The sequence below is a fragment of the Zea mays genome, chromosome 10 (assembly GCF_902167145.1).
Source record: "Zea mays cultivar B73 chromosome 10, Zm-B73-REFERENCE-NAM-5.0, whole genome shotgun sequence".
NCBI lineage: Eukaryota > Viridiplantae > Streptophyta > Magnoliopsida > Poales > Poaceae > Zea > Zea mays.
The window spans coordinates 116,605,735-116,677,823 of NC_050105.1; the positions used below are offsets into that span (position 1 = coordinate 116,605,735).

The 72,089-nt window shown below is 45.1% G+C and overlaps 1 protein-coding gene, 1 long non-coding RNA gene and 1 pseudogene across 3 annotated transcripts; 2 read left to right on the top strand and 1 right to left on the bottom strand.

Moving 5' to 3' along the window:
- The first annotated feature begins 25,263 nt into the window (after positions 1-25,263).
- On the top strand, positions 25,264-26,232 carry LOC100275550 (uncharacterized). The gene is given in 1 exon segment (NM_001149605.1): positions 25,264-26,232. A coding segment is annotated over 1 exon segment (522 nt). The 5' UTR covers positions 25,264-25,434; the 3' UTR covers positions 25,957-26,232.
- Positions 26,233-43,282: 17,050 nt separating this feature from the next.
- LOC103641618 (zinc finger protein 4-like) lies at positions 43,283-43,818 on the bottom strand (annotated as a pseudogene).
- Positions 43,819-46,594: 2,776 nt separating this feature from the next.
- On the top strand, positions 46,595-48,167 carry LOC109943086 (uncharacterized). 2 transcript variants are annotated; one of them, XR_002265708.2, is made up of 4 exons: positions 46,595-46,683; positions 46,776-46,953; positions 47,504-47,535; positions 48,041-48,167. It is a non-coding gene; the product is annotated as an uncharacterized lncRNA (long non-coding RNA). The 2 variants fall into 2 exon arrangements; XR_002265707.1 differs by lacking the exon at positions 48,041-48,167 and having other exon boundaries at positions 47,504-47,708.
- Positions 48,168-72,089: the final 23,922 nt, after the last annotated feature.

Here is a 72,089-nt window from a genome sequence, read left to right on the forward strand (position 1 = left end):
GCATCAAGCACCAAAACGGGATCAATCTTGGCCCTTTAACCCCATCGCCTCACCAAAATCTTCAACTAAGAGTAAAAAGGCAATAAGAGTACAAAGATGAACTTGGAATCTGTTACTCTTTCATCGGAGTGCAGTGGAAGTCTTGCATGGTCCAAGTCCACCTTTTCCTTTGAAACTAAATTAAGCAAACTCAAGCACACAGTTAGTCTCAAAGGGTCAAGTTGTAGCACATCTCCCCCTAAATATGTGCATCACTTGCAAATGGACTTGTGAGGTCCGGGGAGTGCGTGTACAACTTGAGCATCATAAATAAAACAACAAAATGTATTAAGGAACATGATCAAGGCATAAAACACATGTATGCCATAAATCAATCCAAGTTCCGCGAATCTAAGACATTTAGCTCACTATGCAACCTGCAAAAGGTCGACTCATCTAGAGGCTTGGTAAAGATATCGGCTAGCTGGTTCTCGGCGCTAACATAAAACACTTCGATATCTCCCTTTTGCTGGTGGTCTCTCAAAAAGTGATGCCGGATGTCAATGTGCTTTGTGTGGCTGTGCTCAACAGGATTATCTGCCATGCGGATAGCACTCTCATTATCACATAGGAGTGGGACTTTGCTCAGATTGTAGCCAAAGTCCCGGAGGGTTTGCCTCATCCAAATTAGTTGCGCGCAACACTGTCCTGCGGCAACATACTCAGCCTCAGCGGTGGATAGGGCAACGGAAGTTTGTTTCTTAGAGCTCCACGACACCAGGGACCTTCCTAAGAATTGGCACGTCCCCGATGTACTCTTCCTATCGACCTTACATCCAGCATAGTCAGAGTCTGAATATCCAATCAAGTCAAAGGTAGACCCCTTTGGATACCAGATCCCGAAGCAAGGCGTAGCGACTAAATATCTAAGAATTCGCTTCACGGGCACTAAGTGACACTCCCATGGATCAGATTGAAATATAGCACACATGCATACGCTAAGCATAATATCCGGTCTACTAGCACATAAATAAAGTAAGGACTCTATCATAGACCGGTATGCCTTTTGATCCACGGACTTACCTCCTTTGTTGAGGTCGGTGTGTCCGTCGGTTCCCATTGGAGTCTTTGCGCGCTTGGCGTCCTTCATCCCAAACTGCTTGATCAAGTCTTGCGTGTACTTCGTTTGGGAGATGAAGGTGCCATCCTTGAGTTGCTTTACTTGGAACCCAAGGAAATAGCTTAACTCACCCATCATTGACATCTCAAACTTTTGAGTCATCACCCTGCTAAACTCTTCACAAGACTTTTGGTTAGTAGAACCAAATATTATGTCATCGACATAAATTTGGCACACAAAAAGATCACCATCACAAGTCTTAGTAGAAAGAGTTGGATCGGCTTTCCCAACCTTGAAAGCATTAGCAATTAAAAAGTCTCTAAGGCATTCATACCATGCTCTTGGGGCTTGCTTAAGTTCATAGAGCACCTTAGAGAGCTTACACACGTGGTCGGGGAATCGTTCATCCTCAAAGCCAGGGGGTTGCTCCACGTACACCTCCTCCTTGATTGGCCCGTTGAGGAAAGCGCTCTTCACATCCATTTGGAACAACCTGAAAGAATGGTGAGTAGCATAGGCTAACAATATGCGAATTGACTCTAGCCTAGCCACAGGAGCAAAAGTCTCCTCAAAGTCCAAACCTGCGACTTGGGCATAACCTTTTGCCACAAGTCGTGCCTTGTTCCTTGTCACCACCCCATGCTCGTCTTGTTTGTTGTGGAACACCCACTTGGTTCCCACAACCTTTTGCTTGGTACGAGGCACCAGTGTCCAAACTCCATTTCTCTTGAAGTTGTTGAGCTCCTCTTGCATGGCCAATACCCAGTCTAGATCTAGCAAGGCCTCTTCTACCCTGAAAGGCTCAATAGAAGAGGCAAAAGTGTAATGCTCACAAAAATTAACTAATCTAGAGCGAGTAGTTACTCCCTTGCTTATGTCACCCAATATTTGGTCGACGGGATGATTCCTTTGAATCGCAGCTCGAACTTGGGTTGGAGGTGCCGGTTGTGCTTCTTCCTCCATTAAATGATCATCTTGTGCTCCCCCTTGATCACACGCCTCCTCTTGATGAACCTGTTCATCTTCTTGAGTTGGGGGATGCACCGTTGTTGAGGAAGAAGGTTGATCTTGCTCCTTTTGTTCCAGTGGCCTCACATCTCCAATCGCCATGGTGCGCATTGCGGTCGTTGGAACGTCTTCTTCATCTACATCATCAAGATCAACAACTTGCTCTCTTGGAGAGCCATTAGTCTCATCAAATACAACGTTGCTAGAGACTTCAACCAAACCCGATGATTTGTTGAAGACTCTATACGCCTTTGTATTTGAGTCATAACCTAACAAAAACCCTTCTACAGCTTTGGGAGCAAACTTAGAATTCCTACCTTTCTTCACTAGAATGTAACATTTGCTCCCAAATACACGAAAGTAAGATACATTGGGTTTGTTACCGGTTAGAAGCTCATATGAAGTCTTCTTGAGGAGGCGATGAAGATAGACCCGGTTTATGGTGTGGCAAGCCGTGCTCACGGCTTCCGTCCAAAACCGTTCGGGCGTCTTGAATTCACCAAGCATCGTCCTTGCCATGTCTAGTAGCGTCCTGTTCTTCCTCTCTACCACACCGTTTTGATGTGGTGTGTAGGGAGCGGAGAACTCGTGCTTGATTCCTTCCTCCTCAAGATACTCCTCTACTTGAAGGTTCTTGAACTTGGACCCATTGTCGCTCCTTATCTTCTTCACTTTGAGCTCAAACTTGTTTTGGGCTCTCCTTAGAAAGCGCTTGAGGGTCCCCGAGGTTTCAGATTTATCCTGCAAAAAGAATACCCAAGTGAAGCGGGAAAAATCATCAACTATAACAAGACCATACTTACTTCCTCCTATGCTTAGAAAGGCGACGGGTCCGAAGAGGTCCATATGAAGTAACTCCAGGGGTCTTGATGTTGTCATCACATTTTTGGCATGATGAGAGCTTCCCACCTGTTTACCTGCTTGACAAGCTGCACAAGGTCTATCTTTTTCGAAAGTTACATTAGTTAGACCTATCACGTGTTCTCCCTTTAGAAGCTTGTGAAGGTTCTTCATCCCCACATGTGCTAAACGGCTATGCCACAACCAGCCCATGCTAGTCTTAGCAATTAAGCATGCATCTAGACCGGCCTCCTCTTTTGCAAAATCAACTAAATAAAGTTTGTCGTCTAGTACACCCTTAAAAGCTAATGAACCATCATTTCGTCTAAACACAGACACATCTACATTTGTGCATAAACAGTTATATCCCATATTACAAAGTTGACTCACAGACAACAAGTTATATCCAAGCGACTCAACTAAGAACACATTAGAAATAGAGTGCTCGGATGAAATAGCAATTTTTCCTAACCCTTTCACCTTGCCTTGGTTTCCATCACCGAATATGATTGAATCTTGGGGATCCTTGTTCTTGACGTAGGAAGAGAACATCCTCTTTTCCCCCGTCATGTGGTTTGTGCATCCGCTGTCGATAATCCAGCTTGAGCCCCCGGATGCATAAACCTGCAAGGCAAATTTAGGCTTGGGTCTTAGGTACCCAACTCATGTTGGGTCCTACAAGGTTAGTTACAATAGTCTTAGGAACCCAAATGCAAGTCTTGTCTCCCTTACATTTGGCCCCTAATTTCCTAGCAATTACCTTCTTATCCTTTCTACAAATAGCAAAGGAGGCATTGCAAGCATAATAAATTGTAGAAGGTTCATTCATTACTTTCCTAGGAACATGAACACCATTTCTTCTAGGCATAGCATTTTTCTTAGCCAAATTTCTATCATGCATAATAGAAGAACTAGAAGCAATCATGACATGGGAATCAAAAGCATCATAACTTCTATAAACATTCCTAGAATGTCTCCTATCATGATACATGAAAGCATGGTTCTTTTGAGCACTACTAGCCATAGGGGCCTTCCCTTTCTCCTTGGTGGAGATGGAAGCCATATGGCTTGTTAAGTTCTTGACTTCCCTCTTGAAGCCAAGACCATCCTTAATTGAGGGGTGTCTACCAATCGTGTAGGCATCCCTTGCAAATTTTAGTTTGTCAAATTCACTCTTGCTAGCCTTAAGTTGGGCATTAAGACTAGCCACTTCATCATTCAATTTAGAAATTGAGACTAGGTGTTCACTACAAGCATCAACATTAAAATCTTTACACCTATTGCAAACTATAACATGTTCTACACAAGATGTTGATTTATTAGCTATTTCTAACTTAGCATTCAAATCATCATTTATGCTCTTTAAGCTAGAAATAGAGTCATGACATGTAGACAATTCACAAGAAAGCATTTCATTCCTTTTAATTTCTAAAGCAAGGGATTTTTGTGCCTCTACAAACTTATCATGTTCTTCATACAGAAGATCCTCTTGCTTTTCTAATAACCTATTCTTATCATTCAATGCATCAATTAATTCATTAATCTTATCAACCTTAGTTCTATCTAGGCCCTTGAATAAACATGAATAGTCTATTTCATCATCGCTAGATTCTTCATCACTTGAGGAAGCGTAAGTACTAGTATCACGAGTGCTTACCTTCTTTTCCCTTGCCATGAGACAGGTGTGATGCTCGTTGGGGAAGAGGGCCGACTTGTTGAAGGCGGTGGCGGCGAGTCCTTCGTCGTCGGAGTCGGACGACGAACAATCCGAGTCCCACTCCTTTCTAAGGTGTGCCTCGCCCTTAGCCTTCTTGTAAGCCTTCTTCTTTTCCCTCTTGTTCCCTTGTTCCTGGTCACTATCATTATCGGGACAATTAGCGATAAAATGACCAATCTTACCACATTTGAAGCATGAGTGCTTCCCCTTCATCTTGGTCTTGTTGGGATGCTCCTTGCGACCCCTTAGCGTCGTCTTGAAACGCTTGATGATGAGGGCCATTTCTTCATCATTAAGCCCGACCGCCTCAACTTGTGCCACCTTGCTTGGTAGCGCCTCCTTGCTCCTCGATGCTTTGAGAGCGATGGTTTGAGGCTCTTGGATTGGGCCATTCAACGCATCATCAACGTATCTGACCTCCTTGATCATCATCCGCCCGCTTACGAACTTTCCAAGTATCTCCTCGGGCGTCATCTTGGTGTACCTAGGATTCTCACGAATATTGTTCACAAGATGTGGATCAAGGACAGTAAAAGACCTTAGCATTAGGCGGACGACGTCGTGGTCCGTCCATCGCGTGCTTCCATAGCTCCTTATTTTGTTGACTAGGGTCTTGAGCCGGTTGTACGTTTGGGTTGGCTCCTCGCCCCTGGTCATTGCGAATCTCCCAAGTTCGCCCTCCACCAACTCCATCTTGGTGAGCATGGTGACATCGTTCCCCTCATGTGAGATTTTGAGGGTGTCCCAAATCTGCTTGGCGTTATCCAAGCCGCTCACCTTATGGTATTCATCCCTGCACAATGAAGCTAGAAGAACAGTAGTAGCTTGTGCATTTTTGTGAATTTGCTCATTAATGAACATGGGACTATCCGTACTATCAAAGTGCATTCCATTTTCTACTATCTCCCATATACTTGGATGGAGAGAGAACAAGTGGCTACGCATTTTTAGACTCCAAAATCCGTAGTCCTCTCCATCAAAGTGGGGGGGTTTACCGAGGGAATGGAAAGCAAATGAGCATTGGAACTTTGCGGAATGCGAGAATAATCAAAGGAAAAGTTTGAATTAACCGTCTTCTTTTTCTTGTAGTCGTTGTCGTCGTCCTTTTGGGAAGAGGAAGATTTGTCGCTGTCGTAGTAGACTATCTCCTTGATGCGCCTTGTTTTCTTCTTCCTCCCGTCTTTTCTTTTGTGGCCCGAGCCTGAGTCAGTAGGCTTGTCATCCTTTGGATCGTTGACGAAGAACTCCTTCTCCTTATCGTTGACCACCATCCCCTTGCCCTTAGGATCCATCTCTTCGGGCGATTAGTCCCTTTCTTGAAGAGAACTACTCCGATACCAATTGAGAGCACCTAGAGGGGGGGTGAATAGGTGATCCTATAAAACTTGAAACTTAATGCCACAAAACTTTGTTAGAGGTTAGCATAATAAAGCCAGGTGGCTAGAGAATAGTTCTTGCAAGACACGATAACCACAAGAAGATCAACACAGATAGACACAGTGGTTTATCCCGTGGTTCGGCCAAGTCCAACACTTGCCTACTCCATGTTGTGGCGTCCCAACGGACGAGGGTTGCAATCAACCCCTCTCAAGCGGTCCAAAGACCTACTTGAATACCACGGTGTTTTGCTTTTTACTATATCCCGCTTGCGAGGTATCTCCACAACTTGGAGCCTCTCGCCGTTACACTTTGATGTTCACAAAGAAGCACGGAGTAAGGGAGGGATGAGCAACGCACACAAGACACAAAATCAGAGCGATAATACGCACACAAGTCACAACAAGAGCTCTCAACACAACTCAAAGAGTTCTCTACTCAAATGGAGCTCTAGTTGCTATCACGAAGAATCGAATGCGCGAAATTGAAGTCTTGGTGCTTAGGAATGCTTAGAGAATGCTTGGTGTACTCCTCCATGCGCCTAGGGGTCCCTTTTATAGGCCCAAGGCAGCTAGGAGCCGTTGAGAGCATTCCAGGAAGGCAATTCTTGCCTTCTCTTGCCTGGCGCACCGGACAGTCCGGTGCACTACCGGACACTGTCCGGTGCGGATTTCTTTCCTTCTTTGGCGAAGCCGACCGTTGGAGATTCGGAGCCGTTGGCGTACCGGACACTGTTCGGTGCACACCGGACAGTCCGGTGCCCCCTTTTGACCGTTGGCTCTGCCACGCGTCGTGCGCAGATTACGCGGCCGACCGTTGGCCGGGCTGACTGTGGGCTCACCAGACAGTCCGGTGCACACCGGACAGTCCGGTGAATTTTAGCCGTACACCGCTGACGAAGTCCCGAGAGCAGCCAGTTCGCCCGAGCCAGCCTGGCGCACCGGACACTGTCCGGTGCACCACCGGACAGTCCGGTGCACGCAAACCGAGCAGCCTCTTAGCTGTACACAGCCAACTTCTCCAAAATTGTTTCTCCTGTTTCTAGCCCTTAGACATAATACATTAGTCTTCAAAACAATGTACTAAGTCTATAAACATACCTTTAATCTTGATTTGCACTTCTTGAGTCCTTGGCACAATTTAACACTTAGGCACTTGTGTTGGACACTTAATCACCAAAATACTTAGAAATGGCCCAAGGGCACATTTCCCTTTCAGTGGCGATGTCCATCAACTCGCTCACCTTGGTGGGAGTCTTGCAACCCAGTTTGCTCACCAGGTCGCGGCAAGTGGTGCCGGCGAGGAACGCCCCGATGACATCCGAGTCGGTGATGTTGGGCAGCTCGGTGCGCTGCTTCGAAAACCGCCGGATGTACTATCGCAGGGATTCCCCGGCTGCTAGCGGCAGCTTCGGAGATCCCAAAAGTTCCCAGGGCGCACGTACGTGCCCTGAAAGTTTCCAGCGAAAGCCTTGACCAGGTTGTCCCAATTGAAGATCTGCGCAGGAGGCAGATGCTCCAGCCAGGCCCGGACGGTGTCGGAGAGGAACAGTGGGAGGTTGCGGATGATGAGATTGTCATCGTCCGTTCCACCCAGCTGGCAGGCCAGCCGGTAGTCCGCAAGCCACAGTTCTGGCCTCGTTTCCCCCGAGTACTTGGTGATAGTAGTCGGGGCTCGGAACCAGGTCGGGAACGGCGCCCGTCGTATGGCCCGGCTGAAGGCTTGCGGACCAAGTGGTTCGGGCGAGGGGCTCCGATCCTCCTCATTGTCGTAGCGTCCCCCACGCCTGGGGTGGTAGCCTCGGCGCACCTTCTCATCAAGGCGGGCTCGACGATCGCGGCGGTGGTGCTCATTGCCGAGGCGACCCGGGGCTGCAGACGTTGCGTCTCGCGTGCGCCCGGTGTGGACCGAGGCTTCCCGCATGAATCGGAAAGTCACTGCGCGATGCTCTGGGGGGCACCCTTGCCTTCGGGAGGCAGAGCTTTCGGCTCATCGGACCACGGCGTCCTCCAGGAGATTCTTGAGTTCTCCCTGGATACGCCGCCCCTCGGTGGTGGATGGCTCCGGCATCGCTCGGAGTAGTATTGCCGCTGCAGCCAGATTCTGGCCGACCCCACTAGAGGCCGGGGGCAGCCTTGCCCTGGCATCATCGGTGATATGGCGCTGGACGTCCCGGGCCTGATGACGCGCTTCTCCGGCGGGTGCTCGGCCTGCCCACTCCTGCTCGATGTTTTGCTGGAGCTGCACAAGTTGTCCTGCTTCCTCGTCGAGCTTGGCCTGCATCTCACGGATTTGCTCGAGTTGTGTGTCCTGACCCCTCGCAGGGACTGGGACCACAGCTAGCTCCCGCAGGATGTCAATGCGAGGCGCAGGCCCAGGGTGATCATCATCCTCCGGCATACCAAGGTGGTTGCCTTCGTCGTGACCCCCTAGATCGACGTGGAAACATTCGCGACTTGGGCCACAACCCTCGTTGTCAAGGCTGCGGCCATCATCGGAGCAATCGGAGAGGCAGTAGTCACATGCGGTCATGAAGTCTCGCACGACACTGGGATTACCGAGCCCGGAGAAATGCCAACCAGAGTCGGGCTCGTCTTCTTCCTCGGAACCCGGGGGTCCATAGGTCGAGACGGCCGTCAGTCGGTCCCAGGTTGACCACATATGGTACCCCGGAAGGTTAGGATATGCCTTTATGAAAGCGCTCACCGAAGCGGGGTCGCTTGGTGGATCGAAGCTGAATCTAAAAGGCACAGGGTGGAAAACGGACGGTATCTCTCGATCGATGGACGGTGTCGAAGTCGCGTCGGGGACGGACTGCACCGGTATCTCAGGTACAAAGCTAACGCCCAGCAAGCCCTTCGCGAGTGTGCTGGCATCATCTGTCCGCTTGGGGCTGGCATGTTGCGGGGAAACGACACTCGTCATCGTCTCAGGCACGAGGACAACGTCCGACATGTCACCCGCTGGGGTGCCAGGGTCGTCGACTCGCTCGACAGCCGACGAGGTGCCGCCTCCTGTCTGGCCACGGTTGCCCCGCCTCCTCCTACGGCGAGGAAGGCGACGAGACAAACCCGGATGTTGCTCTTCCACCACGGGGGGAAGACGTCGTCGAGTTCGCCGCCGCCAGGTGAGCTGACGACCGTCGTTGTCGCTGTCGCGCTGCGGGGGAAGGAGTATCATGTCGTAGCTGCCGTCGAGGGACATGAACTCGAGACTCCTGAAACGGAGCAGCGTCCCGGGCTGAAGAGGTTGCTGGAGACTACCCATCTGGAACTTAACGGGAAGTTGTTCGTCAACACGCAGCAGGCCCCTACCTGGCACGCCAACTGTCGGCGTTTCGACCCTGGGGGGTCCCTGGACCGACGAGTAAAATTGTCGCTGCGTGTCCCAGCCCAGATGGGTTGGCGCGAGATGGAACACAAGGGGGGAAAACGCGGCTCGTGTTATCCTGCGCCAGGGGGGATGCGCTTGTAGTAGGGGTTACAAGCGTTCGCGAGGGAGAGAGAGTGAGCCTGTTCGTCAGCCCGTCCTCCCACGCGACCCTCTCGCATGAGGGCCCTGGACCTTCCTTTTATAGATGCAAGGAGAGGGTCCAGGTGTACAATGGGGGTGTAGCTATGCGCTAACGTGTCCGGCAGAGAGGTGCCAGAGCCCTGTGTACATGCCAACGTGGCTGTCGGAGAGGTGCTAGAGCCCTGTGTACGCGGTATCGTGGCCGTCGGAGGAGCGCTTGAGCCCTGTAGAAGCACAACTGTTGGGGCTGCTGGGACCTTGCTGACGTCTCCTTGCTTCCGTAGGGGGCTGAGAACCGCCGTCGTCATGGGCGCACGCGGGGAGCCATCATTACTTGTTACCAGGGCGAGCCTGGATGGGACGCCGGTCTTGTTCCCCCGTAGCCTGAGCTAGCTAGGGGTAGGGTAATGATGTATCCCCTGTGGCGCAGTCGGTCCGAGCCCAAGGTTGGGCGAGGCGGAGACTCCTCCTGAGGTTGAGGTTGAGGCCGAGCCCATGGGTCGGGCGAGGCGGAGACCACCTTCCGAGGCCGAGGTTGAGGCCGAGCCCTGGGGTCGGGTGAGGCGGAGACCACCTTTTGAGGCCAAGGTTGAGGCCGAGCCCTGGGGTCGGGCGAGGCAGAGACCACCTTCCGAGGCCAAGGTTGAGGCCGAGCCCTGGGGTTGGGCGAGGCGGAGACCTCCTCCTGAGGCCGAGGCCTAAGGTCGGGTGAGGCGGAGCTTCCTGTTGCGCCTAAGGCTGAACTTAGCTGTTGTCAGCGTCACTCTGGCGGGTGGCACAGCAGTCAGAGAGGGGCGAGCGGCGCTGTTTTCCTGTCAGGTCGGTTAGTGGAAGGGCGAAGTGACTACGGTCACTTCGACCTTGCCGACTGAGGCACGTGTATCAGGATAAGGTGTCAGGCGATCCTCGCATTGAATGCACCTGCGATACGGCCGGTTGGTGAGGTGATTTGGCCAAGGTTGCTTCACTACGAAGCCTGCCCGAGCTGGGCTTCGGGCGAGTCGATGGTGCGCCCGTTGCTTGAGGAGGCCCTCGGGCGAGGCGTGAATCCGACTGGGACTACTGTTCCCGCCCGAGGCTGGGCTCGGGCGAGGCGAGATCGCGTCCCTTGAGTAGACGAAGCCTTGTCGTGAATCATGCCCATCAGTCTCTGCAGCTTGTGCTGATGGTGGTTACCAGCCGTGTTTAGGAGTGTTGGGGGTACCCCTAATTACGGTATCCGACAACATCGGTCTACCAATATCCAATGGACACTATATCCGTAAACACTGATCATGTAATCCCTAAAGTGGATCAATGTCCATTTCGACCGCGGGATTAAACCTTTGTGCCATCAAAGTGCATATGTATTTTAAAAAATGCAATAGGTCTGATATTGTATTTGCATATACTTGCTAGCTTAAAATATCACATCTCAAATTATGTCATTCGGCTGGAGAAAGATATCCATTAATATCTATATGTTACTAAAGGACCTTGACTTGTCATTGGATAAATTAAGATATGGTCATGGTGGGATATGGAGATACTGGCCAAATAATCCCTATAAAGTATGTCAGATTTTAGACTGGTCTCTTTGTGGTTGAATTATCATGGGAGTCATTACATACTATAATGATTATTCCCACATATCATTTCAAAAACTAACATGTGCATGTATGACTTTGTTGAGAGAGCAATTATGATAATCATAGACCATTATCTATCAAGATGATGGTGCTTGTATTGCTTGGTCGTGAATAGGTTATGTGAGTACAAATCAATATATTGTCCACAAAATGGTTTATCCCAATGACTGTAATACCATTGAGGAGTAATTAGACTGTAAATTAAACATGCAAATACTTTGCAAATTTATTCACGAAGTTTCCACCTACTCTTACACTTCAAAAGTGTTTGTAAATTTGATATGCAACGACTTTGAGATTTGCAAAATTCAGGGGGAGTCTTCTCCTAAATTATAACCTATTTATGCATTATATTTTACTCTTTTCTTTTTATGAGTTTTTATCTCAAGGTTTATTAAATAAAAGTTTTTAATGAGGTAATATACACTACCGGACACGGCTTCTTTGTCGAGTGTCACACTCAGCAAATATCCTTCGGTGAACTTGATGTCGAAAAAGGTCTCTTTGCCGAGTACTTTCTGTCGGGCACTCGACAAAGTCTTTGCCGAGTAACCAAAGGTACTTGACAAAAAGTCGTCGTGACAGCCTTTGCCAAGTGCTCGGCTCATAGGCACTCGGCAAAGACAGGACCAGTGGGCCCCCATGCACAATTTTTGTGCCAAGTGTGTGGGTAGACACTCGGCAAAGATGACCTCTTTGTCAAGTGCTGCTTTCGAGACACTCGACAAAGAGAGCACTCGTAGCCCCCCTTGCACAGCTTCTCTGTCGTGTGTCTGGTCTGGCACTCGGCAAAGGTGTATACTTTATCGAGTGCCTTGGCCATAGCACTCAGCAAATTAGCTTTCTCAGTTACCAAGTGTGCTTTCTTTGATGAGTGCTATGACACTCGGCATAGATAACAGTCGTCAGCTATCGTCGGTGGCTGACGCTGCTTTGCTAAGCACGATGTTGTATCGAGAGCCAGAAACTCGGTAAAGATGTATTTGCCGAGTGTATTTTGTTGCCGAGTGTTTGGCTCTCGGTAAAGATTATATTTGTCGAGTGTTCTTGTTTGCCGAGTGCCCAAGATTTGGCTCTCGGCAATGTTTAGAGTACTCGGCAAAGAAGTCGTCTCCGATAGTGATATTTCACAACTTCTATGTTTCCTATCGGAGTTTTTAAAGGAGATATACACGATATATCATGTCTCCTCCCCTTAAAGTCTTGTTTAGTTGCCTCCCCTTAAAGTCTTGTTTAGTTGCTGGGATCATAGGGCATTGAAGGGGATTAAATCCCTTTCTATTTAATTTTGACTAGTAGTGATTTAATCTACTCCAATCCTCTTCAACCACCCTAACTGAACAAGCCCTAAAGAGGTTTTGAGGAGGATATCAAAGGCATGCATTGCTTTGTAAACTTTTACAGGTTTGCGATTGAGGAGTGACCATACATGTTTTATCATTTTCTCATAGTTTTTTCCACTCAATTTTGGAGGAGTTTTGTTAGCATATTCAACGGTATATTCCTCATATTTTTTCACGGGATTTTTCTTGAAGGAATTAACAACTTTAGTGCTAAAGGATGGTTAAATGAAATTGAAATTGATCAAGGTGTGTTAAAGAATATTGAGTTTTTTAATTTGGTGCCCTTAGTTTTGGTGGTGTGCTCACCTATACCCTTAGTCGTGTTTTTTCTCAGCTGTGTCCTTCCAGTGCTATAGAACAGAAGGGCACAACTGAGCAAAAAACACGAATGAGGGTATATGTGAGCACACCACCAAAACTAAGGACACCAAATTAAAAAGCTAAACCCAAGAATATTACCATGTGATCTAATTCGAAAGGATGTGGACCCTTCATGCATGGTATATATATATATTTATATACGACAGCACTAAAATGCACCTGGGTGCATTCTCTATATTGAATGCACCCAGGCGTAATGTATAAATACACCCCGATCAAGCCTCAGCACGCCCTCGGCCGTCCTGTTCCCACGCCTCCCTGCCCCCCGCCGCCGCCGCGCGCCTCCCTAACCCCGCGCCACCCTCTCCCCCGCAGCCGCCGAGCGCCTCCCTGTCACCGCGCCGCCGCCGTCTCCTCCTTCCTCCGATCCTCTAACCCTAGATCCATGGCCCCACCGTCGCTGCTGCACCTTGAATCGCCTCGATGCTCCTCCCCTAAATCCTTGGCGATTGTTGTGGCTAGAGGGGCTGATCCGATATTACCGTCTCCGATTGCGACAACGGGAGCGGGTGTACGCGGCGGATCAGGTGATCCCTTGCATCACAAGACTTTGCTGACGCCACCGCCTTCAATTCCACCTGGATCGCTGGTCACTCCTGATGCAGCCCAGCTGTTCCATCCGGTAAGAAAAAAACAATCAAAAATTGTTGCTCCACCGTCGTTTGTTCAATATTGGTTGCAATTAATGATTGCAACTGCGTGGTTTGTTGATTGCAACTAGTTGTATCCTCTAATTGCAAACTTCAGTCTCTGTTTTTACTCATTGATTACCATGGTGTGTTTGTGCTCCAGTTGCAACGTTTGTTGTTTGTTGATTGCAACTAGGTGTATCCTCTAATTGCAAACTTCAGTCTCTGTTTTTACTCATTGATTACCCATGGTGTATTTGTGCTCCAGTTGCAACGTTTGTTGCTTGTTGATTGCAACTAGGTGTATCCTCTAATTGAAACTTGAGTCTCTGTTTTTACTCATTGATTACCATTGCATGGTGTGTTTGTGCTCCAGTTGCAACGTTTGCTGCTTGTTGATTGCAACTAGGTGTATCCTCTAATTGAAACTTGAGTCTCTGTTTTTACTCATTGATTACCATTGCATGGTGTGTTTGTGCTCCAGTTGCAACGTTTGTTGCTTGTTGATTGCAACTAGGTGTATCCTCTAATTGAAACTTGAGTCTCTGTTTTTACTCATTGATTACCATTGTATGGTGTGTTTGTGCTCCAGTTCCAACGTTTGATGCTTGTTGATTGCAACTAGGTGTATCCTTTAATTGCAAACTCATGATTGCGTGTTGTTCTGCAGGATGCAAACATACTTGATGTGTTTGTCCCTAGGGTGCAGTAAACATTTGATACAAAGGAAGCCTACCTCTTTTACCTTGACTATGCAAAGTTGGCTGGTTTTAGTGTCAGGACAAAAAGGACTAGTAAAGAAACCAGACATTGGGTTTGCAACCGTGAGGGGTTTCTGAAGCCAGGTCAAGAGAATGAGGAAACTATGACAAATAAGACATCGATGAGAATTGGTTGCCCTTCTTATGTGAAGATGAAGGAGGACAAGAAGCGCAATATTTGGTATTTTCATCATGTTCAGGAAGCACACAATCACAAGCTTGAACCCTCACCAAGGATGGTGAGATATATGCATTCTCATAAGCAGAGGGAGGTAGTGTTGGATGACCTGTTTGCAATCATGTCAATGAGTGGTGTGCCAACACAGGCAACAATGAATGTAATGTCAGAATTATTTGGAGGCCGTCAAAACTGGCCGTTCACAGAGAAAGATGTCCATAACAAGTAGGTCATAAAAAAAACTAACATCATATCTTTGTGCGATATATTGAGAATAGCATATTTACTTGTTTTTTCTTTTATGGTACAGGAAAGCTGAGCAAGCAAGGGAGGAGAGGGATGGGGACATGGATAAATTGTTCCAATTTTTCAGGGAGTGCAAAGAACACAATGAATAATTTTACTGGAATGTGGATTTTGAACCAAAAACAAAGGTGCTTCGGAGCATTTTTTGGTGTCATGCAAGTCAGCGTGCAGAATACAAGGATTTTGGGGATGTAGTCACATTTGACACAACACACAAGACTAACAGCAAGCATATGCCGTTGGCCATGTTTGTGGGTTGCAGCAATAATTTGAAGAATGTGTCCTTTGGCCAAGCACTTCTTTGGGATGAAACAATAGACACATTCAGGTGGCTTTTTGAGACCTTTAAAAGTTGCATGGGTGGTCAGCAGCCTTTTGTGATTCTTACAGGTATGCTTTGGCTGCAAAAAATGCTTGTCACATAATTACTGCTGTGTTGTTGCAACTGTATCTTTGAAGATGATTGCAATATTTTAAACTGCTTGGTTGCAAACCTATTGGGGGTTTTTTTGCTGATTTTTATTTTTGACACACAGATGAAGATGCAGCGATGAAGGAAGCAATAAGGATTGTGTTTAACAAAACACAACACCGAAATTGCCGATGGCACATAACCAGAACATGGGATTACGAGCTCGAGGAGTTGTACAAATTGCACAATGATAATAATCTAAAGGAGAAACTGCAGTCCCCGATAAACTATCCTCTGGAGCCCACACAGTTTGAGGTGGAGTGGAATAAGCTGGTGGATGAATGTGGCATAAGAGAACACCCTGCAATTGTTGCATTGTGGCAGAAAAGGAAGAGATGGATAGCAACATATTTCAAAGGCATGTACTGTGGGCGAATGACTTCCACCCAGAGATCTGAGAGCCAAAACAGGGTTTTGAAAGATGGTTATGTTAACAATGTGACAAGCCTGCATATATTTGCAAAGAGGGTGCTTGACTCGATTCAGCACACAGACCACATGGATGCTGGGGAGTCACACTACTCACAGGTATTTGCCCACACCCCTGAATTTTTTGGTCTGATTGTAAAAAAAACTGTTAAACATAAATGATTCCAACTACTGGTGTGGTGTGATTGCAACCCCACATTAGGTGTGATTGCAAATGTTGTATAATTCTACCCAAATATCTGTTAAAAATGTAAACAAAATGATTGCAACTGCTGGTGTGGTGTGGATGCAAGCACTGAATAACTCTAGGAAATTTTGTTAAACAAACAATGATTACAACTGTTGTCTGGTGTAATTGCAACTGCTGGTCTGGTGTGATTGCAACTTCTATATAACTATGCCAAAAAATCTGTTAAACAAACAATGATTACAACTGTTGTTTGGTGTAATTGTAACTGCTGTCTGGTGTGATTGCAACTGCTGGTCTTGATGCAGACTGAAGTTGTCAGAGCCTGCAAATCAAGATTTGATGAGCAACTCAGCAGGGTGTACACCAGGGCTGTGTACAATGAATACAAGAGGGAATATATTAACAGCACAGCTTTTGTGATAGAGCCTGATCCGGGAGTGGAATGCGGTTACTTGGTGAAACATGAGAAAGGCGATGGGACATTTTGCTGGGCACAACACGCATTCAAGGTGGTGGCTGACAAAGCAGCAGGCGTGTATAAATGCGAATGCATGCAGTGGGAGCATACAGGTGAGATGAATTGCAACCTCGTTACAATAAAAAAATTAAACATTGATGTTCCTGCATATTTACGTCCAAATTGTAACAAAAAAATGCAGGTCTGTTCTACATGCACATAATAAAGGCATTCACCCACCTCCAAGTCCAAAACATACCTGAAAAGTACATTATGAAGCGATATACACGTAATGCAAGATCTGTGGTTCCGTGGGACCGGCACGATGTGAGTGTTGGTGGTCAAAATGAGACAGAGCAGTCAAGGTTGTCGAAGCTGCTGCCAAAGTTAATGCGCCTGGGAAGAGCGGGAAGCAAATCTGATAGAGCATACACTGAAACTATCAGGCACATCGACATGATAACTCCTGGGATTGAGCTTCTACGAACAGCGGAGATTGGTCCGGACGAAGCAACAAATACTGAGTTGCAGCAAGATGCAGAAGGACGGCGGAATATTGGTCCCATTGCACCAACACAACAAAGTTCTGACAACAATATGGAACCTGTTGTGATGCCAACTGGACCTACACCACCACCAGAATCGGGCCTCAATCCAGATTCTGCAAACTGCCTCACTGATCTAAGATTGACTGAACCGCCAGTGTCCCGCATGAAGGGTAGGAAGTCTGCCAGTGGGGCTAAATGTGCTGAAAATAGTGTGGACCCTGCTAATCCATACAGCACATATAGTGGGGGTCAGGGCATAAGAGAGTGCCAAACCTACCATGTTAGGGGGCACTATAGCACAACATGCCCTCAGAACCCAAACAGAAGCAGAGCGGCCAAGAACAAGGACAAAAAGAGAAGTGTGAAAACTGTAGGTTGGACTCCAAGAAAAAGAGGTCGCCCAACAATAAAAAAAGGACTAGATGGGAATCAAGACGAGGCGCAGAGTGAGGGCGATGAGACACAGCAATCTGGGTGCACTATGGCCGTGGAGGAGTCAGCAGCACACGCGGTGATTGCAAGAATTAGGAGGGCGACAACTTGCCATGTTAATTACCAGGACGAAAGTGATTAAGAATGACTATGAATCTGACTGAATCTCCAATGTAAAATTTCAATTTTATATTATTTTATAACTCTGTGTAAGTTAAACTCAATAATGACTGTGTGACTATTCGGAAAACAGTGGACACACATGACCAACCAATTGCAACATCGTAGTTGCGCTGATTGCAATTGTATGTATACACTGGATAATACATGAATCTGTGTTATCTGTTTACGTCTCGACATATAATTAAAATATATCTTGTTTTATTATCATATAACAGTTGCTACTACTCATAAACAGGTTTGCAAAGTTTGCCATCATGCTGGTTACAAAACATAGAAATAAAAAGGAGTGGTCATGGTCAGTTGCAACTACGATTACAATGTCAGTTGCAACTGTAACCTATACGTTGGTTGCAACGGCCTCACATGGAAGGGCTCCACCTCGCCGGTGCGTACAGAACACCAACATATACACTGGTTGCAACTGCAAAACCATACACTGTTTTGCAACTACGATTATAATCCAGTTGGAACTCTAAAACATACACTGGTTGCAACTACAATGACTGGGATTTTTCAAACAATATTGGAAACTGCAGTTTAGAGTACGATAACAACTAGATAAATAGACCAGTTGCAAATGGAACCAGTGCGCTGATTGCAACCTAAACAACATTACTGGATTGTTTCTAGAGAGCATAACACAACTGATTGTTTCTGGCTACTGCATAACACAACTGATTGCTTACTGGAGAGCATAACACAACTGATTGTTTCTGACTACTGCATAACACAACAGATTATTTTTGCATGAATCTAATTGTTCGACTGACTACTATCCCATTCAATTGGCAACGGACGACCACCAATTCTAAACTTATCAAGCGATCCAGAAATTTTAGCTTGGTTCAAAGGGTGGAAGATCTCGTAATGCAACAGCTCACATCTGTATATCGGGCCCTTGAACTGCAATGGCTTAAAAACATCATAATGGTCAGTTACTATATTATGATGCACACATAGAAAACACACAAAAAAAGCACCAAAACAGATAGAAAATTAGTTGACAGCATGGCTAACCGGATTGATTTCCTTGGTCATTTTGTCCCCATCATAATATTCCATGTACTTCCATACAAAAAAAGACAATCGCTTTGACCTGCTTGCTTTGACACATCAATAAAAGGATGCCTCCACTTGCTAACTCTGGGTAACTTGAGGTTGGAAACTTTCTGGAAGGCTGCATCAATGATTGGGATTTTGGCAAAGACAGCCTTGTGCCGTTCTTCCTGATTAGAACAATTCAGGAAGTAGTCGTTCGAGTCCAGCACATCAATACGCTTATGGATAAAATTGAAGCAATATACAAAATAGTGAGCACCATCTTTGATAGGGACAAAAACCTGGTGCAAGGAAGGAGTAGAAAACTAATTACTAAAAATGGAAAACATATATGAAAAAGAAGTTGCAAGAAAAAAGTATAAACAGTTGCAAAGTATGTGTCCTGGTGATTGCAACTGCAAATGATGGAAAGTTAAAAATTGTACGTATGAAAAAAGTGGGTTGGGGAAAAGGTCTGCTAACCAATTTTGCTCTTGACAAATCATAGTTTTCGCACTCAGACATCAGATGATTCCATACATATATGAAGTCTTCCGTCTCAGATTTATCAGCGTTGAGTACTGCTTCACACGTTGATACATTGAACTGTATGTGTTTTCCAGTTTGGATAATAAAGAAAAAAGAGAAATGATAAATGATTAAATTAGTTTAAACACATAAATGCAAGACAGTATACAAAAAATTCATGGTTTTGGAGAAGAAACTTACATAAAAACCAGTGGTCAGAAACACTCTAGATCCACAAGAATCAACCTTGTGCATAATATCATCATGTCGCATGCAGTGCACGAATAAGTCTATGATTCCTGACTCACCAAGGGTGTCATTAAAAAAAGATGTTAAAATTTCCTCGCCAGTGAGTCCAACAAGAAGGCCAAACTCCAACAAAATTCTCCTGCATCAACAAAAAAAGAAAAAAACAGATGGATTAGTGAGAAGAACATGAGGATGTGCAACTGCTGGTGTGTTGTGATTGCAACTGCTGGTCTAGTGTGATTGCAAAGTACTGAATAACTCTGGGAAATTCTGTTACACAAATATGATTGCAAACTACTGGTGTGGTATAATTGCAACTAGTGTGTTGTGATTGCATGTACTATATAACTCTGGGAAATTCTGTTAAATAAAAATGATTGCAACTTCTGTTATGGTGTGATTGCAACCACGCATTAGGTGAGATTGCTACTGCTATATATAAGTAACTAACTGTTCAAGAAAAATGATTGCTACTTGGTTCGAATTGCAAAATAAAAAGTAAATAGCAGTTGCAACTTGGGAAAACAAAAAAACCTTTTCAGCTCAGCATCAGAGGCGATCTTCCGCCTAAGTGCAACAGCCTTGGCCAGAGGTATCTCAGGTCGATTACGAGGGATCTTGAATGGGGATATGTACTCCTTAGGCTTCTTCAGCACTCTATCACCTATGCGCTTGAATATCATCCTTTGAAACTCACTGAAATCAGTCTGGCCTACTGAGACTTCGTCTTGAGGAAGTCGGATTGGTTGGGTCAAATTGTTGATATCATCATCAGACTCCGCCGGGAACTGGATATCATCAAATGATGAGCTGGGTCCTGCCTGGCCATCAATGCTCTTCTCCAAACTGTCAATCTCAGCTTTGGCCTCTTGATGAAGCATGTTCAACCTATCCTCATACTGTTGGCGCTGCTCAGCATATTCTTTTGACATTTGTAACTGGAACATCTTCTTTAACTTGGCAGCAGGCACCGGCTTTTTCAAAGCTTTGATGTTGTCCTTCAGCTGTTTCTGGATTGCAACATGTATCCTTTTCTCCTCCGCTTCAACCTTCTTCTCGGCATCAGCCTTCTTCTTCACAGCTTCTTCAGCTGCAGCCTTTCTCTTAATCTCAGCTTCTTCGGCCTCAGCCTTTCTCTTAATCTCAGCTTCTTCAGCCTCAGCCTTTCTCTTAATCTCAGCTTCTTCGGCCTCAGCCTTTCTCTTAATCTCAGCTTCTTCGGCCTCAGCCTTTCTCTTATCCTCAGTTTCTTCTTCCTTCTTCTTCTCAGCTTCTTCAGCTGCAGCCTTTCTCTTGATCTCAGCTACTTCGGCCTCAGCCTTTCTCTTATTCTCAGCTTCTTCTGCCTTCTTCTTATCAGCTTGTTCGGCTTCAGCCTTTCTCTTCTCATCCTCCTCAGCTTCAGCATTCTTCATCTCAATCTCAGCCTCTGCCTTCTGTGTGTTGGCAACTTGAATGGACCTATCGCTCCTACTTGAGTAAATTATATGATCCTGGTGCAGTTGAGTAGAATAGCCAAATTAACATATTTGTATTATGAAAGTGAATCATTTATATTATAAAAAAAGACACGAATTGCATGAACATACCTGGGCAGTAGGATGCTGCATCCCAGTGTCCCTGCTCAGAGGCTCCTCTTCTGTCTCAGGTGCTCCCTGTTCAGAATATATGATTAATTGCAAGTTGGTATAGTCTATGATTACTACAGTGGGTGGGGGCCGATTGCAACTAGGGTCTGCTTTCACTTGGGTATCAGATGATCTTACCACAGGCCGTTGATCATTGCCAGGGGGTTTGAGGAAACCTTCCTCTTGCGAACAGTAATTCGTGGTGCATGAGTCGGTTGGCTCTTGGGAGGGGACTGGAATTGTAGAAAAAGGGGAAAAAATCATAATATTAATCAGAAAAGGAGTTGACGGTAATAAAAAAACACAATAAACTAACCTCGCCATCAATGCTTGCAGAGTGCTGTGGGGAATCCATCATTTGCAAGATATCATCAACACTTCGGAATGCCCCACGTAAATCAGGAGGTGCTGCCAGGGGGAAGAATAAAAAATATAAATGAAAAAATGGGAATAATCAAGATGAGAGAAAACATTTTTTAAGCATGGAAGACATAGGTAGGCTTACTTCTATTCAAATTTCCCTCTTGCAGATCAATGTCATGACCACACGATGGGGTTCTCATAAAATCTAAGCTGTCATCAAGATCTCCACCACTACAATCCAACTGTATTTCTTCACTATCACCTCCTCCAGATTGGTCTTCCGGTGCATTTGAAGTAGTTCCTGATCCTCCATACAAATTTAAAAAAGTGATTGAAAGCACAGAGTGATGTGTATGGGCAAAATTGCAACTTGTATGGTGGGTGGTTGCAACAATAATATTATACTGTATGCAATAAAAAATACCTGCTCCTGCTCTAGTGTCAATTGCAACGGGACTCCGTATAATTTCTTCACCATCACCTCCTCTAGATTGGTCCTCCGGTGCAATTAGACTAGTTCCTGATCCTGCATACAAATTTAAAAAATGATTGTAAACACAGATTGATGTGTCTAGGCAAATTGCAACTTGTATGGTGGGTGCTTGCAAACAATAATATTATGTTATATGCAACAAAAAATACCTGCTTCTGCTCTAGTGTCATTCTTCACCTTCCTCCTGCGCTCTTTGGCAGCTCGCTTCTCAACGATAGCGTCAACGATAAGCTTCTGAATGCCAGTGTAGCACTCGTGGTGAGCTTTTGCCATAAGGTCGCGGGATATTGTTGAATACTTCGTAGCCTTCTGTGCGTACGACTGGGCTTCACTAGTGCTTTCATCAAAAGCCTTCAAGATGTTCAGCGCATCTGACTTCCTACTCCTTCCAACTAAATCGGTAATGCTCTGACCAAAAGAAGATCTAAAGCTAGGGTACTGGTAAAAGACTGGGGGTTGGATATTGAAGGAAGCATGACAGGCGGGATCATGGGATGTGCCAAGCACATCAGCACATGTGCCAGTAGCAGTGGGTGCTGCTGCTACTGGGGCAGATGTTGCTGCTCCTGGGTTAGGTGCTGCTGTTGGGTTAGGGTCTACTACTGGGGCAGGTGCTGGTACTGGAGCATGTAATATTGCTAGAGCACCAATGGGGACGCCATAGCACGTGTCAGTGATACTTCTCAGCTAAAAGTAAAAAAACAATGATAAAATGATAAATGAATAACAAATTGCAACTATTGTGGAGTATCATTTGCAATACTTAAACACAACATATTTGCAACTTACCCTGAGGTGTCCAAACTCGGTGGTGCCAGGAGGAACATCTCCCCTGAGATCCTTATTTGCTATCGCATCAATCATCTTCGAGTCCAAGAAAGCATATCGAGGGATTGAAAAGGGACTTGTGTCAAATCCATGTTGCAGGTTGTCGACATAAAGCATCTGCATGTTTTTAACATTAGGTAAAAGACACATGGGTATTTTAGGTTGAATTCATATAATGAAAAAAAGTAAACCAAATTGGCACAGGTGCAATAAGCCAGTTGCAATAGAAAATACTAAAATTATTGCTACTTTATGAACAACATAAATTACAAAATACATGTGAATGTGTGAACTATATGACAGTTGTAACAGTAAACATACAAAAATTACTACTTGTGTAATTGGAAGAGTAAGTTGCAAGGGCAAAAATTGAATGTGTGTGTTGAGCTTACAGCTACGAAGATCCCGCATCCATTGATGGGTGCGTTAATGCCTTTCTCCGCAAAATCCTTTCTATAAAGACGAGCAGCTATGCTGAGCCTGTCTACTACCGCTTTGCACCAGTCCTTGTTGCTCATGTTCTGGATGTCCTGAGTGTACTTTACATCATCAATCCTGATGCGAGTGTCAGTGTTGGAGAATAGCAGACACTGAAATGCTGCCATGAAAAAGGCTCCCAGGCCCAGCTCCCCAGTGAGAATCCTCTTCTACAGTCTATCAGTGATAACAGATATATTGATACCAGATATGCGTCTATAAGATTTGCCACAAATTTGCTCCCCCAGCTCGTCCCGCAAGGCACGAGCATCTGCATCAGACATGGGGGGCGGATCACTGCCAACGTTTGGTAACTGCAAAACACACCAAACACTGTGCTCAGTGATTGGAATCTCTTTTCCACCACCAATCTCTAATTTCATCGTTTCTGGGTTAAGCTTCCGCATCAGCCAGCTGAGCAACTTTCTGGACAATAAGTGCGGCTTGAATCTCAGCAGGCCGCCAAACCCCTTGGCAACTACTTCACTTTTCAATTCATCAGATAGAGCATTCAGAAGCTTTATAAACTTCCCAGGTGAGCATCATATAGCTCGTGTCTTAGTTATACCCTTATTTTCATCACCACCAACAATACCAACATTGTCATCGCCAGAACAATCGCCAGCAGGAACAAACTCTGGGTCTTGTTCATCATCACTTTCGGCATCTTGTATAGGAGGGACTTTCAACCTTAACCTCTTCCTCCTTTCCTTCAATTCATTTTTATCTAATGGCTTTCTCTTGTTTTCTACACGAGGAGAGCGACGGACAGTATGAGCGCCTTGCTGGCCTGTGACATTCTGTTCTTGATCCATTATAAAAAACACTGAAAAAATGGGAATGAAAAAAACATGAGGGCACAAACACATGGTACAGATCTCATAACCAAAAATTGCTAATCAACAAACTAAAACACACAATACAAAATAGGAACAAAAAATAGTTGCAATACACACTAATGCTGCACACACACATTAGTACTGGGACATAATTGCCACATGCGCCATAAGCCAGTTGCAACAAGACTGCTAAAATAATTACTACTGGGACAGTTGCAACAGTGAATTTAAACAAATAACTAGTTGTATACGAGCACAGTTATAAAAGACAGGAATGATGTATGTGGGTTGAAAGTAAAAAGTATACAGTTGCAACTTATGTGATGGACCAGTTGCAACAAAAGGTACACTGCAGTTGCAAAAAAAAGTGGAAACATCTGAGTTGATAATCTAGAACACAAACTGCTTATTCAAAATGAAATGTATCCGCATAAAATACAACAATTAATAATTCCAATCAACGAATAATACTAGTTGCAACACTTGGGAAAAAAATGGGGTTTACCAGTCTATTACCGAAAATAACAAAACAAATCCAAAAAATGGGGACAGAGAAACGGGAGAGAGAGCGGATGCGCTTACACGGCGGGCGCGCGCGCAGACTACTCTGGCGCGGGCTACGTCGCCGTTCGTGGTCTACGTCTCCGGCGAGCAAACAATTCTGACGGGAGCCGTTCGCGGAGGATCCGTTCGCGGAGAAGTGTGGAGGGGGCCGGAGCGGGAGCGTGCGGGATGGACGAAGACGGGAGCGGGATCGAGCGCACAACGGCTACAGCGAGGGCTACGTCGTCGGGGAAGAGAAGAAATTGAGCCGTTCGCGGAGGGCCTAGGAAGTGGAAAATGCGCAGTCGGGGCGGAGAAGTGAAAAGGCGCAATAGTGGAGGGGGCAGTCGTCGGTTCGGCTGGGTGGAACGGTTGGCTCGGGCCATATGCACCTGGGCGCGTAGGTTGGGTCTGGGTGCATTCTCTATATTGAATGCACTCAGGTATAATATATAAAAACAGTATATATATATATATGTATGTATATATTATTTGTATATGTATATGCTTTATGGGATCAATATACAACAATCAGTTTCACTCTTCTCTCAAATACATTTTCATACGAGCAAAAATCTCCCGTCGATCGCGCTCCTGTTACGAGTAACCCAGCCTCTGGCCACGTAGCGCGGCACGGGCAACCACATGTAGGCGCGGAGCTAGCAGTAGCAGGCCACGCTCCCCTCGCGGTCACCATAGGCGCCCTCCCCCGCCAGGCGATCGCCATTCTCCCACCGCTTCGGCCTCCTAATTTAACGTGTCCTCCTCGTCCCCCACCTCCTGTTACTCTGATCTTTTTCCACATCCCTCTCGCGCGCGCATTATATCGCCGTGCTTGAAGCCAGCCAAGAACAGGTGTTGGCGTGTTGCTATATACACTACTGCGTACGGATTGGTCGATCGAGCCGCCGCGGACCGCTGTGTCGCATGCATAGCTTGGTGGAGACCGGCTGCGGCATGGCGTCGTTCAGCGACGTCGAAGCGCTGCCGGAGACTGGGGAGGTCGATCACCAGGCCAAAGAATGCGAAGCTGAAACCGCCGTGACGGAAGAGAACTTGGCGACGCTGCAGGAGCAGCATGATGACAAGGCGCCCGTGCCTTATCACCAAGAGGTATTTGCACCCGAGCACGCCGGAGAGGCACCGGCGCCAGAGGAACACGGGGACGAGAAGGACCTGCAGGTGGCGGAGCCCAAGGCAGCGGCAGATGATCAGGAGAGCACGCGAGACAGGCTGAAGCGGCACAGGCGGGAGATGGCGGGGAGGGTGTGGGTCCCGGAGACGTGGGGGCAGGAGAAGCTGCTCAAGGACTGGGTGGACTGCGCCGTCTTCGACCGCCCCATGGTGCCGATGGGGCTGCTGACGGCGCGCCGAGCGCTCATCGCCGAGTGCTGCACACGCCGCCCGGACCGAGCGGCGTCGTCGTCGTCTTCCACCAGCAGCTCCAACCCGCTCCGGGTGCGGAACGGCTGCTCCTGATCGGGTGCTCTCCTCTCCTTCAGACCTCCGCCTCCCATCAGCGAGCTAGGCTGAATCAGCAAGCCTTCTTTTATTTTCTGCTCAAATAATGCATCCTTCTTGTTCGTTGAGTTGTGACAAGTTCTAGTCTCTTGTTTAGCTAGCTTCTGAACAAGCAGGTGAAATTACATATACGAACTTGATTGGCTTAAACGACACCGTCAATAATTCTGAGATAATTAAAGATCTCTGTTCGACGAATCGATGAATGCAAAGTTATGTTCATAAGTTGCACAATTTATCTATTTTTTTGGTTAAAAGAATGCTTCTGCGATGTTGTGTTCTTCACTCTCTTAGCTTGTAATAGCTATATTTCTGCCAGCTCTAAACGGTTAATATCGTATGTACGTACGCATGCAGCGGGCAGCGGCTTCGCTTCGGTTTTGTCAGCACATCATGCATCGACGATTACGCACACTGTGGTGCATTGGGATATCTATAGGATTACAGACATAGATCGCCGTCTTGGATTTAATTATTGTGCTTTGTTGGGAGTTGTTTGTCATGTCAAGTGAGCTCGCACATTTCTTTCGCGTCGTAATGCATGACGTGGTTTCTTGGTGTTCTTTCTCGTTTCCTCTCCCTCCAGATCAAAATATATATTCGATCTTGTTCCTTGGCTCTTTAGCTAGCGATGTAGCTGTTCATTGTGTATCTCTCTTTTTTTCAGGAAAACGTGACCAACAGCTCATGATACTTGTATATACCTTTGCCTCGAGAAGTTTAAAGAAACGCGTTACTGATGTGATATGTTGCTGCCGTTCTAGTACCATCAATAAAAGTTCAACCTAACTAGCAACTAGCTAGCTACAGGAATCTTTGATGACAAATGTGTGGGTGCTGTGTTTCGAGAAGATCATTCGTGCACGGTCGATTCGATATGATCGTGGACTAAGGTGTGCCACCAAGTCGTCTCCGTCACTCCATTTTAAAGAGTGGACAGAAACTATAATGTCCGAGTTGCTCCTGATTAAAGCCGTGTTTGTTTAGAATTATAATATGTCTATATTATATAATGTAACTTATTTTAAACTAAATACCGGTTTAAAATAAGTTAGATTATATAATCTGAATAGATTATAATTTCAAACAAACACCGTCTAAGTGTAGAACTCGTACGCGTTTACTTGAGTTAGTTGTCGATATAGTCTTGACATAGAACTCCAATTCGGACATAATAATGTACACTAAGTACATAGTTTTGTCGAGATAGTGTTAGCCCCTGTTTCGAACTTCTAAATCTAATTGTTAGCCAACTAATAAGTTGTTAGCTGGTTTTTGCTGATGTAGTTAATAACTAATGGCTATTTTAGGTGTATAGGTGTATAGCTAACAATTAGTTGGCTTGTTAGCTGAGCCGTTTTAAACCTCACAGCTATTTTTGCTGCTAACTATTAATTTTAGAGGTTTGAAATAGGACCTTAGTGAATTGATGGACCAATCACTACTACAGGACTGATATATAGTTCATCTTGAAAAGCCTTCTAGCACTACCGGGATTTGGCTCTTTGCCGAGTGCTCGACGCTTTGTCGACTGCAATTTATCGGGCACTTAGCAAAGCATGAGTGCCACTCTTGGCGAACTAAAACACTCCGCACGGACCAAGTTTGCCAAGAGAAAAATAAATGCTCGGCATAGACAAGCTCTCGGCAAAGGAGGCTTTTGCCGAGTGCCACGCTCTCGGCGAAACACGACACTCGGTAAAGGGTAGTCAGCAGGCGTCTATAGTTGACGGCTGTTAACTATGCCAAGTGGCGTTGACACTCGGCAAAATAGCTTTTTGCCAAGTGTCGCCTGGTAGGTACTCGGCAAACCACTAATTTGCCGAGTGTCTTTCTTTAACACTCGACAAAGTATATTTTTTTCTTTTTTTAACTTTTTGTGGTGTATTTTTACAGTATATAGACCTACATGTTCAATTTTTGCACAATTATCAAAGTGTTTGCTATAACTATTAGATTTAGTTCGTTTAATTGAATTTCTTTGGATAATTCAGATTTGAACTGCAAGTCACTCGAAAAATATAAAGCAGTGAATGAAAAATGATATTCATGTTAATTAGCACAAGTTATGATCTATTTCAGGAACAAACCAGAATTTTCGAACACCATGCTCATGAAACATGACCACGACTTGCGATCCAGTTGTTTTAAAATTGTATAAAACATAAACAAAGTCAGAAAATCACAAAACTTGTCGAGACGTTATGAGCTCATATGTAGAGGCTATGATAAAAATTTGACAGAGTTTCGTGAAAGTTGTCACGCACTATGTGTATATATAACCCTAGCCGGCCTCTAAAAAGGTTTTATGATTTCATATGAAGTCCGGCTAGGTTTGTACACTGCCATGATTTCATGTGAAGGCCTCGGAGAGAAGGTGAGCAAGCAGGACACCTGAACCATATCGTTGACTCAGGACCATTACTTGCAGGTAAATATAGAACTTTAATATTGGTATTAAATGTGTTTAATTTTATCTTCTGATATGTCGTGTACTTGCTTTTCTATAGATGATTCCTTATGGGTGTGCCGCGCATCCTAAGTGTTGGGAGCAGATGGTGTAAAGGTGGTGCTCGTCTGAGTGGGACGAGGCGCACAACGCTAGCCGGAAACGGCGTTTGATGATGCAAGGTCCTCCCACCACCAAGGCAGACGCAACCTCGGCAAATACGCAAAAGCATGGGTACACACTATTTTTTATTTAGGTATATAACTTTCTATTAGACATTATTTCTAACCATCTCGTTGGTTTTCTTGTAGTTGGCGTCATATGGTGGCCAGCCTTGCTCCATTTTCTCGGCGTATGTTATGGCCCACAAGGGCAAGGTGACATCCGACGTCACCTACAACCTAGATGACGGGCCCAAGGCGTACAACAACCCCACCGTTCACAGCCACCTCACTGAGTACACCGCCATGGCTAAGGAGATCCATGGGCTAGATTACGATCCGAGGATCGAGGACATCGACGGAGATGTCCTCATGAGGGTCAGAGGAGGCAAGAGGCATGGGCAGTACTGGATTGCCGACGGGGCAATCGACTCATCCTACACTCCCACTTTGTGTCACACCCGGATTTAAGTGGCAAACCCAGGAGTGTCTCATATATGCGCCAATAAAGATCAACACATACAATGATTCATTGTATAGAGACGAATGTCACAATATTTATTATATAACGAAAATGTCTTATAAATTAAATGATAATAAATAAAACGAACTAATATTATTATTATCCCTTCGCGCCATCAAGCTGACTGGGAGAAGACACCTAGACCTCGTCAAACTCGTCGTAATAGTCCTCCTTCGGTGGCACCTGCTCTTCACCGGGGGGAGTTTTATTTCAAGAATGAGCTCACAGATGTTCATCGCTCAGCAAGTATGGGGAATAATATGTATGAGCTCACTTACGGTGGGGGCTTATGTGTAGTGTAAGGCTGATCAACAAATAATGGTTAAGGCAGAGCATTGATTTTAACAAGTTGGTCAAATTTTATTAGCAGTTACTAAGTATAAGTAAATATCATCCCAATAAAATAAGAGATCACAATTATAATAATTCCCACAATGCGATGCATATGACATATTAAGTTTAATTCCATATGTTACTCATGTGAGGGTCCGAGCTGCTCATAACCGTGAGCACGACTGATATACCAGTTTTACACTCTGCAGAAGTTGCACATCTTTACCCACAAGACGTGTTCCCTTTCTCGCCTCGGGTTGATCGGACCCTTAAACACTTTCAAGGTGAGTAGGCGAGGGTACACTGCGAGGCCTTTACAAAGTTCCACTAGAGAAGAGAACCCGCTACGGTTTCCGTGCCAAAAACGGTATAGGAATCCCTCGTCCGAAAAGCTAAAAGGACAGTTCGACCCGAGGACCTCCCTACACCTGCACTCCTCCACCCCGCTTGCCCCTTTCGGGAAAAGGTTAACTCACACTAGCTTTTCTAATTTATCAGCCAAGGGTATCTCATTCCACCCTTGTGGTAGCACTGTTTTTTTGGGTGGTCGCTCCATGTTCCAATTAACATAATGATCTTGTCATGAACAATAATTAATCCATTGACAATAAATAGCATGATCATGAATAATATGTATCTTAACACCCAAAACCACATAGAGCAATAGCAGATACTACCCAAAAGTTCAGTGGTAAGCAAGGTGCAAAATAAACCAAACTAGGGTAACCTATTGGGTCCCATCAAATTAACCTGAGCATGTCATCGTGATTAATAGAAACATTATTGGGTAAATAAGAGTGATCAAGGGCACAACTAGGGCTGGACGAAATACTCGTGGCTCGATAATTAACTCGCTCGACTCGGCTCATTAGTAGCTCGGCTCGACTCGGCTCGTTTTAATTTTGTAGCGAGCCAAGCTAGCATTCTAGCTTGGTTCTCTAATGAGCCAGCTTGGGTTATCTCGTGAGCTAGCTCACGAGCCAAATGAGCTAAGCCATAACACAAGTTTGTCTAGTGGTTGGTGTCGTGTCATCTCTCATAGTCTTGTTTTCTCGTAGTTATGATCTGTGATATTGTAGCATCCCAAAAATTCAAATCCTGAAATTTTCTCAAACTTGCTCTAAATTCAAAATGAATTTCAAATTTCATTTCAAATTTCATTTCAAAATGTTTGTTTGCGAGTTTATATCAACAAATAAAATATAGTGGTCTATATTATCTCCAAAATCCTCCTCAAAATATCCTACAAATATTTCCCTAGTGATCCCTCAAATTCTTTCCAGAAATACTGCCCAAATATTCCACCGATATATCTCCAGGTATTTTCCTCTTGAGAAATACCTTCAGAATCATTTTTCAAGTCCCTATAAATATTTTCTTCATAACTTTCTTCATGCTCATACGTATATGTATGCCTCCAGTGTCATACGGTGAGCTCTACAAGCTAATCTCACTTATACAAGACAAATACATGCTAATCTCCCACTAATCCTCTTATCCTCCCACTAATCCTCTCATCCCTCCCCCTAATCCCCCCACCATGGCTATAAATAGAGGGGCAAGGGCCTCCTCTCATCCCACCCCAAGCCATTTCATGGCAACTCTCTTCCCCCCCCCCACACACACTCACTCCATGTTCCACACAAGCACACACTAGCACAAGGATCGTTCGATCGTTCTTCGATCGTTCGTCCCCCTGTTCTTAGTTTGTTCGTTCGTTCGTCCGATCGTTCATGGTTCGTTCGTCCGTTCGTCCGATCGTTCGATTGTTCGTCCGTTCGTTCGTCCAAATAATCTTTTCCTTGCCGTTATGCTGCCGAAATTCCGATCGTTCGTTTGTTCGATCATTCGATCGTTCATCGTTCGTTCATAGTCCCTATTCATCGTTCATCGTTCGTTCATAGTCCCTATTCATCGTTCTTCCAGATAATCTTTGTCCTATCGTTATGCTGCCAAAATTCCGATCGTTCGTTCGTTCGATCATTCGATCGTTCATCGTTCGTTCATAGTTCCCTATTCATCGTCCATCGTTCGTTCATAGTCCCTATTCATCGTTCATCGTTCGTTCATAGTCCCTATTCATCGTTCTTCCAGATAATCTTTGTCCTGTCGTTATGCTGCCGAAATTCCGATCGTTCGTTCGTCCGATAATTCGATCATTCGTCCGTTCGTTCGTCCAAATAATCTTTTCCTGCTGTTATGCTGCCGAAATTCTGATCGTTCGTTCGTCCGATCATTCGATCGTTCGTCCGTTCGTTCATAGTTCCTATTCATCGTTCATCGTTCGTTCATACGAACTATTCACTATCACTATTCACCATTACTATTCACCGTTACTATTCATCGTTACTATTCACATACACTATTCATCATCGTTGTTATTTATCATTACTATTCATCATCGTTACTATTCATCGATGATATCTATAATTACTTTTCCATCGCCACTATTCATCGTTACTAATCATTGTTACTATTCATCGATCATCCGATCGCCCCAAATTTCAACTACTCATCCATCATGTTGTCCAGTCCACTTAAGACCAGCCAGACCCATATTCCAGTCATATGGACTCCGGTGAATGTGATTTTCCTTCCAGTAGGGAACTTCCCATCTGGTCACCCATCCTAGGTTTCTCCAAGTTGAGCATGCTTAACTTTGAGATTCCTTTGAACCAGGCTTCCAAACTCAGATTCCAATAATTCTTGTTTCTAAATTCTTATCAAATTATTCCCTATCCAACCATGTCATCCCTTAAGCATGGTTCATGTTCCAGAAGACTCCCAAAATACTCTCGTCCCATATTCTGCCTATAACTCTCCTGTTCATACTAAGTCAGACGATTCATTCGTCACTATTCTCACCTACAGTGAACTTCACTGTGCTACACCACATACACCCAGCTATAAATACACCCAGCTACCCTCTCCCTCTCCACACACACTCCACACCCTCAGCCAAGGAAAACTCCCACCCACTCAGTTACTCCGCTCTGCCGGCTACACGCGTAGTGTCGCTTCGCCTTCAGTCCACCCTCCTGGTAAGCACCTCCGCTCCACCACTAGTAGTATCTCAACACCACATGACACAGATTCTACTCAAGACTCTACCCATCCATATATCGCTATTCTGACCACTATACTAAATATTTGTTGGTATACTTGCTGGTTTGTATGTTTTCTTGTTCATGTTGCATAGTTATCGGAGCGTTCGTGTCGTCTCGTGGAGGCCAGATCTGCAAGTCTACGCCAGGCGGTGGAGCCAGAAGCCAGTTCCGCGAGCTCCCCTTCCCCCTTCGCCGAATAAGCACGGCAAGCTCATTGGATCCCTTTGATGCATAAATTACCTATGTTTTACAACCACAACCCTCAGCCTGTTATTTTATGCATGATATGATTTTGAGACAAGTTATTATGGCCACCCAGCCGCTTGCCGCAATCAATCCCTGATATAATTGTTACAAATGATTTGAGGAAAGGTGTGAGTTTTGAAAAGAAAATGCTTTTCAAAATGTGTATGATGAAGGGTTTTCACCCTTATCACCTTTGAGTAGGGATGATCAAGGACTCCCTGGTTTAGGGGAGGGCCTAAAGTGATGGCTCAGCTGGTTTAGGCGTGAGCAGAAGGATTGTCCCCTCTTATAAGGACCGGTTTGTCATCTTTCACTACCTGTACTCATGATAAGTACAACCACTCGAGACTGTGTGGGTAGTCACTCAATCTGAACTCGTACGGTCCAACCTCAGGGTTATGAAGGCTGGGGAGCACCGGGAGGATAAGGAGGGGGAATGTTTTGTCCGGTTTGGACATGGCGGTGGCCTGACTCCTTCCAGTATAACTGTTAAGGTTAGGACGTGCGAGGAAAGAAAGAGATTCAGATTCGGATCTCATCGGCCATGAGATCGCAGAGCCGGACTAGTGGGTAAAGTGTACACCTCTACGTAGAGTTTGAAAACCTATTCGAATAGTCTGTGTCCACAGGAATGGATGAGTCTGGTATGGTATGGCAATTAATGTTTTGTTTTCAAAAAGAGGGGTGCGTTTGAGAAAAATGGTTTTTAAAAGGTTCGGCGGTTCAGCCGTGAGCTATGGTGGACGGGAAGTCCAGTAGCTGTTTTTGAAAAGGAAAACCAGTGGGAAACTGCTGAGATACCTGGATGGTTTAGTCCAGGGGATTTTTGTTCTAATATTGAAAAACTTCCTGCTCCTTTGGGAGAGGATGCGCTTTGCAAAATACAAAATGTTTTACAAAACAACCCTGCATAAAATATTGCTGTTTCTGCAAAATATCTTGAGATCCACATATTCCATGCATTATATCTGATTTCCCCATTCCGCGGGTGAAGGTGGGCTGCTGAGTACGTTTGTACTCACCCTTGCTTATTTATTTTTTTCAGAAAAAGGAGATCGGGTAAGAGTTACGACTGTTCCCAACCTTGCCTGTGGCTATTGGACCGCTGATTTGCTTCGCTGCGTATATTGGGCTGCTTCAGCCCCACTCTGATGATATGTCCCGAGTTGTGGACCAACTCTTAAAGTTGATCGCCACCTTTATAGGTTTGTCTCGTTTAAGCAGATCTGAAATCATCTGTTGTATAAATGTGTTTACTAGCCTCCTGGGACTAGTAATTGTATCACATTTGAGTCCCAGAGGATTGGGACGCTTCAGGTGGTATCAGAGCTGTTAGGTTGGCCGCAGGACGTAACCCTTAGCCTGATCCAAAAGTTTTTGAGTCAAAACTATTTTCTTAAAAAAATTCTTGCTCTCATCCCTTCATTTCAAAAATGTTTCCCCCTTTCCTTCTCTCAGAAGTCAGATGGAGGTCCGCTGCCAAACCAGCTTTTGCCAGAATGAAGATGGTTTCCCCAAGTTGCTAAGAGCATGCACAGTCCGCCTCGGAATCAGTAGCCAGCCAGAGTATGATGGTCGTGAATTCGTCGAGCATGGCACAGAGAAGTGTGTCGTGACTGTATACATTGGATCCAGTCCGCACCATGTGGAATGGAGTGTCACTGCTGCTGGGCACATATTCAAAGACACCTGCCAAGTCGTCGCTCGCAAGGCATTGAGGGCCCTGTGTCAGATCTATGAAGAAGAAGTGGCCGACACACCGCTCAGATTCTTTCCGCCCTTTCAGAGAGACCGTCCAGTTTGGATGGCCAGGATGCGTGCATTGGAAGGGAAGCAGCTGCTTGAGGATGACCCCACAGTCGTGTACCTCACTGCATACCTGCTCACCCTGGATGCACAGTATGATTTCTTGGCTCGGCACCACCGTCAGATGATTGCCCGAGCAGAAGATGCAGAGAAGCTCAACCGTAAGCTCCATGTGGATCTCACCTCAGCTCAAGCTCGTGCACGTGCCTTGGAAAGTCGTGAAGTCGTTGCTGTTGAAGCCCTGAAGCAAGCCAAGGATGAGCATGTCCAGAAGTTGATGGAGGCGTACTTGGTAACCCACAACCAACGTAGAGCCCTACGAATCCAAGAGCCCGCTTCATCCAACCCAGTTCAACCCATCAGAGTTGAAGACCCCCAGATTCTTGAAGGTCACCCGGTCTCTATCAGAGGAGATAAGAAGGCTTGGGAACTACCGGAAGGAGCCATAGTCTTGGAAGGAATTCCAGTCTTCCCTCAGGCTATGGATAAGCAAGAGCACGCCGAGTCCTCCCAAGATCCTCCGCCAGAGTTGTTTGAGCCCCTCACCATGAAGAAGATTCTAGCACCATCCCTTGAAGTCAAGGAAGAAGCTGCAAGCACCCCGCCAGCACAGCTGCCCTCTGAGGAACTACAAGAGCCAGTCCCGCTTGAAGAAGAGTTCGACCCAGTCTTGCCATCTCAGTTGCCGCCAGAAGAAGTCATCAACATCAGCTCCCTCTTGACCCATCCAGGAGATATCTCAGATTGAAGTCGTGTGCCAGCCTTGCTAGAAGAGAAGCTGCCTGGTCTGAGTTAGTATTGCCTAGTCCTCTACATGCATTGGGCAGTGAAGTTTTTCTTCACTTTGGCTAGAGCCCTGCATGTTTGAGAGGTAATCGTGTAGTCCCGTGCTTTGAAAAACTCTAATTGTGTGGCCCCCTAGGGCATTTCAAAATGGATTTTGCTTGATGTTTGCCCCTCTTTTGAGTGCATATGTGATGCTTTAACGTTAGTGCTCATAAGTTGCATTTAGCATAGTTCTCAATTCAGGAGCCAAGCAATAGTAGTTATGCTTAGCCCCTGAATCTGAGTAGTCTGGGCTTTGGAAAAACTCTATTCTTCTCTTATTCAAAACATTCGATTTGTTTGTGCTTATCATTGTTGAACTTGTGTGTTTTCTTCCTTTTTAAGAAAGGTTTTCTCTAGAAACATAGATAACAAATTAGAGCTAATCCTCACCTTATGCTTCCATTCTCATCTTAACCCATCTCAAGAGAAAAGCACCTTACCCAAGAAGATACCAGAAAGCTTACCCTGGAAGCCTGGAACAAGCTAAAGAAGAAACCTATCCAGCCGCTCAGTCAAAAGGACCGACCGTGAGAATCAAAGCACTGCCCCTGAGTCAAAGTAAACATAAAAAGAGGACAAAAGGAGTTATTACCATACAGAGGCAAAGATTCTTGGAACCAGAGACCACAAACATCAGGGTCATTGACCCCACCACCCACCCGTGCCCCTCGCACGCGTGCCCGCCTCCATGCGCACTACCACCGCCCCACGCCCCCTTTGCAGCGCACTACCGCCACCCACCCCCCTTTCCAGCGCGCCCACCGCTGCCATCATCGCCGGCAACACCAGGCCCCCTCCCCTTGTCGCACCTGCTGCCGCGTAGCACCTACTCCATCACCACTACTCCGCAACCGGACACCCCCGCTCGCCTATAAATCCCCCCACCAGCTCCCTCAGTTCCCATCCAAATCAAAGCACACTCCCGATAAAAATCCCCTCTGCCAAATCGCAAGCAACTCCATTTTTCCACTCCCTCGCCCCTAAGATCACAATGCTTGGTGATTCTTGGGTTGAAGACTGTTGCACATGGTTCATAGTCTTTGGTTTCCTCCAGTGTATGATAGTAATACTCTTTGATAGAATCCTCGAGTGGGAAGAGCAAAGAGAAAGAAAGAGGCAGTGAAAAGTGAAAAGTGAGAAGAGAAAAGAAGATAGTGAAGAGAAGATAAGAAGAAGGTTCTCCCAGAATCAACCCTGTGTCAGTCATCTCTCCGTAGTCTGCTCAAGCAGAGACAGCAAAAGAAGGCCCCGTAACACCCTTGTTATGAGGTACTTCAAGGAGATCAAATCCCCAAGATTCAAGAGTTCTACCCTCATTCTTTTTAAGTGGCGTAGTGTTCTAGCAAGGTTCCTACTATGGAGAAAAAGAAGAAGGCCTGTAGCAAGCTTGTGGAGGACCAGATCATCAAAGCATATAAGTTTCTAGATGAGAAGTGGTCACTCAAGTTTTGTTGATGAAGCATCAGAAGGCTAATCAAGGAAGGAATCCATGTGGGAGTTCGCAAGAGAAAGGTTTGCGTGTTGGCATCAATGCTTCCTCAATAAGCTAGCCGCCAAGCGAAACCTAGAAGCCTGAAGATGATCTTTGAGTAGCCAGAATCAGTGTTTGCAATCGGCAACCAGATGCTCCGCAAAGGCCAGATTTTGTTGAAGTTCCATCTCCTCGGAGCTGAAGTAAAGCTATACCCATAACCCTTCTAAGCCGAATCTCGAGGACGAGATTCCTTTTAAGTGGGGTAGATTTGTAGCATCCCAAAAATTCAAATCCTGAAATTTTCTCAAACTTGCTCTAAATTCAAAATGAATTTCAAATTTCATTTCAAAATGTTTGTTTGCGAGTTGATATCAACAAATAAAATATAGTGGTCTATATTATCTCCAAAATCCTCCTCAAAATATCCTACAAATATTTCCCTAGTGATCCCTCAAATTCTTTCCAGAAATACTGCCCAAATATTCCACTGATATATCTCCAGGTATTTTCCTCTTGAGAAATACCTTCAGAATCATTTTTCAAGTCCCTATAAATATTTTCTTCATAACTTTCTTCATGCTCATACGTATACGTATGCCTCCAGTGTCATACGGTGAGCTCTACAAGCTAATCTCACTTATACAAGACAAATACATGCTAATCTCCCACTAATCCTCTCATCCTCCCACTAATCCTCTCATCCCTCCCCCTAATCCCCCCACCATGGCTATAAATAGAGGGGCAAGGGCCTCCTCTCATCCCACCCCAAGCCATTTCATGGCAACTCTCTTCCCCCCCCCCCCCCCACACACACCCACTCCATGTTCCACACAAGCACACACTAGCACAAGGATCGTTCGATCGTTCTTCGATCGTTCGTCCCCCTGTTCTTAGTTTGTTCGTTCGTTCGTCCGATCGTTCATGGTTCGTTCGTCCGTTCGTCCGATCGTTCGATCGTTCGTCCGTTCGTTCGTCCAAATAATCTTTTCCTTGTCGTTATGCTGCCGAAATTCCGATCGTTCGTTTGTTCGATCATTCGATCGTTCATCGTTCGTTCATAGTCCCTATTCATCGTGCATAGTTCGTTCATAGTCCCTATTCATCGTTTTTCCAGATAATCTTTGTCCTGCTGTTATGCTGCCGAAATTCCGATCGTTCGTTCGTTCGATCATTCGATCGTTCATCGTTCGTTCATAGTTCCCTATTCATCGTTCATCGTTCGTTCATAGTCCCTATTCATTGTTCGTTCATAGTCCCTATTCATCGTTCTTCCAGATAATCTTTGTCCTGCCGTTATGCTGCCGAAATTCCGATCGTTCGTTCGTCCGATAATTCGATCGTTCGCCCGTTCGTTCGTCCAAATAATCTTTTCCTGCCGTTATGCTGCCGAAATTCTGATCGTTCGTTCGTCCGATCATTCGATCGTTCGTCCGTTCGTTCATAGTTCCTATTCATCGTTCATCGTTCATTCATACGACTATTCACTATCACTACTCACCATTACTATTCACCGTTACTATTCATCGTTACTATTCACATACACTATTCATCATCGTTACTATTTATCATTACTATTCATCATCGTTACTATTCATCGCCACTATTCATCGTTACTATTCATCGATCATCCGATCGCCCCAAATTTCAATTACTCATCCATCATGCTGTCCAGTCCACTTAAGACCAGCCAGACCCATATTCCAGTCATACGGACTCCGGTGACTGTGATTTTCCTTCCAGTAGGGAACTTCCCATCTGGTCACCCATCCTAGGTTTCTCCAAGTTGAGCATGCTTAACTTTGAGATTCCTTTGAACCAGGCTTCCAAACTCAGATTCCAATAATTCTTGTTTCTAAATTCTTATCAAATTATTCCCTATCCAACCATGTCATCCCTTAAGCATGGTTCATGTTCCAGAAGACTCCCAAAATACTCTCGTCCCATATTCTGCCTATAACTCTCCTGTTCATACTAAGTCAGACGATTCATTCGTCACTATTCTCACCTACAGTGAACTTCACTGTGCTACACCACATACACCCAGCTATAAATACACCCAGCTACCCTCTCCCTCTCCACACACACTCCACACCCTCAGCCAAGGAAAACTCCCACCCACTCAGTTACTCCGCTCTGCCGGCTACACGCGTAGTGTCGCTTCGCCTTCAGTCCACCCTCCTGGTAAGCACCTCCGCTCCACCACTAGTAGTATCTCAACACCACATGACACAGATTCTACTCAAGACTCTACCCATCCATATATCGCTATTCTGACCACTATACTAAATATTTGTTGGTATACTTGCTGGTTTGTATGTTTTCTTGTTCATGTTGCATAGTTATCGGAGCGTTCGTGTCGTCTCGTGGAGGCCAGATCTGCAAGTCTACGCCAGGCGGTGGAGCCAGAAGCCAGTTCCGCGAGCTCCCCTTCCCCCTTCGCCGAATAAGCACGACAAGCTCACTAGATCCCTTTGATGCATAAATTACCTATGTTTTACAACCACAACCCTCAGCCTGTTATTTTATGCATGATATGATTTTGAGACAAGTTATTATGGCCACCCAGCCGCTTGCCGCAATCAATCCCTAATATAATTGTTACAAATGATTTGAGGAAAGGTGTGAGTTTTGAAAAGAAAATGCTTTTCAAAATGTGTATGATGAAGGGTTTTCACCCTTATCACCTTTGAGTAGGGATGATCAAGGACTCCCTGGTTTAGGGGAGGGCCTAAGGTGATGGCTCAGCTGGTTTAGGCGTGAGCAGAAGGATTGTCCCCTCTTATAAGGACCGGTTTGTCATCTTTCACTACCCGTACTCATGATAAGTACAACCACTCGAGACTGTGTGGGCAGTCACTCAATCTGAACTCGTACGTTCCAACCCAGGGTTATGAAGGCTGGGGAGCACCGGGAGGATAAGGAGGGGGAATGTTTTGTCCGGTTTGGACATGGCGGTGGCCTGACTCCTTCCGGTATAACTGTTAAGGTTAGGACGTGCGAGGAAAGAAAGAGATTCGGATTCGGATCTCATCGGCCATGAGATCGCAGAGCCGGACTAGTGGGTAAAGTGTACACCTCTACGCAGAGTTTGAAAACCTATTCGAATAGTCTGTGTCCACAGGAATGGATGAGTCTGGTATGGTATGGCAATTAATGTTTTGTTTTCAAAAAGAGGGGTGCGTTTGAGAAAAATGGTTTTTAAAAGGTTCGGCGGTTCAGCCGTGAGCTATGGTGGACGGGAAGTCCAGTAGCTGTTTTTGAAAAGGAAAACCAGTGGGAAACTGCTGAGATACCTGGATGGTTTAGTCCAGGGGATTTTTGTTCTAATATTGAAAAACTTCCTGCTCCTTTGGGAGAGGATGCGCTTTGCAAAATACAAAATGTTTTACAAAACAACCCTGCATAAAATATTGCTGTTTCTGCAAAATATCTTGAGATCCACATATTCCATGCATTATATCTGATTTCCCCATTCCGCGGGTGAAGGTGGGCTGCTGAGTACGTTTGTACTCACCCTTGCTTATTTATTTTTTTCAGAAAAAGGAGATCGGGTAAGAGTTACGACTGTTCCCAACCTTGCCTGTGGCTGTTGGACCGCTGATTTGCTTCGCTGCGTATATTGGGCTGCTTCAGCCCCACTCTGATGATATGTCCCGAGTTGTGGACCAACTCTTAAAGTTGATCGCCACCTTTATAGGTTTGTCTTGTTTAAGCAGATCTGAAATCATCTGTTGTATAAATGTGTTTACTAGCCTCCTGGGACTAGTAATTGTATCACATTTGAGTCCCAGAGGATTGGGACGCTTCAGATATGGACATGTATGGATGTGTCATGTGCTTAAATATTTGCATCATTGCATGGCTACATACCTACATTGCATATTTAATATTTGATTATTGGTTATTGTTTTGTGAACTTTGTTTCTAGCAGCATATGATGTTAGTGTTATGCAATGAAATGTTACATGTTTGTGGAATGGATGATGAATTGCTTTACAATGATGCTTGTTGTTATTTTATTATAATAAGGGTTTATAAATCTGTAAGTTAATATATATTTGGTTATTTAATTTAATATTAAAAGTTAGAAGTTAGCAAGATGATATGATAATAATATTATAAAGGTTTTGGGTTTGTAGTGTTAAACACTTAAAATATGATTTTTCGGTTATATCTATACTACCTATTAAGGCTCTAAGGGGTAGGCTGCCTCCCCTGGTTCTGCCTTCAGCCAATCTACACCGTTCATCTATATGCGTCAAATCATCACCGTTCGTTCGTCGCCTCTGCTTGTGGGCCGTGCGCGTCGCGACCACTTCCACCACCTCCTCCACTCCCCTCCCGCTCCAGCTCCTTCCCTAACGTAGGCGTCCACACTCAATCTGGTGCACGATTCTGCCTGTCGCGCCGCCGATCCCCCCACCCTCCTTCCCTCTGCTCCCCGCCATCAACGGCGAGAGCGACGCATTCGACAAGATGTTCCGCCGCGAGGTCCGCTGCCTCGAGGCGTGCCGCGGCCACCCCTGCCTCGTGGAGCTCCACGCCGCGCACCATGTCTCCCACTCCTCCCCGTCCTGCCCCTCCCTCTGTCTCTGCGCTCGGATCTGCGCTCGGCCTCCTCCCTTCCTCCGTCTCTGCGCTCGGCGCCCTCACCGCCTCTCCCTCTGCCTCTGCTCCACCTCCCCAGCCGCTCACAACCACGCGTCCTCGCCTCCCCGACCAGCCTCCACCGTGACATGGTTGCCGCCTCCTCTCACCTCCTCATCTCCCACTCCTCCTAGCGCAACCGACGGTGACAGGGATGAGGTTGGGTGCGGTGTGGTGCCGCTCGATGCGCTCTGCTCCTCGCCCACGCTCGCGCAACGCAGGACCTTCCCCAACCGCGACGACAGATCCTCATCCACACACTCGCGGGCGCCTCCACCTCTCTGGGTTCCCCTCTGCTCCTCGTGCCCCGCAGTAGAGCAGCCACATAATTAGGGTTCTTCAGTCTGATTGACAAAATGTCCACCTAGGGCTTTTCTCAATCTCAAATGCTGCGGAGGCAAGGAAATTTGTTGGCTTCCGTTATGTTTTTTTGCTATGAAATTACAGCCGACTGCGCGAGACCGCGAGTGACCGCCGATCGAGCCCCGAGCCCAGAGTGGTTCTCCCGCAGGCCTTCCCTCGTCTGGTCGCCGCCTCGCCGCGCAGCAACCCTGCGACCCGCTGCCCGGCCGGCTCGCGTTACTGAGCAGCCGTGTGCATTACTGCATTTGTAGACAGCGCAGCTACTGGCTGACCTGACTCCCTTCTCTCCCAATTCTCAGCGGGCGATGCAGGCGAAGAAGTTGACCCTACTGCAGACGGTGGCGGTTGCGGGAGTCTTCTCTGCCGTCTCCTTTTGGTACCCCCTCAATCTCCCGCCCCCTGAGGATTCTCGCTGGTTCTGAGCATTCTAGATCTCCCGTGCCATGCCTTGATTAGTGTTGATTAGGATTAGTTATATGCTAAAAATGCTGCTTGCTTATTATGTAGTCTGCTTGTCCTTAGATTGCCTCTTTTGCAACTTTTTGCATGAAGTATTATGCATTGAGAGTGTTCTTCTGTTGTCATGTTCATTGCAAAAGTCTCACTTTTGATCCTCAAATTAAATGCTAGAACTCTTGATCATGGCTATATTTTTTGCAGATTCTACTCTTAGGAAAATTCATTGTTTGTGCTTCAGGTACCATCTTCAAACTTGGGCTAACCTATGTTTGGTGATTGTAGCAAGCTATTTTTGCAGAATGCGCAAAGGTGCAGCCTTTATCGCCCTTCTCTCTTCACCTTATTGCTCGACCTGCCATCCTATCGCTTTGCAAATTCGCGAGCGACCCGTCGTTGTAATCCAAATGTCACCACGTTCCTTCCAGGATAACATGACGTGCTCCACCTCGCAGACGGACCTGTGCCACTACTCATCGTCAGCACGCCACGACAGCCGCAACAACAAGGTCACCTCCTCTCGGAACGGTGGCCGGTTTCTCGCCTCCCGCCACAGGAAAATATCACCCTCAGATTTCTTCATCTCTGGGTCGGCGCAATCCGAGAGTGACACACACCAGCAATGAATGGCTCTGGTATTGACCAAGATGAGTGAGTCTACAAACCTCTCGATCTAAAAATTCATGGCACGTCATGTTATCTTGGAAGGAACGTGGCGACATTTATTTTCGTCCTTCTTTCAAACTGCTACAAGTAACGTAAGCCGTTGCACATGGGGGGGAGGGGGAGGGGGCATAGACTATACTTGTTCACCGAACAGGAATTATGAAAAAGATTACACGACTCATAAAATGCTTACATATGATGACCTACTTCTTATTACAGTTTAATTTACAAACGCAGGGTTAGGTCAAGATTTTTCTCCATTTGCTTCTTGGACTCATCTGAACTTGCTGTGAAGCTCCCTGGCCATACTAACCCTCCAGGTTCTTCAACTGCAAAAGGCATCCAGCCACTCATTCGGCCTCCGTCGAATCTTGCTACGGGAACCGCAGCTCTTTCACCATGACCCTTCAGAATCGTGGAGTGCGAGTTCACTCTCGAAGGATGGAGAAAGGAAGCGGATGGAGGAAGGCCCATCATCATCTGAAGTCTGTATGTCTTTCTTGCTGCACACCTCCCCTCTTGTGCGCATTCTGGTGCCCACCGAGAGCCTGCGAACTGAAAAACTTTCTCATGCAGTAGTTGCAGGAGAAAGTCCTATGTGGAGTGGCCACTGGTTTCACCTCTTGAGGCTTGACTTCTTCACTTTTTGGCGCATCAAGACCCAACTTCAGCCACGGTACTGTGGTACTCTCATCAGCTAGACCAGCTTGGTTAACTTGGTCTGCTGACTTCTGCTCTTCCACCCCAGGTACTCTCTCCATTGCTCTGTTTAGATAGGGTTTTCTGAAGTTTGTGTTGTCGTGCCTCCCCCTGCTTTGCTATTGCTATAAAAAGAAGCAGGGGTCTTCGGGCAGCAATAATTCAGCAGAAAAGGCGAGCCATCGGTACTTTGAAGTGGACTAGAGGATATGCTAGCTTCAGTAGTGGCAAACATGTTGGTCCTTGTTATTCTTCGAGATGATATACCTGTCATCAGTACTCAGTAGTGACCGGCTTCAACAAACTTCAGTTTCCTGTCCAGCTCACTCCCTATCAGGTTAGCACCTGCTCTAGATAGCAGCGTTATACATTTCTATCAGGTACAGTCCTGAAACCTCATGCAGGTGTTGTGCGCCTATCATCCGGGGAGCTACTGCTCACAATTATAATTTGTCTTTGTCGAGGTAAGTCTTTACTACTCCTTAAGACCCTAACGCAGGCGTCCACACTCATGCTTAAGTCGTGCAATTATGAATTAGTAAGCATATTTAATACTAGAATAGTTACTCTAGCCCTGTTCAAAAACCTGAGACTTAAATCACAATGCAGTGAGTTATATTCAACTTATTGCTCGACCTGCCATCCTATCGCTTTGCAAATTCGTGAGCGACCCGTCGTTGTAATCCAAATGTCGCCATGTTCCTTCCAGGATAACATGACGTGCTCCACCTCGTAGACGGACCTGTGCCACTACTCATCGTCAGCACGCCACGACAGCCGTAGCAACAAGGTCACCTCCTCTCGGAACGGTGGCCGGTTCCTCGCCTCCCGCCACAGGAAAATATCACTCTCAGATTTCTTCATCTCTGGGTCGGCGCAATCCAAGAGTGACACACACCAGCAATGAATGGCTCTGGTATTGACCAAGATGAGTGAGTCTACAAACCCCTCGATCTAAAAATTCATGGCATATTTATTTTGACGAATACTAAAGAATTGCAACTACCATTCACTATACTTCAAAATGGAGAAGTTTCTACTAGCAAACATGGATGCAATTATGCGTCTTAACAAACATGATGTGAAGTAACAATATACGTGCACCTGACTATAGTAGAGTTAAAGGTAGTTGATCATTTGATAGCAATGGTAATGTGGTATCCTCCCCGACTGGTATAATAACTCCCTCACGGGATGGAGTGTCTTTTAGATTGTGGTCGTCGTTCATTGGCCTACGTGCCGCCCTGTACATATGCTAATGTAGTCTACTTTGCCACTCAGAGAGTCAAATGAAGGTTGCACCATGCAGGCATAGAAGGCAGAAATCAGAGATCCTTCGTGCCCAGTATGTTGACGTTAGAGAGCTCTGGTACAGACACCATGCATACAGATTTAGTCGGTCTAATAACATTGTTTCTTCTCCCATAATTTCTTTGGACTGAATTCGCATTCCTGCTACTCACTTACTCCTGAATTCGGAATTCCTGATATGGTGGTGACATGCCAGTAGCAGCAATCAGACTCAGCTGCTACTTGTTGGCCAGCTGAAATATGTAAAAGCATGCTACTTATTATTCTGTAGTTTGTAGTTTGGAGTGATGTTCTATCATTTAATCCGCAAAGTATTGATAATACATGATCTGTGTAGGAACATGGAACATTGAGGCGTATGTCAACCCAATGAATTGGATATTGAAGAATGGCTGGATATAGATGAACCAGCTGATATTTATGTTCTTAGGTAATTTTTTCACTCAGATAAACCTTCATTCTTTCATGTGAGTTAAACATGCTCTCGAATTTAAAAGGGGAAAAACAATAACGTAAACCTTGTATATATATTCTACTGATATTTGTGTCGTGCAATTGTGAATTAGTAAGCATATTTAATACTAGAATAGTTACTCTAGCCCTGTTCAAAAATCTGAGACTTAAATCACATTGCAGTGAGTTATATTCAAATCAGCACTAAATTTTTTCTTGCGATGTACTCATAGCAGTAGCACTAAATCTTTTAAGTGACTCATTCCATGACTTAAATGCATTTTTACTGATTACTTCCCATTTCTTGCTAGTTGTTTACGTGCATCTGTTCGATCTATGGCTTCTCGGTGCTCTCCCAGGTAATTTTCTCGTCTCTTCATTCGAACTCATAGCAGTAGCACACAAGTTTTTCTTGATTAGTGGTATACTCAGACCAGTGGTATATTTAGAACAAGTTTTTCCTGATTAGTGTTATACTCAGATCAGCGCTTAAAAGTATAACAGACTTAAATCACATTGCAGAGAATTATGTTCAGATCAGCACTTAAAAGTATCACAGACTTAAATCACAATGCAGAGAGTTAAACCCTAATGTCTCTTTATTTTTATTTTTGTATGCTTGATTATTTATTCTCTTGGTGTAATTTTCTTTTTTGTTTGCCTTCATCTGTAGTGAGACATGTGGCCTGCAGTGAGTTATATTCACTGCATCACTAGATTTTTACATGCAGCGTACTCTTAAAAGTTATTATTGTTATGCCTTGACCATTTGGTTTTATCATACTCTTAAGATGAATTCGATTGTTGTTAGATATAACTGTTGAATAAACTTATTATTATGCCTTGACCATTTGGTTTTATCATACTCTTAAAAGCTACCTTTAGTGGATGTTTTTTGAAGCCACAATTATATTGAATTCATCTGTTTCTATATTGTTTGGCAGTCAAGTCAATGCCACAATTATGAGATATTGAAATCGATGGTAATATATGTTTTTATCGACTAATTTATGTGTCTAACCGCACGCACCACTTCTACGGTCGGCCTTATGGCTTCTCCAATAGGGAAGAATTTGCGCCTTCAAAGGAAGGTGAACTTAAGAGTAAAAGCAGCTAATGAGTTATAGTTTAACAAGGATGGCTCAGCTATCAAGAAGCTCCAGGTGAGCTCCACATTTTTTTATTTATGATGATACAATGATGTGTTGTTGACCCTCAACCAGTCGCTAATCGTTTCTTTTTCCCTACATTTTAGACTGGAGTCAATAAGCTTGTTACTGCTACTTCCTAACTGGTGCATAGATAATTTAACGCCGCTTGTGTGGCAATCTCCATCTATATGTGACCTGCAAAAGATAAATCCTTAAATAGTAGGTCAATTGCGAAGCTTTGTTAGTGATGATCCGATGATCAAGAACCGGAGCACCTTCAAGGTACAGTTTCCTTTATTTGCTAAACTGTGTTAATTGTTTTGTTTTAGAAAAATAGTGTAGTCATGGCATATGTATGCATGCGGTGTATTAGGAAACCATGACTACGAAACAGTTATGGTTAAGTCCATATAACTTTTCTATGTGCTTGTTATCTGTTTCCTTATAGTGATCTTCTAATCTTTTTGTCGAACTCTATAGTAGAGAAAATAGAACTTTGATGTAAGTTACAAACAGGTGAACTAGACAAACCATTCTGCTGTAGTTGACAATCATGATATTTGAAAAACGAGCTCACAACTATATTTCACACAATTGATGCTCCAAATTATTTTTCTGTAATTGAAACCTAATGTAGGAATGTGTAGGATATTTGATTTGCCTATTAGAGAAAGATTTGGTAGGATGTTTGCTTTGCTTGGTAGGGAAATATTTGATAGGATGTTTGCTTTGACTGATAGGAAAATACCAACATTCTCATCTTCTTATGGCCCTATGCTTTTACTTCATGTGCTATCTGAATATAGAGTATAATGTAAAGCTATTTTTGCAGATTGGAACTGCAGAGTGGTCGGGTTCTCAGATGTAAGCTGCACAACATTAAGCTATCTCCCCATCGATATTGCACACTTTAACTTGTTACCATATTTAGTTCTTTTGTATGCCTTTATAGTGGCTTGTTAATTTACACTGCTGGTTCCTGCAACCTTTTACAAATTGGTAAAAATGAAAATTGAGAGAGGAAAATTTGTGCTGAAGCTTTATTTGTCCTTTGGTTAAGTGATTACTGAATGAAAACAAATTTAAAAATAGTAATAAGGTTTTTGTTCTATCAAACACAATCAAGATTTGTTAGCTTGCTTGCTGCTGCTTAGATCAATATTGGTTTCTCACATCAACTATGCTAATGTTGAGGTGATAATCAGTCCTTCACTAGCATAAGGATGTATATGCAGACTAATTTTTGTCTCCGTTGCATGGCATTTGTGTTGTTGTATACTGCTCAAGTACTGCTTATGAGATTGCTTGAACTTTATCCTGGAGCCTCAAGAGTTGTCGTTGGCCAAAGCTACATCTATCTTTCTTTCAGTGTTTTGCTGGAACTGATAACGTTTCGAGTCTGCAGAAGAATGAATCATAGAAAGTTAATGTGTGCATCCATGGTTGTGGTCTTGACACGGCGGAGCGGACCTCGCTCGGGAAGATGCTGCAGCCGGTAGACTATTGATTGGAACTTTTATGTACATAAGTTCTCCACATGTAGATGAGTGTTATCATCATAGATGAGCGTTGTCATCAATCTTTGTTTATAAACATCCTATTAGTTATTATTTTTTATGTGCATTGTAATAATATGCTTGGAACTTATTACTTGTTTCTTTTATTTATTTATTTATTTATTATAGGTCAATCCCTGTTTTGTTCCCATGCTTGAAATTGATGGTCTTCATTTTGTTGGTTGTGACAAAAGTCAAAACCGGATGGAGGTACTAAGCAAACAACCTATGTTATTCTTGGGTTTTGAATTTCTTTTCCAAAAGAACCTGCTTGCACATATTAGCTGATTGTGGAGCTACAAGATCCCTTCTATGTAGGTGTTTAATTTGGAGCAGATTGCGGGTTTTGAATTTCTTTTCCAAATGTTGTCTTCACGCCCACCGCGGAGGGGTGGTGACCGAAGAGATAGTGGCAAAGGCGTCCCTTGTGGGCTCTGCTCCTATCTCGCGGTATGAAGCCTTTAAATTATGAGATGAGATAGGAGTCTGTGTTCTTATCCTAGTATAAGGTCTACAATGGCACAATGCTTGTACCATCTGTTTTTGCGGTAACTTATTTTTATCATGCAGTGCATGTGATTTGAAACTTTGTGTTAGCCTTTATTGCTTTCTACCTTATGGCACCTGTAGTAGGGAACTGATGATATTCTTGTGGACTCTGAAGCTTTGTTTGCTCAGAATGGTAATTTTGTTGTATTCTATTTCACAGGATAAAACCGAGTTGAGCAATTGTCGTTCATCTTAGTGCTAATTTATGGGTATTGCTACTTAACAATAACATTTCGTTATTGTTGTACGAAACCAGTGCTTCATGGTAACATATAGTATATTGCTACTTAAAAATGATTGCCAGTTTTCCACAACACCCATTTAAACAAGATCGACATATGTGATATATAGAAACCATAGCAACACACGTATATGGCTGCAATGTAGTGGTTCCGTTGCAACGCACGGGCACTCACCTAGTATATGTTTATGTACATAGAGCAGTATTTAGTTGTAAGGCTCACGAGCCTAACAAGCTGGCTCAAGCTTTCTAATGAATCGAGTCGAGCCAGATGTTTAGCTTGTTAGTATAACGAGCCGAGCTGGCTTGTTACAGTAACGAGCCGAGCTGGCTCGATATCCACCCCTAGGCACAACTTGCCTTCAACGAGCTCTTGCTCGATATTTTCCACCTGCTGAGTTCTGGGTTCCTCGGACACTTCCTATTCTACTCTCAACAATACAAACAAACATGGTATAGAAGAAATTAACATCACACCAAACATGAGCACAAACTGTATAATAATGTTCTATGCATCGCTACGAGATATGAGGTTCGAGAACCACTAAAATCGGGTTTAAAATGAATAAGATATGATTTTCCAAAGTTGTAGGTGATTAAATAGTAAAAATAATTTCCATGTTAATATAATTCTTGTGAGAAATATATTAAATAGAAGTAACTGGTTTATTTTAGGTCACAACTTGATCATAAATCTTATCTTAGTCAAATTATAATTATGAGTAGGTTAACCTTTATTAAAAGTTAATCAATTAAACATAAGCTAAATAAATTTTTGATTGTACAAGTATGTGAGATGTCATAATTAGTATTGTTAATGCGTAGGTAATTTTATTTCGAAGGTAACGTAACTGGAATGGGGTTAAAACGAGCAAGTTATGAATTTTCAAGGATTTCAAACTTATTTTTATATCCAAAATTCATCTTAGGTTTAATTTCTGGAACTTTCTAACCCTTTGGATTGCGGGCACTAATCTTAGTAAAGCCAAAGTCTTATTTGTGAAGAAAAGGACTTGGTTGTAATGTTATTTGCATTAGACAGGACTGCAGGTTAGTTGTGTAAGAGGTTAGGGAATCTTTAGCAAAACTGCTATGGCTGAATGGGTATCGGTCCATGTGGACCGCACGATCACCTTTGAACGGCTCGGATCAGTTCTTGTTAAAATCGAATCGATATGTTACACCAGCCATTGGATCAGAGATCCATGGCCCGCGATTGCCCACGTAGAGACCCGATCTGACACGCCCGATCTAAGATCTACGGCCCTTGTTTAAAGAACGAAAGGGTATTGGCTCGGTCTAATCCTGATCATTGGCCAGAGATCCAGCGGCCATGCAGCCTCACCCTGTCTATCCCCTACGTCGGTCGACGGCGTCATAACCGGGCTCCCCTATCGCCGCACACGACCGCTTAAACTTCAATTCAAGAGTTGTCGAACAAAGAGGGGATCACGTGGAGTAAGGTTAGGGGCATTTTACCGAGACATGGAGTGCGGAGACTCTAGTGCACGGTGGCCCGAGGTTTTGCGGCGGAGGCGAGGCATCAGCGAGAAATCCCTGAACAAAGGGGAATCAATCCTAAACTCGGTTGAATCCTACGTGTTCTCAAAGTAAAGATAGGGACGGGATTATTCATCTTATCGGTGATGAAACAGAACAGAGGGATAGCGACGAAGTTTGGCAGCTCCATGAAGGCTCCCGGGCTCCAGTGAGCAATCCAGGCAACACTGTCGTCACACGCACCCACACGATGCTATGGAACAGGTCCCTGGAATCGGGCGAAGACCCCCGACCCAAACCGGAAGCCACAACGGCGGTGAATCGGAGTCTCCTCGGCGGCGGGTCACCCTCCCAATCTCTCCCCTCTCATCGGCGAGGCACACACTAAGCTATGGAGAACTTGAAGCAGGTCACGAGGTATGGAGAGGGAGAGGGGCGCGGGTTCAAGTAGCTGGTTGCGTGGACGAGTCGGTCGCAACCGCCTGCCCCGCATGCCGAGGATTCTAGTTCAGCTAGCCACCGATGGGGAGAAACGGGGCACTGGAATGGGGGCCCCGCGTGACATAGGCATGGCCACCAGCGCGCCTACGGGACTAGCTGGAAAGTTGGCCCCGGGTGTCGGCGCCAAGCCCCGGTTGAGCGCGATGGCGAGCTGGGCTGGCCTAGCCACGAGGAAAGGCTTTTTTCTTTTCCATTCTTTATTTATTTATTTTCTTTAGGTATATTTCATATTCCTATTCAAATTTGATTTTGAGTTTCACTCATAACTCAAATACACAACAAAACTCTCAGCATGGTTGCAACCATTGTTAATAATTTATATATATATAAGTGTATATAAATCTATATTTATTTATATATACACTTAGCATTCATAAAAAAGAAATATGCTTCATGAAATAAACACAAAGTCAAAATACTCTTCTATTACTTATTGAACCAAAGTCTTAGAGATTACATTTTTAGGGTTTACAAATCCTACCCCCCTTAAAAGTAATCTCGACCTCGAGATTACGATGGACTAGGAAAAGGTGGGGAAATTCGGGTTGCAATTCATCTTCTCTCTCCCAGGTAGCTTCATCCTCTGTGTGATGGCTCCATTGCACTTTGCACATCTTGACCATGTTGTCGAGGATCTTAGTAGGGTATTTCGTGTAGGTCATATCACCCTGCACACTAAGTTCCTCCATAGGTATTTGCTCTTTTGGCACTCTGAGGCACTTCATCAACTGGGATACATGGAATACATCATATACATCTGCTAGATGATCGGGCAACTCCAGTTGATAAGCCACTTCCCTGACTCGCTTTAGGATTTCGAAGGGTCCAATGAAGCAAGGGGACAACTTCCCTTTGACTTTAAATCTTCTCATACCCTGAATTGGTGACACCTTTAGGTACACTTGATCACCTTCCTCAAACTCTAAATGTCTTCTTTGGGTATCTGCATAGCTTTTCTGACTTGACTATGCAATTCTCAGACTCTCCCTTATTATCCGAACTTGTTCCTCTACCTCCTATATAATTTTCGATCCAAAGAACTGCCTTTCACCAGTTTGATCCCAATACAGCGGGGTTCTACACTTCCTTTCATATAATGCCTCAAGCGGGGACATCTTCAAACTTGTCTGATAATTGTTATTATAGGAGAACTCCACGTAGGGTAAACTCTTGCCCCAACTGCCACCATGCTTAAGAGCACAAGCTCTTAACATATCCTCTAGCACCTGATTTGTTCTGGTCTGGCGCAAGAAAGGGTTCACCGGACTGTCCAAGAAAGGGTTCAAATAAAGAGAGCAAAAGACAACCGAAGTGTGCCCTGGTCTGGCGCACCGGACTGTCCGGTGCACCACCGGACAGTGTCCGGTGCACCAGGGAACCCGACTCCGAACTTGCCACCTTCAGGAATTCTGGGAGCCGCTCCGCTATAATTCACCGGACTATCCGGTGTAGCACCGGACTGTCCGGTGTGCCAGTGGAGTAACGGCTACACAGCGCCAACGGTCGTCTGCAACAAGCAGTTAATGCGCTACAGTATGCGCAGAAGTCAGAGCAGAGCCAGAAGGCGCACCGGACAATGAACAGTGACTGTCCGGTGCACCACCGGACTGTCCGGTGGCCCAGTTGTCAGAAGCTCTAACGGTCCGAACCCAACGCCCGGATGACGTTGCTGGCGCACCGGACAGTGTCCGGTGGCGCACCGGACTGTCCGGTGCGCCATACGACAGCAGCCTCCACCAACGGTCAATTTGGTGGCTGGGGCTATAAATACCCCCAATGTAGCATCCCAAAAAATCAAATCTTGGAATTTTCTCAAACTCGCTCTAAATTCAAAATGAATTTCAAATTTCTTTTCAAAATGTTTGTTTGCGAGTTGATATCAACAAATAAAATATAGTGGTCTATATTCTCTCCAAAATCCTCCTCAAAATATCCTACAAAATTTTCCCAAGTGATCCCCCTCAAATTGTTTCCAGAAATACTGCCCAGATATTTCCCTAGTGATCCCCTTCAAGTTCTTTCCAGAAATATTGCCCAGATATTCCACCGATATATCTCCAAGTATTTTCCTCCTGAGAAATACCTTCAGAATCATTTTTCAAGTCCCTATAAATATTTTCTTCATAACTTTCCTCATGCTCATACGTATACGTATGCCTCCGGTGTCATACGGTGAGCTCTACAAGCTAATTACACTTATACAAGACAAATACATGCTAATCTCCCACTAATCCTCTCATCCTCCCACTAATCCTCTCATCCCTCCCCCTAATCCCCCACCATGGCTATAAATAGAGGGGCAACGGCCTCCTCTCATCCGACCCCAAGCCATTTCATGGCAACTCTCTTCCCCCCTCCCACACACACCCACTCCATGTTCCACACAAGCACACACTAGCACAAGGATCGTTCGATCGTTCTTCGATCGTTCGTCCCCTGTTCTTAGTTTGTTTGTTCGTTCGTCCGATCGTTCGTCCGATCATTCATGGTTCGTTCGTCCGTTCGTCCGATCGTTCGATCGTTCGTCCGTTCGTTCGTCCAAATAATCTTTTTCCTACCGTTCATCATTCGTTCATGGTCCCTATTCATCGTTCGTTCGTTCATAGTTCCTATTCATCGTTCTTCCAGATAATCTTTGTCCTGCCGTTATGCTGCCGAAATTCCGATCGTTCGTTCGTCCGATCACTCGATCGTTCGTCCGTTCGTTCATCTAAATAATCTTTATCCTGCCGTTATGCTGCCGAAATTCCGATCGTTCGTTCGTTCGATCATTCGATCGTTCATCGTTCGTTCATAGTTCCTATTCATCGTTCATCGTTCGTTCATGGTCCCTATTCATCATTCTTCCAGATAATTTTTGTCCTGTCGTTATGCTGCCGAAATTTCGATCGTTCGTTCGTCCGATCATTCGATCGTTCGTTCGTCCGATCATTCGATCGTTCGTCCGTTCGTTCATAGTTCCTATTCATCATTCGTTCATAGTTCCTATTCACCGTTCATCGTTCGTTCATACGACTATTCACCATCACTATTCATCATTACTATTCACTGACACTATTCGCCATCGTTACTATTCAGTGTTACTATTTATCATCGTTACTATTCATTATCGTTACTACTCATCGATGATATCTAGTAACTTTTTCGTCGTCACTATTCATCGTTACTATTCATCGATTAGCCGATCACCCCAAATTTCAACTACTCATACATCATGTTGTCTAGTCCACCTAAGACCAGCCAGACCCATATTCCAGTCATACGAACTCCCGTGACTGTGATTTTCCTTCCAGTAGGGAACTTCCCATCTGGTCACCCATCCCGGGTTTCTCCAAGTTGAGCACGCTTAACTTTGAGATTCCTTTGAACCAGGCGTCCAAACTCAGATTCCAAAAATTCTTGTTTCTAAATTCTTATCAAACTATTCCCTATCCAACCATGTCATCTCTTAAGCCTCGTCCATATTCCAGAAAAACTCCCAAAATACTCTTGTCCTATATTCTGCCTATAACTCTCCTGTACTAAGTCAGACGATTCATTCGTCACTATTCTCACCAACAGTGAACTTCACTGTGCTACACCACATACACCCAACTATAAATACACCCAGCTACCCTCTCCCTCTCCACACACACTCAACACCCTTGAAAGGGAATTAGACTTACACCTAGTCCCTAATTAATTTTGGTGGTTGAATTGCCCAACACAAATAAATGGACTAACTAGCTTGCTCTAGTGTATAAGTTATACAGGTGCAAAAGGTTCACACTTAGCCAATAAAAAGACCAAGTATTGGGTTCAAACAAAGGAGCAAGGGTCAACCGAAGGCACCTCTGGTCTGGCGCACCGAACTGTCCGGTGTGCCACCGGACATGTCCGGTGCGCTAGAGGACTCAAACTTCGAACTCGTCACCTTCGGGAATTTCCAGAGGCGACTCCGCTATAATTCACCGGACTGTCCGGTGTACACCGGACATGTCCGGTGCTCCAAGAAAGAGCGGCCTCCGGAACTCGCCAGCCTTGGGAATTTATTGAAGCGGCTCCGCTATAATTTACCGGACTGTCCGGTGTACACCGGACTGTCCGGTGTAACAGTAGGGCAACGGCTATTTCGGCGCCAACGGCTACCTGCGACGCATTAAATGCGTGCGCTGTGCGCGCAGAGGTCAGACACGCCCATACTGGCGCACTGGACAATCTACAGTGCATGTCCGGTGCGCCACCGGACATCCAGGCAGGCCTAGAAGACAGAGCTCCAACGGTCGACCCCAACAGCTTTTGGTGACGTGGCTGTCGCACCGGACATGTCCGGTGTGCACCGGACTGTCCGGTGCGCCATCAAACAGACAGCCTCACCAAACGGCTAGTTTGGTGGTTGGGGCTATAAATACCCCCAACCACCCCCACATTCAAGTTATCCAAGTTTTCCACTTCCCAACTACTTACAAGAGCTCTAGCATTCAATTCTAGACACACCAAAGAGATCAAATCCTCTCCAAATTCCACACAACGCCCTAGTGATTATAGAGAGAGATTTGCTTGTGTTCTTTCGAGCTCTTGCGCTTGGATTGCTTTCTTCTTTCTTGATTCTTTCTTGCGATCAAAACTCACTTGTAATTGAGGCAAGAGACACCAATCTTGTGGTGGTCCTTGTGGGAACTTTGTGTTCCAAGTGATTGAGAAGAGAAAGCTCACTCGGTTCGAGGGACCGTTTGAGAGAGGGTAAGGGTTGAAAGAGACCCGGCCTTTGTGGCCTCCTCAACGGGGAGTAGGTTTGAGAGAACCGAACCTCGGTAAAACAAATCCGCGTGTCTCACTTCATTATTCGCTTGCGATTTGTTTTACGCCCTCTATCGTGGACTCTATTATATTTCTAACGCTAACCCGGCTTATAGTTGTGATTATTTTTGAGAATTTCAGTTTCGCCCTATTCACCCCCCCTCTAGGCGACTTTCAATTGGTACCAGAGCCCGGTACTTCATTAGAGCCTAACCGCTCGAAGTGATGTCGGGAGATCACACCAAGAGGGAGATGGAGACCGGCGACAAGCCCACTACAAGCCAAGGGAGCACTTCATCGGAAGAGTCCTGCACCAAGAGGAAGGAGAAGAAGAAGGACTCCTCCAAACGGAAGGAGAAAAGATCTTCCTCTTCTCACCACAAAGAGAAGAAGGAAAAATCTTCTTCTCACAAGTCGCATCGGAAAGGCGACAAGCATAAGAGGATGAGGAAAGTGGTCTACTACGAGACCGACACTTCATCAACATCGACCTCCGACTCCGATGCGCCGTCCGTAACTTCTAAGCGCCAAGAGCGCAAGAAGTTTAGTAAGATCCCCTTACACTATCCTCGTACATCTAGACCTACTCCATTACTTTCCGTTCCATTAGGCAAACCGCCAACCTTTGATGGCGAAGATTATGCTAGGTGGAGTGATTTAATGAAATTTCATCTAACCTCACTTCACAAAAGTATATGGAATATTGTTGAGTTTGGAGCACAGGTACCATCCGTAGGGGATGAAGACTACGATACGGACGAAGTGGCCCAAATCGAGCACTTCAACTCTCAAGCTACAACCATACTCCTCGCCTCTCTAAGTAAGGAGGAATACAACAAGGTGCAAGGGTTGAAGAATGCAAAGGAGATTTGGGACCTTCTCAAGACCGCGCACGAGGGTGATGAACTCACCAAGATCACCAAGCGGGAAATGATCGAAGGGGAGCTCGGTCGTTTTCGTCTTCGCCAAGGGGAGGAGCCACAAGATATGTACAACCGGCTCAAAACCTTGGTGAACCAAGTGCGCAACCTCGGGAGCAAGAAATGGGATGACCACGAGGTGGTTAAGGTTATTCTAAGATCTCTCATTTTCCTTAACCCCACTCAAGTTCAATTAATTCGTGGTAATCCTAGATACACACTAATGACCCCCGAGGAAGTTATCAGGAATTTTGTGAGCTTTGAATGTATGATCAAGGGCTCAAAGAAGATCAACGAGCTTGACGAACCCTCCACGTCTGAAGCACAACCGGTGGCATTTAAGGCGACGGAGGAGAAGAAGGAGGAGTCTACACCGAGTAGACAACCAATTGACGCCTCCAAGCTCGACAATGAGGAGATGGCTTTAATCATCAAAAGCTTTCGCCAAATCCTCAAGCAACGGAGGGGCAAGGACTACAAACCCCGCTCCAAGAAAGTGTGCTACAAATGTGGTAAGCCCGGTCATTTTATTGCAAAATGTCCTATATCTAGTGACAGTGACAGGGGCGACGACAAGAGGGGAAAGAGGAGAGAAAAGAAGAAGTACTACAAGAAGAAGGGCGGCGATGCCCATGTTTGCCGGGAGTGGAACTCCGACGAGAGCTCCACTGACTCCTCCTCCGATGACGAGGACGCCGCTAACATCGCCGTCACCAAGGGACTCCTCTTCCCCAACGTCGGCCACAAGTGCCTCATGGCGAAGGACGGCAAAAGGAAGAAGGTTAAATCCAAATCCTCCACTAGATATGAGTCCTCTAGTGATGATAATGCTAGTGATGAGGAAAATAATTTGCGTACCCTTTTTGTCGACCTTAACATGCAACAAAAAGAAAAATTAAATGAATTAATTAGTGCTATTCATGAGAAGGATGATCTCTTGGATTCTCAAGAGGACTTCCTTATTAAGGAGAACAAAAAGCATGTTAAGGTTAAAAATGCTTATGCTCTTGAGGTAGAAAAATGTGAGAAATTATCTAGTGAGCTAAGCACATGCCATGACACTATTGTCAACCTTAGGGATGAAAATGCTAAATTAATTGCTAAGGTTGATTCTCATGTTTGTGATGTTTCAATTCCCAATCTTAGAAATGATAATAATGATTTGCTTGCTAAGATTAAGGAATTGAATGTTTCTCTTGCTAGTCTTAGAATTGAAAATGAAAAATTAATTGCTAAGACTAAAGATTTTGATGTTTGCAATGCTACTATTTCTAACCTTAGAAGTGAAAATGATATATTACATGCTAAGGTTATAGAATTTAAATCTTGCAAACCCTCTACATCTACTATTGAGCATGTGTCTATTTGTGATAGATGTAGAGATGTTGATATCAATGCTATTCATGATCACATGGTATTAATTAAACAACAAAATGATCATATAGCAAAATTAGATGCCAAAATTGCCGAGCACAACTTAGAGAATGAAAAGTTTAAATTTGCTAGAAGTATGCTCTACAATGGGAGACGCCCTGGCATCAAGGATGGCATTGGCTTCCAAAGGGGAGACAATGTCAAACTTAATGCTCCTCCAAAGAATTTATCTAACTTTGTTAAGAGCAAGGCTCCCATGCCTCAGGATAACGAGGGTTACATTTTGTACCCTGCCGGTTATCCCGAGAGCAAAATTAGGAAAACTCATTCTAGGAAGTCTCACTCTGGCCCTAATCATGCTTTTATGTATAAGGATGAGACATCTAGCTCTAGGCAACCAACCCGTGCCAAGTTGCCTAGAAAGAAAACTCCTAATGCATCAAATGATCATGCTATTTCATTCAAAACTTTTGATGCATCATATGTGCTTACTAACAAATCCGGCAAGGTAGTTGCCAAGTTTGTTGGGGGCAAACACAAGGGCTCCAAGACTTGTGTTTGGGTACCCAAAGTTCTTGTTTCTAATGCCAAAGGACCCAAAACCGTTTGGGTACCTAAAGTCAAGAACTAAAATTGTTTTGTAGGTTTATGCATCCGGGGGCTCAAGTTGGATACTCGACAGCGGGTGCACAAACCACATGACAGGGGAGAAAAAGATGTTCTCCTCATATGAGAAAAACCAAGATCCCCAACGAGCTATCACATTCGGGGATGGAAATCAAGGTTTGGTCAAAGGATTGGGTAAAATTGCTATATCACCTGACCATACTATTTCCAATGTTTTTCTTGTAGATTCTTTAGATTACAATTTGCTTTCCGTTTCCCAATTGTGTCAAATGGGTTACAACTGTCTATTCACTGATGTAGGTGTCACTGTCTTTAGAAGAAGTGATGATTCAATAGCATTTAAGGGAGTGTTAGAGGGTCAGCTATACTTGGTAGATTTTGATAGAGCTGAACTCGACACTTGCTTAGTTGCTAAGACTAACTTGGGATGGCTCTGGCATCGCCGACTAGCCCATGTTGGAATGAAGAATCTTCATAAGCTTCTAAAGGGAGAACACATTTTAGGACTAACAAATGTTCATTTTGAGAAAGACAGGATTTGTAGCGCATGCCAAGCCGGGAAGCAAGTTGGCACTCATCATCCACACAAGAACATCATGACTAGTGACAGGCCACTGGAGCTCCTACACATGGACCTATTCGGCCCGATCGCTTACATAAGCATCGGCGGGAGTAAGTACTGTCTAGTTATTGTGGATGATTATTCTCGCTTCACTTGGGTGTTCTTTTTGCAGGAAAAATCCCATACCCAAGAGACCTTAAAGGGATTCTTGAGACGGGCTCAAAATGAGTTCGGCTTAAGGATCAAGAAAATTAGAAGCGACAACGGGACGGAGTTCAAGAACTCTCAAATTGAAGGCTTCCTTGTGGAGGAGGGCATCAAGCATGAGTTCTCTTCTCCCTACACTCCACAACAAAATGGTGTAGTGGAGAGGAAGAATCGAACTCTATTGGATATGGCAAGATCCATGCTTGATGAGTACAAGACACCGGATCGGTTTTGGGCCGAGGCGGTGAACACCGCCTGCTACGCCATCAACCGGTTATATCTTCACCGAATCCTCAAGAAGACATCATATGAACTCCTCACTGGTAAAAAGCCCAATATTTCATATTTTAGAGTTTTTGGTAGCAAATGCTTTATTCTTGTTAAGAGAGGTAGAAAATCTAAATTTGCTCCTAAAACTGTAGAAGGCTTTTTACTAGGATATGACTCAAACACAAGGGCATATAGAGTCTTTAACAAGTCCTCAGGACTAGTTGAAGTTTCTTGTGACGTTGTGTTTGATGAAACTAATGGCTCTCAAGTAGAGCAAGTTGATCTTGATGAGATAGGTGAAGAACAGGCTCCGTGCATCGCGCTAAGGAACATGTCCATTGGGGATGTGTGTCCTAAGGAACCCGAAGAGCCTCCACATGCACAAGATCAACCATCCTCCTCCATGCAAGCATCTCCGCCAACCCAAAATGAGGACGAGGCTCAAGTTGATGAAGGAGAAGACCAAAGAGATGAGCCCCCTCAAGATGACGGCAACGATCAAGGGGGAGATGCAAATGATCAAGACAAGGAGGATGAACAACCAAGGCTGCCACACCCAAGAGTCCACCAAGCAATCCAACGAGATCACCCCGTCGACACCATCCTCGGCGACATTCATAAGGGGGTAACTACTCGATCTCGGGTTGCACATTTTTGTGAGCATTACTCTTTTGTTTCCTCTATTGAGCCACACAGGGTAGAGGAAGCACTACAAGATTCGGATTGGGTGATGGCGATGCAAGAGAAGCTCAACAATTTCACGAGGAACGAGGTATGGCATTTAGTTCCACGTCCTAACCAAAATGTTGTAGGAACCAAGTGGGTCTTCCGCAACAAGCAAGATGAGCATGGTGTGGTGACAAGGAACAAAGCTCGACTTGTGGCCAAGGGATACTCCCAAGTCGAAGGTTTGGATTTCGGTGAAACCTATGCACCCGTAGCTAGGCTTGAGTCAATTCGTATATTATTGGCCTATGCTACTTACCATGGCTTCAAGCTCTACCAAATGGACGTGAAGAGTGCCTTCCTCAATGGACCAATTAAGGAGGAGGTCTATGTTGAGCAACCTCCCGGCTTTGAATATAGTGAGTACCCTAACCATGTCTATAGGCTCTCTAAGGCGCTTTATGGGCTCAAGCAAGCCCCAAGAGCATGGTATGAATGCCTTAGAGATTTCCTTATTGCTAATGGCTTCAAAGTCGGCAAAGCCGATCCTACTTTATTCACTAAGACTCTTGACAATGATTTGTTTGTATGCCAAATTTATGTTGATGATATCATATTTGGGTCTACTAACGAATCTACATGTGAAGAATTTAGTAGGATCATGACACAAAAATTCGAGATGTCTATGATGGGGGAGTTGAAGTATTTTCTAGGATTCCAAGTCAAACAACTCCAAGAGGGCACCTTCATTAGCCAAACGAAGTATACTCAAGACATTCTAAGCAAGTTTGGAATGAAGGATGCCAAGCCCATCAAGACTCCCATGGGAACAAATGGGCATCTCGACCTCGACACGGGAGGTAAGTCCGTGGATCAAAAGGTATACCGGTCGATGATTGGTTCATTGCTTTATTTATGTGCATCTCGATCGGACATTATGCTTTCAGTTTGCATATGTGCAAGATTCCAATCCGACCCTAAGGAATCCCACCTTACGGTCGTAAAACGAATCTTGAGATATTTGGCTTATACTCCTAAGTTTGGGCTTTGGTACCCTCGGGGATCCACATTTAATTTGATTGGTTATTCGGATGCCGATTGGGCGGGGTGTAAGATTAATAGAAAGAGCACATCGGGGACTTGCCAGTTCTTGGGAAGATCCTTGGTGTCTTGGGCTTCAAAGAAGCAAAATTCGGTCGCTCTTTCTACCGCCGAAGCCGAGTATATTGTCGCAGGCCATTGTTGCGCGCAATTGCTTTGGATGAGGCAAACCCTGCGGGACTATGGTTACAAATTGACCAAAGTTCCTCTTCTATGTGATAATGAGAGTGCAATCCGCATGGCGGATAATCCCGTTGAGCATAGCCGCACTAAACACATAGCCATTCGGTATCATTTTCTTAGGGATCACCAACAAACGGGGGATATCGAGATTTCATACATTAACACTAAAGATCAATTAGCCGATATCTTTACCAAGCCTCTTGATGAACAAACTTTTACCAAACTTAGGCATGAGCTCAATATTCTTGATTCCAGGAATTTCTTTTGCTAATTTGCACACATAGCACACAAGTATACCTTTGATCATGTCTCTTTTATATATGCTATGACTAATGTGTTTTCAAGTGTATTTCAAACCAAGTCATAGGTATATTGAAAGGGAATTGGAGTCTTCGGCGAAGACAAAGGCTTCCACTCCACTCTACTACTCATCCTTCGCCGTCACTCCGAGCATCTCTCCAACTTTGGTATAATCTTCACTCATTTATTTTATGACCAAAGGAGGAGAAAGTACTTCGTTGGGCTCTAATGATTCCGTTTTTGGCGATTCATGCCAAAGGGGGAGAAAATATGAGCCCAAAGCAAAAGGACCGCACCACCACCAAATTTTAAAAATTTGGAGGTTTTCAATTGGATGGAAAATTTCAAAATTGGTAATCTCTTTATGTTCTAAAGGGGGAGCAAGTAGTATTTTCAAAACTTGATATCTTAAAACCCTCTTGAACACTAAGAGGAGAATTTATTTGAGGGGGAGTTTTGTTTAGTCAAAGAAAAAGCATTTGGAACAAGGAGAGAGAATCTCAAATCTTGAAAATGCTTCTCAAATTTTATTCATTTACCTTTGACTATCTTGCAAAAGGACTTTGAAAAGAATTTACAAAAGAGTTTGCAAAAAAAAACAAAACATGTGGTGCAAGCGTGGTCCAATATTTTAATAAAGAAACAATCCATGCATATCTTGTAAGCATTTATATTGGCTCAATTCCAAGCAACCTTTGCACTTACATTATGCAAACTAGTTCAATTATGCATTTTTATATTTGCTTTGGTTTGTGTTGGCATCAATCACCAAAAAGGGGGAGATTGAAAGGGAATTAGACTTACACCTAGTCCCTAATTAATTTTGGTGGTTGAATTGCCCAACACAAATAAATGGACTAACTAGCTTGCTCTAGTGTATAAGTTATACAGGTGCAAAAGGTTCACACTTAGCCAATAAAAGACCAAGTATTGGGTTCAAACAAAGGAGCAAGGGTCAACCGAAGGCACCTCTGGTCTGGCGCTCCGGACTGTCCGGTGAACTTCGAACTCGTCACCTTCGAGAATTTCCAGAGGCGACTCCGCTATAATTCACCGGACTGTCCGGTGTACACCGGACATGTCCGGTGCTCCAAGAAAGAGCGGCCTCCGGAACTCGCCAGCCTCGGGAATTTATTGAAGCGGCTCCGCTATAATTTACCGGATTGTCCGGTGTAACAGCGGGGCAACGGCTATTTCGGCGCCAATGGCTACCTGCGACGCATTAAATGCGCGCGCTGCCCGCGCAGAGGTCAGACACGCCCATACTGGCGCACCGGACAATCTACAGTGCATGTCCGGTGCGCCACCGGACATCCAGGCGGGCCCAGAAGACAGAGCTCCAACGGTCGACCCCAACGGCTTTTGGTGACGTGGCTGTCGCACCGGACATGTCCGGTGTGCACCGGACTGTCCGGTGCGCCATCAAACAGACAGCCTCACCAAACAGCTAGTTTGGTGGTTGGGGCTATAAATACCCCCAACCACCCCACATTCAAGTTATCCAAGTTTTCCACTTCCCAACTACTTACAAGAGCTCTAGCATTCAATTCTAGACACACCAAAGAGATCAAATCCTCTCCAAATTCCACACAACGCCCTAGTGATTAGAGAGAGAGATTTGCTTGTGTTCTTTCGAGCTCTTGCGCTTGGATTGCTTTCTTCTTTCTTGATTCTTTCTTGCGATCAAAACTCACTTGTAATTGAGGCAAGAGACACCAATCTTGTGGTGGTCCTTGTGGGAACTTTGTGTTCCAAGTGATTGAGAAGAGAAAGCTCACTCGGTCCGAGGGACCGTTTGAGAGAGGGTAAGGGTTGAAAGAGACCCGACCTTTGTGGCCTCCTCAACGGGGAGTAGGTTTGAGAGAAGCGAACCTCGGTAAAACAAATCCCCGTGTCTCACTTCATTATTCGCTTGCGATTTGTTTTACGCCCTCTATCGTGGACTCTATTATATTTCTAACGCTAACCCGGCTTGTAGTTGTGATTATTTTTGAGAATTTCAGTTTCGCTCTATTCACCCCCCCCTCTAGGCGACTTTCAACCCTCAACCAAGGCAAACACCCCACCCACTCAGTTACTCTGCTCTGCCAGCTGCACGCATAGTGTCGCTTCGCCTCCAGTCCACCCTCCTGGTAAGCACCTCCGCTCCACCACTAGTAGTATCTCAAGACCACATGACACATATTCTACTCAAGACTCTACCCATCCATGCATCACTATTCTGACCACTATACTAAATATTTGTTGGTATACTTGCTCATTTCTATGTTTGCTTGTTCATGTTGCATAGTTATCGGAGCGTTCGTGCCGTCTCGTGGAGGCCAGATCCGCGAGTCTACGCTAGGCGGTGGAGCCAGAAGCCAGTTCCGCGAGCTCCCCTTCCCCCTTCGCCGAATAAGCACGACAAGCTCACTGGATCCCTTTGATGCATAAATTACCTATGATTTTTCAACCACAACCCTCAACCTGTTATTTTATGCATGATATGATTTTGAGACAAGTTATTATGGCCACCCAGCCGCTTGCCGCAATCAATCCCTGATATATATGTTCCAAATGATTTGAGAACAGGTGTGAGTTTTCAAAAGAAAATGCTTTTCAAAATGTGTGTGATGAAGGGTTTTCACCCTTATCACCTTGTGAGTGGGATAATCAGGGACTCCCTGGTTTAGGGGAGGGCCTAAGGTGTTGGCTCAGCTGGTTTAGGCGTGAGCAGAAGGATTGTCCCCTCATATAAGGACCGGTTTGTCATCTTCACTACCTGTACTCTTTAATAGTACAACCACTCGAGACTGTGTGGGCAGTCACTCAATCTGAACTTGTACGGTCCAACCCCAGGGTTATGAAGGCTAGGGAGCACCGGGAGGATAAGGAGAGGGAAAGTTTTGTCCGGTTTGGACATGGTGGTGGCCTGACTCCTTCCGACCGTTAAGGTTAGGACGTGCGGGGAAAGAAAGAGAGTCGGATTCGGGTCTCATTGGCCATGGGATCGCAGAGCCGAACTAGTGGGTAAAGTGTACCCCTCTGCGCAGAGTTCAAACCTATTCGAATAGTCTGTGTCCACAGGAATGGACGAGTCTGGTATGGTATGGCAATTAATGTTTTGTTTTCCAAAAAAAGATATGCTTTTGAAAAGTGGTTTTTAAAAGGTTTGGCTGTTGAACCGTGAGCTATGGTGGACGGGAAGTCCAGTAGCTGTTTTTTTGGAAATGAAAACCAGTGGGAAACTGCTGAGATACCTGGATGGTTTAGTCCAGGGGTTTTTGTTCTAATATTGAAAAACTTCCTGCTCCTTTTGGAGAGGATGCGCTTTGCAAAATACAAAATGTTTTTCAAAAACAACCCTGCATAAAATATTGCTGTTTCTGCAAATATCCTGAGCTCCACATATTTCATGCATTATATCTGATTTCCCCATTCCGCGGGTGAAGGTGGGCTGCTGAGTACGTTTGTACTCACCCTTGCTTATTTGTTGTTTTTCAAAAAAAGGAGATCGGGTAAGAGTTACGACTGTTCCCAACCTTGCCTGTGGCTGTTGGACCGCTGAATTGCTTCACTACGTATATCGGGCTGCTTCAGCCCCACTCTGATGATATGTCCTGAGTTGTGGACCAATTCTTAAAGTTGTTTGCCACCTTTATATGTTTGTCTCGTTTAAGCAGATCTGGAATCATCTGATGTATAAATGTGTTTACTAGCCTCCTGGGACTAGTAATTGTATCACATTTGAGTCCCAGAGGATCGTGACGCTTCAGGTGGTGTCAGAGCTGTTAGGTTGGCCGCAGGACGTAACCCTTAGCCTGATCAAAAGTTTTTGAGTCAAAACTATTTTCTTAAAAAAAAATCTTGCTCTCATCCCTTCATTTCAAAAATGTTTCCCCCCTTTCCTTCTCTCAGAAGTCAGATGGAGGTTCAGTGCCAAACCATCTTCTGCCAGAATGAAGATGGTTTCCCCAAGTTGCTGAGAGCATGCACAGTCCACCTCGGAATCAGGAGCCAGCCAGAGTATGATGGTCGTGAGTTCGTCGAGCATGGCACAGAGAAGTGTGTCGTGACTGTATACATTGGATCCAGTCTGCACCATGTGGAATGGAGTGTCACTGCTGGTGGGCACAGATTCAAAGACACCTGCCAAGTCGTCGCTCGCAAGGCATTGAGGGCCCTGTGTCAGATCTATGAAGAAGAAGTGGTCGACACCCCACTCAGATTCTTTTCGCCCTTTCAGAGAGACTGTCCAGTTTGGATGGCCAGGATGCGTGCATTGGAAGGGAAGCAGCTGCTTGAGGATGACCCCAAAGTCGTGTACCTCACTGCATACCTGCTCACCCTGGATGCACAATATGATTTCTTGGCTCGACACCACCGTCAAATGATTGCCCGAGCAGAAGATGCAGAGAAGCGCAACCGTCAGCTCCATGTGGATCTCACCATAGCTCAAGCCCGTGCAACTGCATTGGAAAGTCGTGAAGTCATTGCGGTTGAAGCCCTGAAGCAAGCCAAGGATGAGCATGTCCAGAAGTTGATGGAGGCCTACTTGGTAACCCATAACCAACGTAGAGCCCTGCGGATCCAAGAGCCCGCTTCATCCAACCTAGTTCAACCCATAAGAGCTGAAGATCCCCAGATTCTTGAAGGTCACCCGGTCTCTACCAGAGGAGAAAAGAAGGCTTGGGAACTACCAGAAGGAGCCATAGTCTTGGAAGGAATTCCGGTCTTCCCTCAAGCTATGGATAAGAAAGAGCACCACGAGTCCTCCCAAGATCCCCCGCCAGAGTTGTTTGAGCCCCTCACCATGAAGAAGATTCCAGCACCATCCCTTGAAGTCAAGGAAGAAGCTGCAAGCACCCCGCCAGCACCGCCGCCCTCTGAGGAGCTACAAGAGCCAGTCCAGCTTGAAGAAGAGTTCAACCCCGTGTTGCCATCTCAGTCGCCACCAGAAGAAGTCATCAACATCAGCTCGCTCTTGACCCATCCAGGAGATGTCTCAGATTGAAGTTGTGTGCAAGCCTTGCCAGAAGAGAAGCTGCCTGGTCTGAAGTTAGTTGTGCCCAGTCCTCTGCATGCATTGGGTAGTGAAGTTTTTCTTCACTTTGGCTAGAGCCCTGCATGTATGAGAGGTAATCGTGTAGACCCGTGTTTCAAAAAAACTCTATTTGTGTGGCCCCCTAGGGCATTTCAAAATGAATTTCGCTTGATGTTTTCTCCTCTTTTGAGTGCATATGTGATGCTTTAACGTTAGTGCTCATAAGTCCTGGTTAGCATAGTCCTCAATGCAGGAGCTGAACAATAGTAGTTATGCTTAGCCCCCGAATCTGAGTAGTCCATGCTTTGGAAAAACTCTATTCTTCCCTTATTCAAAACATTTGATTTGTTTGTGCTTATCATTGCTGAGCTTGTGTGTTTTCTTTTCGTTTTTTGAAAAAGGTTTTCTCTAAAAACATAGATCACAAATTAGAGCTAATCCTTACCTTATGCTTCCATTCTCATCTTAACCCATCTGAAGAGAAAAGTGTCTTACCCAAGAAGATAACGGGAAGCTTACCCTTGAAGCCTGGAATAAGCTATAGAGGAACCTATCCAGTCGCTCAGTCAAAAGGACCGACTATGAGAATCAAAGCACTGCCCCTGAGTCAAAGTAAATAGGAAAAGAGGACAGAAGGAGTTATTACCATACAGAGAGGCAAAGATTCTTGGAACCAGAGACCACAAACATCAGGGTCATCGACACCACCACTCACCCGTGCCCCCGCATGCGTGCCCGCCTCCATGCGCACTAGCACCGCCGCCCATGCCCCCTTTGCAGCGCACTACCGCCGCCCACCCCCCTTTGCAGCGCACCCACCGTCGCCATCATCGCCGGCACCAGGCCCCCCTTCCCCTCCGTCGCACCTGTTGCCACGTAGCACCTACTCCATCACCACTACTCCACAACCGAACACCAACGCTCGCCTATAAACTCCCCCACCAGCTCCCTCAACTCCCATCTCGCTCAAAGCAAAGCACACTCCAGATAAACCCCTCTGCCAAATCGCAAGCAACTCCATTTTCCACTCCCTCGCCCCTAAGATCACAATGCTTGGTGATTCTTGGGTTGAAGACTGTTGTACATGGTTCATAGTCTTCGGTTTCCTCTAGTGTATGATGGTAATACTCTTTGATAGAATCCTCCAGTGGGAAGAGCAAAGAGAAAGAAAGAGGCAGTGAAAAGTGAGAAGAGAAAAGAAGATAGCGAAGAGAAGATGAGAAGAAGGTTGTCCCAGAATCAACCCGGTGTCAGTCATTTCTCCGCAGCCTGCTCAAGCAGCAACAACAGAAGAAGGCCCCGTAACACCCTTGTTATGAGGTACTTCAAGGAGTTCAAATCCCCAAGATTCAAGAGATCTACCCTCATTCATTTTAAGTGGGGTAGTGTTCCAGTAAGGTTCCTGCTATGGAGAAAAAGAAGAAGGCCTGTAGTAAGCTTGTGGAGGAACAGATCATCAAAGCATATAAGTTTCTGGTGGTCACCCAAGTTTTGTTGATGAAGCACCAGAAGACCAATCAAGGAAGGAATCCATGTGGAAGTTCGCAAGAGAAAGGTTTGCGTGTTGGCATCGATGCTTCTTCAATAAGCTAGCTGCCAAGCAAAGGCTAGAAGCCTGAAGATGATCTTTGAGTAGCCAGAATCAGTGTTTGCAATCAGCAACCAGATGCTCCTGAAAGGCCAGATTTTGTTGAAGTTCCATCTCCTCGAGGAGTCTGCAAAGTGAAGATATGTAGCTGAAGTAAAGCTATACCCATAACCCTTCTAAGCCGAATCTCGAGGACGAGATTCCTTTTAAGTGGGGTAGATTTGTAGCATCCCAAAAATTCAAATCTTGGAATTTTCTCAAACTCGCTCTAAATTCAAAATGAATTTCAAATTTCTTTTCAAAATGTTTGTTTGCGAGTTGATATCAACAAATAAAATATAGTGGTCTATATTCTCTCCAAAATCCTCCTCAAAATATCCTACAAAAATTTCCCCAGTGATCCCCCTCAAATTGTTTCCAGAAATACTGCCCAGATATTTCCCTGGTGATCCCCTTCAAGTTCTTTCCAGAAATATTGCCCAGATATTCCACTGATATATCTCCAAGTATTTTTCCTCCTGAGAAATACCTTCAGAATCATTTTTCAAGTCCCTATAAATATTTTCTTCATAACTTTCCTCATGCTCATACGTATATGTATGCCTCCGGTGTCATACGGTGAGCTCTACAAGCTAATTACACTTATACAAGACAAATACATGCTAATCTCCCACTAATCCTCTCATCCCTCCCCCTAATCCCCCCACCATGGCTATAAATAGAGGGGCAAGGGCCTCCTCTCATCCCACCCCAAGCCATTTCATGGCAACTCTCTTCCCCCCCACACCCACTCCATGTTCCACACAAGCACACACTAGCACAAGGATCGTTCGATCGTTCTTCGATCGTTCGTCCCCTGTTCTTAGTTTGTTTGTTTGTTCGTCCGATCGTTCATGGTTCGTTCGTCCGTTCGTCCGATCGTTCGATCGTTCGTCCGTTCGTTCGTCCAAATAATCTTTTTCCTACTGTTATGCTGCCGAAATTCTGATCGTTCGTTCGTTCGATCATTCGATCGTTCATCGTTCGTTCATAGTTCCTATTCATCGTTCATCATTCGTTCATAGTCCCTATTCATCGTTCTTCCAGATAATCTTTGTCCTGCCGTTATGCTGCAGAAATTCCGATCGTTCGTTCGTCCGATCACTCGATCGTTCGTCCGTTCGTTCATCCAAATAATCTTTGTCCTGCTGTTATGCTGCCGAAATTCCGATCGTTCGTTCGATCATTCGATCGTTCATCGTTCGTTCATAGTTCCTATTCATTGTTCATCGTTCGTTCATGGTCCCTATTCATCATTCTTCCAGATAATCTTTGTCCTCCCATTATGCTGCCGAAATTCCGATCGTTCGTTCGTCCGATCATTCGATCGTTCGTCCGTTCGTTCATAGTTCCTATTCATCGTTCATCATTCGTTCATAGTTCCTATTCATCGTTCATCATTCGTTCATACGACTATTCACCATCACTATTCATCAGCACTATTCACTGACACTATTCGACATCGTTACTATTCAGTGTTACTATTTATCATCGTTACTACTCATCGATGATATCTAGTAACTTTTTCGTCGTCACTATTCATCGTTACTATTCATCGATTAGCCGATCACCCCAAATTTCAACTACTCATACATCATGTTGTCTAGTCCACCTAAGACCAGCTAGACCCATATTCCAGTCATACGAACTCCGGTGACTGTGATTTTCCTTCCAGTAGGGAACTTCCCATCTGGTCACCCATCCCGGGTTTCTCCAAGTTGAGCACGCTTAACTTTGAGATTCCTTTGAACCAGGCTTCCAAACTCAGATTCCAAAAATTCTTGTTTCTAAATTCTTATCAAACTATTCCCTATCCAACCATGTCATCCCTTAAGCCTGGTCCATATTCTAGAAAAACTCCCAAAATACTCTTGTCCTATATTCTGCCTATAACTCTCCTGTACTAAGTCAGACGATTCATTCGTCACTATTCTCACCAACAGTGAACTTCACTGTGCTACACCACATACACCCAGCTATAAATACACCCAGCTACCCTCTCCCTCTCCACACACACTCAACACCCTCAACCAAGGCAAACACCCCACCCACTCAGTTACTCTGCTCTGCCAGCTACACGCATAGTGTCGCTTCGCCTCCAGTCCACCCTCCTGGTAAGCACCTCCGCTCCACCACTAGTAGTATCTCAACACCACATGACACATATTCTACTCAAGACTCTACCCATCCATGTATCACTATTCTGACCACTATACTAAATATTTGTTGGTATACTTGCTCGTTTGTATGTTTGCTTGTTCATGTTGCATAGTTATCAGAGCGTTCGTGTCGTCTCGTGGAGGCTAGATCCGTGAGTCTACGCTAGGAGGTGGAGCCAGAAGCCAGTTCCGCGAGCTCCCCTTCCCCCTTCGCCGAATAAGCACGACAAGCTCACTGGATCCCTTTGATGCATAAATTACCTATGATTTTTCAACCACAACCCTCAACCTATTATTTTATGCATGATATGATTTTGAGACAAGTTATTATGGCCACCCAGCCGCTTGCCACAATCAATCCCTGATATATATGTTCCAAATGATTTGAGAACAGGTGTGAGTTTTCAAAAGAAAATGTTTTTCAAAATGTGTGTGATGAAGGGTTTTCACCCTTATCACCTTGTGAGTGGGATAATCAGGGACTCCCTGGTTTAGGGGAGGGCCTAAGGTGTTGGCTCAGCTGGTTTAGGCGTGAGCAGAAGGATTGTCCCCTCATATAAGGACCGGTTTGTCATCTTCACTACCTGTACTCTTTAATAGTACAACCACTCGAGACTGTGTGGGCAGTCACTCAATCTGAACTCGTACGGTCCAACCCCAGGGTTATGAAGGCTGGGGAGCACCAGGAGGATAAGGAGGGGGAAAGTTTTGTCCGGTTTGGACATGGTGGTGGCCTGAATCCTTCCGGATAACCGTTAAGGTTAGGACGTGCGGGGAAAGAAAGAGAGTCAGATTCGGGTCTCATTGACCATGGGATCGCAGAGCCGAACTAGTGGGTAAAGTGTACCCCTCTGCGCAGAGTTCAAACCTATTCGAATAGTCTGTGTCCACAGGAATGGATGAGTCTGGTATGGTATGGCAATTAATGTTTTGTTTTCCAAAAAAAGAGATGCTTTTGAAAAGTGGTTTTTAAAAGGTTTGGCTGTTGAACCGTGAGCTATGGTGGACGGGAAGTCCAGTAGCTGTTTTTTTTGGAAATGAAAACCAGTGGGAAACTGCTGAGATACCTGGATGGTTTAGTCCAGGGGGTTTTGTTCTAATATTGAAAAACTTCCTGCTCCTTTTGGAGAGGATGCGCTTTGCAAAATACAAAATGTTTTTCAAAAACAACCCTGCATAAAATATTGTTGTTTCTGCAAATATCCTGAGCTCCACATATTTCATGCATTATATCTGATTTCCCCATTCCGCGGGTGAAGGTGGGCTGCTGAGT